General features: G+C 45.5%; 3 protein-coding genes across 5 annotated transcripts; all 3 read left to right on the top strand.

The window, feature by feature from the left end:
- The first annotated feature begins 9,147 nt into the window (after positions 1-9,147).
- On the top strand, positions 9,148-15,062 carry LOC129469486 (keratin, type I cuticular Ha4). The gene is made up of 8 exons (XM_055256139.2): positions 9,148-9,244; positions 10,603-10,954; positions 11,058-11,140; positions 11,643-11,799; positions 13,102-13,263; positions 13,354-13,479; positions 13,656-13,876; positions 14,681-15,062. Exons 2-8 carry the CDS (start codon positions 10,607-10,609, stop codon positions 14,766-14,768), a joined length of 1,185 nt encoding a protein of 394 aa, XP_055112114.1. The 5' UTR covers positions 9,148-9,244; positions 10,603-10,606; the 3' UTR covers positions 14,769-15,062.
- A 6,423-nt stretch (positions 15,063-21,485) lies between these two features.
- Positions 21,486-28,406, top strand: LOC129469485 (keratin, type I cuticular Ha3-II). Of its 2 annotated transcripts, none has more exons than XM_055256137.2 (7): positions 21,486-21,896; positions 23,906-23,988; positions 25,275-25,431; positions 26,352-26,513; positions 26,605-26,730; positions 26,905-27,125; positions 27,951-28,406. In XM_055256137.2, the coding sequence occupies exons 1-7, from the start codon at positions 21,549-21,551 to the stop codon at positions 28,066-28,068; spliced, it is 1,215 nt and encodes a 404-aa protein (XP_055112112.2). In that variant the 5' UTR covers positions 21,486-21,548; the 3' UTR covers positions 28,069-28,406. The 2 variants fall into 2 exon arrangements, with proteins under 2 accessions (XP_055112112.2, XP_055112113.2); XM_055256138.2 differs by having other exon boundaries at positions 21,549-21,896; positions 26,605-26,734; positions 26,909-27,125; positions 27,951-28,068.
- Positions 28,407-40,594: 12,188 nt separating this feature from the next.
- On the top strand, positions 40,595-46,204 carry KRT33A (keratin 33A). 2 transcript variants are annotated; one of them, XM_055256466.2, is made up of 7 exons: positions 40,595-41,471; positions 42,464-42,546; positions 43,259-43,415; positions 44,672-44,833; positions 44,925-45,050; positions 45,225-45,445; positions 45,657-46,204. In XM_055256466.2, exons 1-7 carry the CDS (start codon positions 41,124-41,126, stop codon positions 45,772-45,774), a joined length of 1,215 nt encoding a protein of 404 aa, XP_055112441.1. In that variant the 5' UTR covers positions 40,595-41,123; the 3' UTR covers positions 45,775-46,204. The 2 variants fall into 2 exon arrangements, with proteins under 2 accessions (XP_055112441.1, XP_055112442.1); XM_055256467.1 differs by having other exon boundaries at positions 44,925-45,054; positions 45,229-45,445; positions 45,657-46,198.
- The last annotated feature ends 23,465 nt before the right edge of the window (positions 46,205-69,669 follow it).

Here is a 69,669-nt window from a genome sequence, read left to right as displayed (position 1 = left end):
GTTCCAGGATGGATTTGGATTTCTGCTTTGCTGCTTGGCTTGTGAGAAGCCTCTGACCTGGAACTCTGTCTCTACTATGATTCATCCTGTGTCTGTGATTTCCTCCAAACCCAAGGTCAAGCTCAGTCCAGAGGCTCTCTCTCATGTTGCTTGTTTCTTTATTCCACATCTTGCTTATGTATATTATTTTACAATAATACAAAAGTACTGCTAATAGCTCCTGTGGTAGACAGAATAATTGTCCCTTCCATCCCTCATCAAAATGTTCATGTTCTAATTCCTGGAACCTGGGAATATGTTAGATTACATAAAAAAGGAAATCGAAGTTGCAGATGGAATTAAAGTTGCTAATCAGCTGACTTTATGATAGGGAGATTATCTCGGATTATCAAGTGGACTCAGGGTTCTTAAAAGTGGAAGAGGGAGGCAGAAGAGTGAGAAGGAGATGAAACTATGGACATAGGTCAGAGTGACGTGATGTGAGAAGAACCTGCCTTGTCCTTGCAGGATTTGAAGATGGAGGAAGTGGGTCATGAGCCAAAGAATGCAGGTCATCTCTAGACCTTGGAAAAAGCAAGGATTCTCCTCTGGATCCTTGAAAGAGAAACACAACCCTGCCAGCCCTCTGATTTTATTTTTATTGCGGTAAAATATGTACAACATAAAATTTACCATTTTAGCCATTTTTAATGTACAATTCAGGGGCGTTAAGTACATCCACATTGTTGAACCCTATACACAGATTCCCACTAATTTTTGGCAAGTCTTTTCAGGAACTGCCTTTAGATTCAATTACGAGTCACAGTCCTATGGAGGTGGTTTTAAAAATGATCCAAATTGATTGTCTACGTCACTCACAAGGTTTCTCTTTGAACAGCTTCAAAAAAGTCAAACCTATCCTCAAAGGACAAAGGTTTGCTATCAGCAAACTGGATATTAAAAAGATACAGACATTAACAAAACAGAAATTTCTAAACATGCTTTGACTAGAGACGGCATCCTGGAATAAAGGAAAATTCTGGCTGGAGGCAAAATTTATAGGATCTGTAAATTCTGCCATGTTTTTTAAACCATAAAAATCTCAATCATTGTAGCTACACCTCCCCTTAAACATTTCCATGTGGCTTGCAAATTATTTCCAGGTGCTCTGTCATCATCATCAGACACACGGCAGGACAGTGGTTCTCAACCTTGGCTGTGTTTGAAATCACCCAGGGAACTTAAACAATTTTTTGAGGCTTGAGTCTGCCCTCAGGGAGTCTGATTTAATTGATCTGGGATTCAGCCTGGTCACTGGGAGTTTTAGAAGCTCTGCAGGTGATGAGCCTCCAATGAGCTAGGTTGAGACTTATTTACCTGAACCTGGATTCTAGTTCTGACATTTACAACCTTAATAGCTCTGTGTCTTTGGATAAGACATGTGGCTTCTCCTAGCTTTAGTTGCCCCAAAGGTAGAGTGGAGATAACCACGTCTTCTCTACTTACTTTATAAACTTGCCAAAGGAAGCATGGAAAACTGTTTATGGAAACACTTTGTAGACCACATATTTTTATTAGGATTATTGATAATTTTTATTATTGCTGGTATAGCTAAGCTTCTTAAGGGTAAAATATTATCATCATTTTCTTTTTCTTTTTGGATTTAAGTTCAACAGCAGGATTTGCACATTGTCCTATTGTCTTTCACACCATAAATTCTTTCTTCTTTAAACCCAGCTGTGCACCAGAAGTGTATGGGCTGCTCAGCATATTTGATACTTTTTGGCCCTAGGCCCCTCTTGTGATGGGTGGGAGGGCAGCTGCTTTTTCAGTTGTCTGTCTGGGCTATTTGGCATGTCTGATGCTCTTTGGTGACCTGTTTTATTGCCTCCTGAGCTGTCTTGGTCTAAACTCTTAGCTGGCAGGATATACCACTCTCTGACCTTTGACTTTTCCCTATGCTTATCTCCTGGATATTTTTGCTGTTTCTTTTCTTTTCTGTTTCCTTGCAAATTTTATGTTTACTATGGGATAGAGCTAAGGCACTTTTTTTTTTCCATCCTTACATCTGGAGTTAAAGCCATCATTTGAGTTTTTTGAGACCTGAGGCTGCTGCCAGCATCTGCAGGAAGAACAGCAGGCTGTCCAGGAGCGCTCAGCATTTTCCTCTATATAAGCACATCCTGTTACTTCCAGGAGCCAGGCCATGCCATGATAAGCTTGTGGGATTTGTTACTTTTTTTTTTTTTTTTTTTCGAGATGGAGTCTCGCTCTGTCACCAGGCTGGAGTGCAGTGGCTCAATCTCAACTCACTGCAACCTCTGCCTCCCAGGTTCAAGCAATTCTCTTTCCTCAGCTTCCCAGGTAGCTGGGACTACAGGTGCCCACCACCATGCCCAGCTAATTTTTTGTATTTTAGTAGAGACAGTGTTTCAGCATGTTGGCCAGGATGGCGTCCATCTATTGACCTCCTGATCTGCCTGCCTTGGCCTTCCAAAGTGCTGGGATTACAGGCATGAGCCACTGTGCCCAGATGGGATTTGTTACCTTTTAAACTCCCAGTTTGCTGAGGAGTAAAGTGATGTGCTGAAGCCTAGGTGTGTCTTGTCTGTGTGCTCATAGCTAGTATTGGAATCCATGATCTCTCTTCTGCATTTTCTCCCAGCTGTTATGTTTTGTCACAGTCTGGCCTAGGTCAGTGTCTCATCTCTCTAACTCACAATAAATATGATGGGTCAGGCCGACTGGAGCCTGCTTACTTGTGTCATTTTGAGTGAGTTAAATTTCCTCCCAACATTTCAGGTTCTTCATCTCTGCTACATGGTGATGAAAATGGAACCTGAACACTCAGGTTCTGGGGTGAGGATGAAATACTATATTCAAAGGTACCTAGTAGACTATCTGACTAGAAAGTGATTGATTGATATTCATTTCCTTACTACCTTACTGTCTGGGCACTGGTTTTCTCCTCCATAAATTCAGGTCCTTCTAGCTTTAGAATTCTTTGATTCTAGGAAACTGAATTTACTTCTGAGATAAACTTTTAGAGGGTTAAAACTCATGGTTAGAAGGGTAGTCTTTCTTCCAAGTTCTAAATCACTTAGGTCATGTGATTATGCATTTTCATTTGCTTAGATGTTCAGAAAAGACAATCTGGTTTGCAGTTTGGATCAATTATGCAAAAGGACGATTATTTCCCTGTGGAGAAAAGTAAATGAGTAAGACTTGGCCTTAGTTCGGGAAGGTACCATAGAGATTAGCTGGGTGCCCGAAGGCTTGGGCAGAGAGGCCTTTGGAGGAATGATGGAGTATGAAGGGGTGGGGAACTGGGCCCCAGAGGGGACCAGAAGGAAAAACTACGCAGTAAGGGTCAATGGGAAGCAATGAATATTTCCCTCACAAACCAGAGAAACTTCTGTGCCAAATATAAAGGTTTCGTACTGTGTTTAGGTGTTCATGATCAGGAGTCATAGACATGAATTGTTCAAATCCCTGCTCCACCATTTATTGCCTGTATCTAGAGCAAATTTGGAGCCTTTCCTAGTTTGTTTCTTTATCTGTAACATGGGAATAATAGGCCAACCTTATACAGTTGTTGGGAGAATCAAATGAGAAATGTGCCCAAGTGCTTAGTGCCTTGTTTGGCATCTAATAAGCCTTGATGAAATGGCAGAATCATCATCAACAACAACACTGCCATTATTATCATTATTACAAATGCTTGCACAGAGCTATAAGGCTGGAAGATTCCAAGAGGATAACTAGAGCACATTTCAATCCCAGTACCAGAAAAGAGGCTTTGGTGATATTACAATTTCATGTGGAGAACTTGTCCTCCTCAAGAACTACCCCAAATAAGATAACCAAACCCACAAGATCAGGAACTTAGCAGAGAAGATAGAGGTGATGGTTATCTGCCAACTTCCTATTTCAGCCACTAAGTTAATGTTAACATTTGCATTTTGTTTGTTTTTTTTTTTTTGAGACGGAGTCTCGCTCTGTCGTCCATGCTGGAGTGCAGTGGCGCAATCTCTGCTCACTGCAAGCTCCGCCTCCCGGGTTCATGCCATTCTCCTGCCTCAGCCTCTCCGAGTAGCTGGGACTACAGGTGCCTGCCACCACGCCCGGCTAATTTTTTTTGTGTTTTTTTTTTTTTAGTAGAGACGGGGTTTCACCGTGGTCTCGATCTCCTGACCTCGTGATCCGCCCGCCTCGGCCTCCCAAAGTGCTGGGATTACAAGCGTGAGCCACCGCCCCCGTCCTAACATTTGCATTTTGATAGTTAATTTATGAGTAGAGTTCTGTGCCCCTAGTACTTACAAGGTAAGTGCGTGAAGTTTGAGCATGACTGGGTTGGGATGGGCAATGGGTAATTTGTCTGCTTAACAAAGAAGAATTTTCACAAAATTATTCATCTGAGCCACCTGGGTCAACAATAGGAACAATGAAGTTTATGGAAATAAACATCATCACTCCCTCCCTCAAACATGTTCACACACAATACCTTACCTTTTGCAAAAAAAAACAAAAAAAACCCTATGAGGTAGGCAGCATTATTATTTCAATTCAAGAGATGAGATAAACAAGACTCAAAAAAGGGAAAGAACTTCTCTGAGCTCATATCATAGGTAAGGATGTAAATCCAGGTCATTTAATTTCAAATTTGTGTTTTTTGGAGAGTGACATCAGCAAGATGAGGGAATAAGCAGCCCTGGACCCTCCTCACCCTCATGGACACACTGATTCAATAATAATACTCACATAAATTTTATTTGTGAGAAATTTAGTAATAATTTGAGAGGCTCTTGCACCCTGGATGAGTGTAAAACCAGCCAAATCAAAGTTGGTAGAAAGATTTTAAGATACTTTATTACAATAATCCCTGCTTTCTCAGCATAGTGTCATACGGTTAGGAGGAAATCCCAAGCTCCCAGCTTCTTTGCAGGGAGAGAAGGAAAGAACTGGACCATACATCCAACATTCAGATTTTTCTGAGGGCTGCCAATGCACTAGCTTCTGTCTTGCTTGACTTAGAATGCAGATGGAATCCAGCATACTCCAGACATCCAGAAGCCATCGAGAACAAAGAGGGCAATTTGAACTAGCACATGAATATTCACCACAGCCCTCTCCCCGGCCAAGTTCAGAGCAAGCCAGTGAAAAACCCTGGGTCCCAGGCTCTCCCTGGAGAGAGAAAGAGTTAGACCTTCGTCCAATATTCTGACTTTTCTGTGGACAGTATCAGGGATGAGCTTCTGTCTCACCTGTGCCAGAGTGCTGATGGAAACTAGCCATACTCAAGATGCCTGGAGGCTGCAAAGATGGTGGTTTGGACTAGCACAAAAATTTGAGAGGTCCCCAGTATCTCTGGCTGGGCTGTTGGTGAAGGTCTTCTCCAGTACAAGGCCAGTCCATGAAGATTGGGAGAGGTGGCTGTTTTGTCTAATGCACAGACACCAGCACAAAGATTCAAGGATAATGAAGAAACAGGGAAATATGTCCTAAACAAAGGTAGAAGATAAATCTCCTGAAGTTTGACCCCAATGAAAGAGATATACAATTTACCTGAAAGAGAATTTGAAATAACCATATATTCAAAATAGAGAATTCAAAATAACCATATAATCATAGGCTGGGCATAATGGCTCATGCTTGTAATCCCAGCACTTTGGGAGGCTGAGGTGGGTAGATCACTTGAGGTCAGGAGTTTGAGACCAGCCTGGCGAACAGGGCAAAACCCCGTCTCTACTAAAAATATAAAAATTGGCTGGGTGCGGTGGTGCGCAACTGTAATCCCAGCTACTCAGGAGGCTGAGGCATGAGAAATGCTTGAACCCAGGAGGTGAGGGTTGCAGTGAGCAGAAATCATGCCACTGCACTCCATCCTGGGCAACACAGCGAGACTCTGTCTCAACAAAACAAAACAAAACAAAAGAAAAAATAACCATAATTAAAGATGCTCTGCAAGGCCAGAAGAACAATACACAAAGCGAGAATTTTCAACAAAAAGGCAGAAAATACAAAAAGTACCAAACAGAAATCATGCTGCTGAAAAATACAATAACTGAATTGAAAAATTCAATAGAGGGATTCAATAGCACACTAAATCAAGCAGGAGATAGGATCAGTGAACTCAAAGTCAGGCCATTGGAAATTATCCAGAGGAACAAAAAGAAAAAAGAATAAAAAAGAGTAAAGAAAGCTTAAGAGATGTATGGGACATCATCAAGCAGACCAACATTCACATTAGGAAGATCCAGAAGGAGAAGGGTGAGAGAAAGTTTAGAAAACTTATTAAAATAAATAATGGCTCAAAACTCCTGAAACCTGAGAAAGAACATTGACGTCCAGATCCAGGAAGCCCAGTGTATCCCAAATTAGATGCTCAAAGAAATCAAAGTGATACACATTATAATTGAATTGTCAGAAGTCAAAGACAAAGAAGGAATTTTGAAAGCAGAAGAGAAAAGTGACATCATGTACAAGGGAACCTCCATAAGGCAGTTAATACATTTCTTAGCAGAAACTTTGCAGGCCAGAAGGACATGGGATAATATATTTAAAGTGCTGAAAACAAACAAACCAACCAACAAACAAACTGCCAACCAAGAATATCATTCCCAGCACAATTATCCTTCAAAAGTGAAGGAGTGATAGACTTTTATAGATAAGCAAAAGCTGAGGTAGTTCATCATTACTGGACTTGCCTTACAAAAAATGTTAAAGGAAGTTCTTTAAGTTGGAACAAAAGGATGTTAAACAGTAATATAAATGCATGTGAAAGTATAAAACTTGCTGGTAAATGTAAATATATTGATAAATATAGAATACTGTAATACTATAATGGTGGTAGGTAAATCACTCTTTTAATTCTACTATAAAATTTATTTATTTATTTATTTATTTTTTAGAGACAGAGTTTCACTCTTGTCACCCAGGCTGGTATGCAGTGGTGTGATCTCGGCTCACTGAGACCTCCATCTCCTGGGTTCAAGCAATTCTCCTGCCTCAGCCTCCTGAGTAGCCGGGATTATAGGTGTCTGCCACCATGCCCAGCTAATATTTATATTTTTAGTACAGACAGGGTTTCTCCATGTTGGCCAGGCTGGTCTCGAACTCCTGACCTCAGGTGATCTGCCCTCCTCAGCCTCCGAAAGTGCTGGGATTATAGGCGTGAGCCACCACACTTGGCCCTCTACTATAAAATTTAAAAGATAAAAGTATTAAAAATAACTATAACTATAAAAATAGGTTAATGCATACACAATATAACAAGATGTAAATAATGACATCAATACATAAAAGATGTGTGTGGGAGAAGCAAAAGAGTAGTTTTTGTATGCAGTGAAAGTTATCAGCTAAGAATAGACAGTTATAAGTTGTTTCATAGAAGCCCTATGATGATCACAAAAAAATACCTATAGAAGATACACAAAAGAAAAAAGAATAAAAACATATCAATACAAAAATCCATGAAACACAAAAGAAGACAGCAAGATAGGAAAAGAGAAACAAAAGAACTCTGAGAAAGACAAAAGAATTAACAAAATGGCAATATTAGGTCTTTCCCTATCAATAATTTATTGAAATGTAAATGAATTAAACTCTCCAATCAAAAGACATGGAGCAGCTGAATGGATTTTTATAAAACCAACAAGTTCTATCTACATACTATCTAGAAGAGACTGACTTTAGATTTAAAGACAATGTGTAGGCTGAAAGTGAAGGAATGGGAAAAAAATATTTCGTACAAATGGTAACCAAAAGACAGCAAGATGGCTGTACTTATATATCAGACAAAATAGTCTTTAAGTCAAAAACTGTCACAAAAGTCAAAGAAGAACATTATATAATAATGAAAAAATTCACCAGGAAGATATAACAATTACACACAATATGAGCCCAACATCAGAGCATCTAATATATATAAAACAAACATTGACAGAACCAAAGGGAGAAATAGACAATGCAATAATAGAAGAATTCAGTAACTCACTTTTGATAATGAATAGAACATTCAGATAGAAAATCAACAGGGAAATAACAGACTTGAGCAATACTATAGAACAAATGGGCCTAACAAATAAAATGTTCTATCCAATGGTAGCAGAATACATCTTCTCCAGTGCACACGGAACATTCTCCAGGATAGATCACATGTTGGGTCACAAAACAAGTCTTAATGAATTTAAGAGGATTGAAATCATACTAAGTATCTTTTCCTACCACAATGGAATGAAACTAGAAAACTAGAATGGAAATAGGAAAAAAACTGAAAGATACACAAATATGTAGAAATTAAAAAACACATTTAAATAATCAGTGGGTCAAAGAAGAAATCAAAAAGGAAATTAGAAAATATCTTGAGACAAATGAAAATGGGAACACAACATATCAAAATGCATGGGATGCAGCAAAAACAGTACTAAGAGGAAAGTTTTATATATGTATATATCTAAACATATCTAAACATACACACACACCTACTATGTACCTACAAAAATTAAAAAATTAAAAAAGATAAAGAACAAATTAAGCCCAAAGTTAGCAGCAGGAAGGCTATAATAACACTTTTTGCTCTAAGTTTTATTATGATACTTATGATAAAACTTAGAGCAGAAATAAATAAAAATAGAGGCTAGAAAAACAATAGCAAAAAATAAATGAAACGGTTTTTTTGAAAGATACAGAAAATTTACAAACCTCTAGATAGACTAAGAAAAAAAGAGGAAACACTCAAATAAATAAAATCAAAGATGTGCTTTTCTGCTCCTCCCATGCTGCCTTTGAAATTCAGATGCATCCTTCTTTAAATGATTTTTATTGTGTTCTACAAATAATCTTTTGGGACTTCTTTCTGAAACATGACTTTGTTTCTGTGCAGAACAAAGGAAAGGTAGAGTGACAGGGAAAAGAAGTGAGGTAGGGAACGCTATTCTGTGAAGAGTGATTATTGGGCAATAGAGAGGTTCCCTAGGTTATGCAAGAGTCAAAGGGTAACTGGATCCCAGAGGTGATAGAAGCACACTTATCAGAGACAGTGCCTACTTGTAGGGACAACAGAGAAAATCTGCATTCTCATGGGCACTGTGGCTTGTCCTGGAAGCATCTCAGGCTGGCATAGTCATACCTCTAGGAGAGTTAATACTCTAGGAAGAGGAGCAAGTCTAGAAATAAGATGATAGAAATTTCCAGAGAATTTGAGAAAAAGCCACCATGGATACAAAGATACCTCTGAGCACCTTGTTCCAATTTTCATTTCTTGGTGAGTCTGCCGTATTATGCTTCATATTCATGCTTCAGTGCTGCCATCTGAACCCTCACTGCTCCAGACTGTTTCCAGCATATTTTTTCTTCTAGATATTTCTACTCTTGCTCATCTTTAGAGAGGCTGTTGCTTTAGTACAAGTTGGCAAATTTTTTAATTTTAGGGCTTTGTGGACCCTATAGTCTCTGTCACAACTACACAGCTCTGCCACTGTAGCACAAAAGCAGCCATATACAATAGCTAAACAAATGGGCATGGCTGTGTTCCATTAAAACTTTATTTATTGCTGGGTGAGGTGGCTCACGCCTGTAATCCCAGCACTTTGGGAGGCCGAGGCGGGCGGATCACGAGGTCAGGAGTTCAAGACCAGCCTGGCCAACATGGTGAAACCCCATTTCTACTAAAAATACAAAAATTAGCCGGACGTGGTGGCGGGCGCCTGTAATCCCAGCTACTTGGGAGGCTGAGGCAAATAATTGCTTGAACCCAGGAGGTGGAGGTTGCAGTGAGCCGAGATCGTGCCACTGCACTCCAGCCTGGGCGACAGAGCAAGACTCTGTCTCAAAAAAACAGGAAACAAACAAACAAAAATAAACAAACAAAAACTTTATTTACAAAAATTCAGCAGGGTAAACTTGACGTGTGGGCTGCCGTTTGCAGATGCCACCTTTTAGGTATATTCCCATCCATTCCATTGGTTTCCATTTTACTTTCTCATTTCTCAACCATGAACATGCCATTGTTTTCAGGCTCTCCATGTTGGCAAGTTCCCTAAACCTCAACCAATAGTAAGGCTCAGGATCCTTTCAGCGAATACAGGTTGAGTTTCTGCTATAAAAACAAATTGAATGCTGAAACATGGATGAATGTGGGAGGAAAGAGTTACCAGGAAGAGTAACTCTCAAAGCTCTCTCTCAGAGCTCTCTCTCTGGGGAGAAAGAACAGGGGCAGAACCTCCTGGGTGAGGAATCCCTGATTCCCAAACAACTCCACCCCATGTCCCTGGCTGTCCTCCCGTCTGAGTAATGCAGACAGCCTTTTGGGGCTGTGATGATTCTGTCTCCTATGAAGCCATCTGATGAAACTCTGATTTCACCAACCACTAGCACCCAGGAAGAGCCTGGTGTGACATAAGCTGAATGGAATAATTTTATGGGTTGAGGGGGACTCTTTAGAAGCATCTAACTAGCATATTTTGGAGAAAAATTAGCTGAAGCATTAGGAAAGGAAACTATGCTGTATGCCAAGCCCCCACCCACCATTAATGGTATAAAAGGACCACAGAGGAAGGAGAGACTCAAACCTGCCCACATCCACCTCCAGCAGCTTACCTGCTTTTCCATTACCTGTTCCAGCACCATGTCTTACAGTTGTTGCCTGCCCAGCCTGGGCTGTCGCACCAGCTGCTCCTCCCGGCCCTGCGTGCCCCCCAGCTGCCACGGCTGCACCCTGCCCGGGGCCTGCAACATCCCTGCCAATGTGAGCAACTGCAACTGGTTCTGTGAGGGCTCCTTCAATGGCAGCGAGAAGGAGACTATGCAGTTCCTGAACGACCGCCTGGCCAGCTACCTGGAGAAGGTGCATCAGCTGGAGCGGGACAACGCGGAGCTGGAGAAACTCATCCAGGAGCGGTCCCAGCAGCAGGAGCCCTTGCTGTGCCCCAGCTACCAGTCCTACTTCAAGACCATTGAGGAGCTCCAGCAGAAGGTGAGGGGGTCGGCCATGTTGGAGGCCAGCATCAGCTGGCTCTCTTTGAACAGTAAGACATCCTCAAGTTCATGTGTACCTCATGAGAGAAATTTCTTTTCAGATTCTGTGTGGCAAGGCTGAGAATGCCAGGCTGGTGGTGAACATTGACAATGCCAAGCTGGCCTCTGACGACTTCAGAAGCAAGTATGTTGAACTTCAAGGTCCCTATGGTTCTTTCATGGCCCTAGGGACCTACTATTGCCTGGAAGAGAGGAGAAAGCCATTTCTTCCTATTTCTCCTCCTAGGGCTGGTTATGTAAAATCAGTTTCAAATAGAGAACTAGACTCACGTGCTGCCTGCTCTTTGGTCTATACTGGTCTTTTTGGAAGTGTTTCTTAAACCACCAAATTCAGAGATTGAAATGAATTGTTCTTTGGGAATTGATTTGGTGGTATATTAGCTAACAAAACTGAGAGCACAGTGAGACACTTCAGCTCATGCATGCCTGTGGGCTCCTCGTGGTGTTAGGGTGAGTCAGGGAACCTCTTCAGCCTATCCATGGACAGCTTGACTGAAGCATATGGAAGAGAAGAGGCAGAAAATTGTGTAAGTTCAAGAAGATTCAGGCCAGTTCTACCCAAACAACACATGAGAGGGGAAGGTGGTTTTCTTTCCTGACTTATCCTCCCACTCTGACGCGTGCAGGTACCAGACGGAGCAGTCCCTGAGGCGGCTGGTGGAGTCGGACATCAACAGCATACGCAGGATCCTGGATGAGCTGACCCTCTGCAAGTCCGACCTGGAGTCCCAGGTGGAGTCCCTGAGGGAGGAGCTGATCTGCTTGAAGAAGAACCATGAGGAGGTATGAAACAAATTCACAAGAGCAGGCCTCAGAGCTAAGCTACTAGCACTGGGAATCAGGAGATGATTACTGTCTGGATCCCTGGTCTGGGACCCTTCTCTAAGGAACTCAAGGTATTCTCAGAGAGTGATGGTGCTACATCCATATCAAGGAGTGGAGTGAGCTGCTCATTCTCCAGTGGCTGGGTGAGGGTTAGGCAACTGTTGGAATTACTGAGGAGGGACATCATTCATTGAGCCCTGCTCTCTGCTGATCACTGCTAGGTCTTGAATTTGGTGGTGGAGATGGAGGGACAAAAAAGAAATAAGACATGGCCCTTTTCTTAAAAGAGCTCACAGTCTGGTATAGAAAGACAGTCATATAAACACAGTGATACAAACAAGACAGAGTGAAACAAGTACCATATGAGATGTAAAAGCAGTATGCTCTAGAAATAATCCAGGCTGCCCAAGAGGAGATAGGGAACTTTTCTCAGATGCAAAGAGGAGGATTTCAGTACTTGGGTGTTTCAGTCTGAGGGAAGAGGTTGAACAAAGACACAGAAGTGGCAGGGCAGGGTGTATCTGGGTACGGCTGGGCATGCAGTACCTCCAAGGGTGTGATGAAAGTGAAGATGTGATGGGAAGCGAGGAAGGACTTGCATATGCCAAGGAGTTTAGACTTAGTCTTGTAGAAGGTGTGAGGTTGTTTCAGTTTCTATGGGACAACAATTGATGTGATCCCTGTTGGAGTTTATTGCTATAAAATGTGTGTGTCACTCTTTGGGAATTATCAGAGTCTTCCTTTTAGTGCTTTCTTTTTTTTTGATGGAGTCGTACTCTGTCACCAGGCTGGAGTGCAGTGGCGTGATCTAGGCTCACTGTAACATCTGACTCCCTGGTTCGAGTAGCTGGGATTACAGGCATGTGCCACCACGCCCAGCTAATTTTTGTATTTTTAGTAGAGACGGGTTTCACCATGTTGGCTAGGATGGTTTTGATCTCCTGACCTCGTGATCCACTTGCCTCTGCCTCCCAAAGTGCTGGGATTACAGGCTTGAGCCACCGCACCCGGCCCCTTTTAGTGCTTTTTGGGCAGCATCAAGCTCATTTTCCCAGAGCAGGAAGATGGCAGATCTTCTATGGGACAACAATTGATGTGATCTCTGTAGGAGTTTACTGCTATAAAATGTGTGTGTCACTCTTTGGGAATGATCAGAATATTCCTTTTAGTACTTTTTGGGCAGTATTGTGCTCATTTTCCTGGAGCAGGAAAATGGCAGATCCATTGCTATAGGTTCATTGTTTCCCTTTTCTCCATCAGGAGGTTAACACCCTGCGCTCACAGCTTGGAGACCGCCTCAACGTGGAGGTGGACGCTGCCCCTGCTGTGGATCTGAACCAGGTCCTGAACGAGACCAGGAGTCAGTATGAGGCTCTGGTGGAAACCAACCGCAGGGAAGTGGAGCAATGGTTCGCCACGCAGGTGGGCATCTAAGCACGTGGCCACTCAGGATCTGAGGTGCCCCAGGGCCCTGGAGACAGGGTCTGATCCTTTCCCAATTGCGTGTTTCAGACCGAGGAGCTGAACAAGCAGGTGGTATCCAGCTCAGAGCAGCTGCAGTCCTGCCAGGCGGAGATCATCGAGCTGAGACGCACGGTCAATGCCCTGGAGATAGAGCTACAGGCCCAGCACAACCTGGTGTGTATTGTTCAGACCTGCTGGTGAGCGATGGGAAGTTGGGAGGCAGAGTCCCAGGGATGTGCTTGGGGCCGCACACTCTCCTTAGTTCTTGGAGCTTGTGACTTCCTTGGAATCCTATGAAGAAACCCTTTGACGGAGCAGCTCTCTGACATTCCTGATCTTCCCCATCACAGCGAGACTCTCTGGAAAACACGCTGACGGAGAGCGAGGCCCGCTACAGCTCCCAGCTGTCTCAGGTGCAGAGACTGATCACCAACGTGGAGTCCCAGCTGGCAGAGATCCGCTGTGACCTGGAGCGGCAGAACCAGGAGTACCAGGTGCTGCTGGACGTGCGGGCCCGGCTGGAGTGTGAGATCAACACATACCGGAGCCTCCTGGAGAGCGAGGACTGCAAGTGAGTATGGGGCAAAGAATGTCTGGGAAGAATGTGTACAGTGGGATATTGTAGGCACACAAATGGTGGCCATGTTTTCAACTAGTCAGGCAACACACATTAACTGTGTAGCGTGTGTCCAGTGATCTGTGATAGCTAAGCAAAGGGAGGCCAAAGGTAAGGGAACAGCCCCTGCCTCAGGGGGCTAACAATGGAGGAGTGGTGGTAGGAGCTGGCCAGTCATAGGAATAACATTTGTGTAAGGCACATTAAGTTCCAGGAGACCTCAAGAGTATGAGATAATATTTTTGAAAAGCACAATTTTTCCACCTCTGCACGTGGCATTCTGGGAGAGAGAGAAGCATTTGGTAGTAATCAGAACTTGATTCTGGCTGGGTGCAATGGCTCATGCCTATAATCCACTTTGGGAGGTTGAGGTGGGTGGATTGCTTGAGGTCAGGAGTTCAAGACCAGCCTGGCCAACATGGTGAAACCCCATCCCTACCAAAAATACAAAAAATTAGCCAGGCATGGTGACGCATGCCTGTGATCCTAACTACTTGGGAGGCTGAGGCAGGAGAATCGCTTGAACCTGGGAGGCATAGTGAACCTTGGCTCCCACTTGCAGTGAGCCAAGATCGCACCACTGCACTCTGGCCTAGGCAACAGAGCAAGACACTGTCTCAAAAACAAAACAAAGCAAAAAGAACTTGATTCCAACAAACTCCAGCCAGTGAGAATTCATAGGTTGTGTCATTAAGCCCAAGGTATTATGTGCATTAAAACCTCCTCCTAAAGCCATTCTAAACCTCCTTGTCCTCCTAGGCTCCCCTGCAACCCATGCGCCACCACCAATGCTAGTGGCAACTTCTGTGGACCCTGTGGCACCTCTCAAAAGGGTTGCTGTAATTGAAAAGCTTGTATCCTCTTTGAAGACATGTACAAAACCATTTAGATCAACCACAGGAAGGATCCTCAAGTCCTGACTTCTCTGGAGCTCAGCTGACATCAAGAAACCTCATCTTGCCTCTACGTTATTTCTAGAATGCTGAAAAGCTTACCCGACCCAAGCAAAGACACACATCATCAACTTCCAATGTCTGGACAACTCCTTCCTGTTGAGGGTCGAGCTTCTTTGTTTCTAAAGATGTTCAGCTCCCTGTAATCTGAGCTCCAGTTACTACTTTAGGGTGTTTCCTGAACGTACTACTGCATTTCCTGTTTTCCTTTCTTCTTTGGCATTCTCTGGAATGCCGGGAGGAGACTTCATTTACTTCCCAATAAACTTCATTTCTCTGGCATAATAAATGTTTCTCATTCATATTCATGCATTGTAAATTACTCATCATGGCTGTTTCGTAAAAATACCCCTTCATTAGGAGAATAAAATGAAGTAAATGACTGAGCCAAGCCTTTATGCTTCATCAGAAACACTGATGTAGACAGGGAAGGACGTCCTTCTGGGAGACTCCCACCCAGGGTAGGCCATGCAGGAAACCTGGCCTTGAATACCCATGCTTGCCTTGCCTTGACTACAGGGCCCTTGGCAATTTTGCAAAGCCTCCCCAGACTTCACTGCTATCTCCAGCTCTCACCCTCATCAGAATAGAATGTTCTGCTTCCCTTTTTCCTAAACTGCCTGAAGAAACCGCTTCTACAGAAACTGTTCAAAAGCAGTGATTCTCTCCTCTCAACCTCTCTGCTGCTCCTGCCTTGCTATTATATATACCTACTCCTCCCTTAAAATACACCTTCATTGATTTCCATAACCCTGCACACTCTGGGTCTTCTTGTAATATCTCTAATTACCTGTCCTCTGTTGTCTTGTTAGCTGTCTTCCCCTTTTTTTCCCAAATGAAGGAAACACCTATATTCTCAGCTCTCTGTCTTTCTCTTTCTACGTCCCTGTTCATGTAGAACTAGCTCCTCTGTGCTGATGACTCCCACATCTCCCTCTCATCTCAGCTCAGTTTCTAGGTTTTCTGTTGCGCATATGACAGTTTCACTTGGTATCAGGTCATTACATCATGTTTAATTGGACTAAAACGTATTTTTCCCAAACTGGTTCATCTCGCCGCCCACTTGTTATACCTGACATGTTGTCCTCCAAATAGACTCTTTAAATGCAGTCCTTACCTTTCCCCTCTTCAAGTTTATTCTTTCCCCTAGATCTTTGCTCTTATCCGTAATGTTCTTCCATAGCCTCTTTATCATTTCATTTTCTATAATTTCAAGAAAGACCAATGTTCATTAAGCATCTCCCCCAAAACATTAAATCTTACTCCACAGCCCACTTGCCTCATCTCTGAATTTTTAAAGCTTTCAATTTTATAGGCCACAGTCTCAATTATCCATTTAATTTAATCCTATCTGATTGACACAACTGCGATCAATCATCTATTGTGTGTGCTGGGTACTGTGGGCGTTACTGAGAAACACAAATAAGTGAATCCCAGTCTCGGCCCACAGCATGTTTTACAGTTTAGAGTGGATGAGACAAAGCTACAGTCATCATAGACAAATATCAGTGTGGCTCAAGAAAGGTGTAGATAAAGAATTACGAATTTCAGACGTGTGAGAGAATGAAAAGAAGAGGCCCCAAGAAGGAGGGAGCACTCAATCAAAGCCTTGAAAACCCAAATGTTCTGTTGATATAAATTTTGTCTGCCTATCTTGTTGACTACAGGACCTCCAGCAGAGGCAATATCATCATGTAATTAAAGCCGATGTAAACCATGGATTACTGTAAGTGGAATAAATAAGGAAGAGTAACACTAATGAAAATTCATGAGAAGGTTATTAAAACTTTATATACTTCCCATAGTTTCAACTTCAATCAACGATTACTGTATGATATTAGCATAATTCTGAAATAAAGTTTGCTGGGAAATGTCTGGTCAGGTGAGTGTGTGTAGGCCATAGAAGAGGGAAAGTTTTGGCCAGGTGCGGTGGCTCACGCCTATAATCCCAGCACTTTGGGAGGCTGAGGCAGGTGGATCACGAGGTCAGGAGATTGAGACCATCCTGGCTAACATGGTGAAACCTCGTCTCTACTGAAAATACAAAAAAAAAAAATTAGCCAGGCATGGTGGCACACACCTGTAGTCCCAGCTACTCAGGAGGCTGAGGCAGGGGAATAGCTTGAACCCTGGAGGTGGAGGTTGCAGTGAGCCAAGATCGTGCCACTGCACTCCAGCCTGGGTGATAGAGTGAGACTCCGTCTCAAAAAAAAAAAAAAAAAAAAAAAAGAAGAGGGAAAGTTTTCTTGAGCATGAACTTTGCCTGGAGGAGTTATGAGGTGTGTTTAGAAATTGACAACCCAATTCCTAGCCTAGAACAGAGGGTAAGTGTGGTAATAGGAGATGAAACTGCAAGGTAGTTAGGTATGGCCATATTTGGAAGTGCTCTGAATGATTATACATGAGATTTTCTTGTAAGGGAGTTTGCCATATGATATATCCAGCAGCTGTGTACAGGTTGGGTTGTGAGGAGTCCTAGAAGCTGGGTGAAATAGAAGGAAGATCAGTTAGGAGGTGAGAGACAATAAGGACTGAGATAAGTGGAGGAGAGTGAGGCTGAAGAGGGGTAGATTTTAGAGGCATGGCTTAAATATGGCAGCTGAGTAGAGGTAGAGGAACAATGGAAAGAAAAGGAAGGAAACTAGTACTGATTACACACTGTATTAGGGTTATCCAGAGAAACAGAAACAGTAGGCTATATATAGATACATAGAAAGAGATTTATTATGAGGAATTAGCTTATATGATTATGGAGGCCGAGAAGTCTCATAATCTGCTGTCTTCAAGGTGGAGGCCCAGGAAAGCCAGTGGTGTAGTTCCAATCCAAACCCAAAGGACTGAGAATCAGGAAGGCTGATGGTGTAAGTCCTGGTTTGAGACTGAAGGCTCAAGAACTGGGAGCATTGATGTTAGAGGGCAGGAGAAGATGGATGTCCCAGCTCAACTCTATTCCCATTGGGAGTCCAGGACTGAGTGTAAGAGAAACAATGGTGGCTCTGGAGAGGGTTTGTAGAACTAGCTCCTGAGTTCCATTCTGAGGTGTTTGTATCTGTTTTTGCTCAGCCTAGCTTACTGCTGACCTGGCTCATTCTTCAGCCCCTCTCCTGCTTATCCCTTATCAGAAGCCCTGTTGAACAGGGCCAAACCTGTTGGCCTATTTCCTGAATTACCCTTTCAATTTCTCCTCTCAATGTCCTGAGGCTGGAGGATTGATAAATTGACAACAGTTGCCTTTATGGAACAGTTTGTGGAAGCCCTATCTTCTGCTCTTCTAGGAAGCTCTGACAGGCTGGCCCCAAACCACGGGCTGGGGTTGGTATTGGACAGCCTTTCTGCTTTTCTAATTCCCCTCTGGGATCCCTCTTTGACAAAAAGTCCATCTTCTTGCTCTGTGTGCATGCGGTGATACCACTCCTGGCTTCTCCTTCTCATTTGTACACATTAAAATATAATTAATTTTCAAGTAGCCCAATGTTACTTCGTATTTCTAAAAGAATAAATTTTACATTTCTCACGGTGAGAATTTCAAGCGCCAGAGCCTGGACATTGGAGAAGATGGCTTTGGGAAGAAGGAGGGAGGCTTCCTAATGCCTTTGAAGTCCCACAACGAGGAAGGTGGCCTCAGCAGAAGACCCATCCTATGTCCACTCCATGGTTAAGCATCACTGGTGGGTTGGCATGTGATCTCTTCTATGGAAATAGCCTGGGCTTCCCTAATAAATAGCATCCTTAAACCTTAACTGCAATTTGCTCACATCTTAAGACCAGAAGCCTCAACCACAGCATCTGCCGCAATTACATGGGCACGTATAAAACCTTTCGGTTTGTTAGGATTTGATTTGCTCATCATGTTTAAGGAAGGGCCATTGAACAGAGACGATAGCATCACCCATGTAAAGATAAGAATTCGCAGTACACAGCAAGTGGAGTAAATAAAAGGCAATTGCCTTCTAGACTTTGTGAGAAGCTAATTGAAACTTGGCTCTTTTCTCAATAGACCCAAGTTCTTCCAACTATTAGTATATAATGGCCAAGTAGCTGTGCAGAAATCATAGTTACTTCTACTCAAGATGTGGGAATAGTTGTGTTTTCTAAACTCTGACCTCCACTTTTAAAGACACAAGGATACTTATTCTGGATTATTCCACTGTGACTGAGGTAGAAGCTACAGCAATGGTTATAGGGATCCCTGTGAACATATTTACTAGTCTGTGACACACTATTCCTTTCCTTTTCTTTAAAAAGTGCTGTTGTCAGATTTTTCTCTTTGAAGCTTGGGGCATAGAAGAAGGAGAGAAGAACACAAGGTAATTAGAGAAAAGCTAATGAATTCAGCTATTTGCTTTATGTTATTTGATCTCATCCAATAGGACTTTATGTTATTTGATCTCATCCAATGGGACTGATTTTAAACCAATATGCCCATGCCACATCTCACCGATGGAATCATTTTAAAGGTAGAGATTCAGACCGGGCGCGGTGGCTCACTCCTGTAATCCCAGCAATTTGGGAGGCTGAGGAGGGCGGATCACCTGAGGTCAGGAGATCGAGACCAGCTTGGCCAACATAGTGGTACCCCGACTCTACCAAAAATACAAAAATTAGCCAGGCACATCACAGGTGGTGCGTGCCTGTAATCCCAGCTACTAGGGAGGGTGAGACAGGAGAATCGCTTGAACCTGGGAGGTGGAGGTTGCAGTAAGCCGAGATTGCACCACTGCACTCTAGCGTGGGCAACAGAGCAATAGAGTGAGACTCCGTCTCAAAAAAAAAAAAAAATAGTAGAGATTCAGGCAGGAGGGGGGGAAAGTTGTGGATTGTGATTGTAGGGGAGGATATCAGTACCTTCAATGCATTCACCCTGGAAGACCACACGTTTGCCCCAAAGCTACTGTCCTTTATAAAAGCATATTTGAAGCTTCTCCTTGGAAATGACTTCCAGAGTCACCCAAGAAAACGCACATTATTATTTTTCAGTCACAACGTGTTTCTGACCCATTAAAGATGCTATGCAGCTTGGTTATTCACCCTATGCACTAGGTGTGGTTTCAAATGACATCTGGCTGGTTCCAAAAATAAACACACCAATAGAAGATGAAGATTGGCCTTCAATAAGGATAACCAAAAGAATGTGTCCCAAGCTGTGAGGGCAAGTTTGAAGGAAGGGTGATCTGAGGAATGGCAGATCACCTGTAATAAAACAATTCTTGTATGGCAAGACTTAATATGTAGCTTCCAAAAGGAACAACTTGGAGGAGTATCCTTCAGAATTTGAGCACTGATAGATTAAACATAAAATCCTCATATTTCATAGCTCCGTCTGGAATGCATGAGAGCAGAGCTTCTGCTTGCCAAAATGTGCCAATGGTCGTAAAATGCCACTTCAGGCACATGACATAGTGGTGGCTTTGCAGGGTCATATCCTTTGGAGAACTAGGCTTGGGTATTTCTCCATCAGATCAACCAAGGGTTTCCTTTTTTTTTTTTTTTCAACCTTCTAGTGGGTATAATGCATTTTCACTTAGTAAACTTCCTTCCATCAGCATAGAAGTGACTTTTGGTTCTTTAATAAGTCAAAAACAGGCTTGTTATTTTTTTGGCCCATTCTAATTTAGGATATTGTCAGCACTGATTGAGCTCAATGGAGCTCAATCTGTATTTCTGCATTATTGCATCTCAGTACTGAAAAGACTGGAAGAGAGAGACATGTAATATGACAGAGAGAGTGTGGACACTGAAATTAGAGAGATCTGTGTTGGAATCCTGGCTCCATCATGTAGGAGCTTTGTGACCTTGGGAGACCTCTCAGAGGCTTAGGGTCCTTATCTACAAACTCTTGCAGCATTTTGAGAGGACTGAAGGAGCTGCTGCATATGAGGTGCCTGGCACAGTGCCTGGTGCACAGTGGAGGCTCAGCAAGCAGGACCCATCACCAATGACAGAGTCACGCTGTGCACAGGCATGGAGCATAGTGCTTCATGCAGAGTAGGTGCTCCCAAAATTTTAGTTTTCTTAATATTCTTGTGAACACTGAATACTAGTAGAAACGGAGGTGGGTGGCTTCCTGCAGCCCCATAGGAAGAGGGTAGAGTTGCCTCCATCTGGCTGGATGGAACTGCAAACGGGCCCTGAACCAATGGCCTTGTAAGTCCTTTCTCATTTCAGCTTCCAGGATTCCCTATCACATAGTCTAGTTTCTAGATGGGTTTCCTTACGTGGCTTTTCTCACAGAGTCTTAATTGAATATGAACTGGATGAGACACAAGCCTTTCCTCATTTAGGAGAAAGAGGCACAGACGTGCCCCCTACTCTGGGGACAGGGCCCAGCTATCACTCTAGCTCAATGTCCCATGGATAAGCACTGCTGCAGGCAAGGTTGGTCACTTTGAAGCCAAACCATGAAGCTTTTACTTAACCAATCAGCATGTTTTGTGAGGAGTCCTGACTTAGCAAGAAGCCAGAGTAAAACATTTAACGAGGTATAGGACTCAGGTGAAGTGGCTAAATAACAAACGGAAAAATCAGCGAGGGAGGTAAAAAGGGGGAATGTTTGACATGGTTGCCACACCCACTGCTGACAGAATATAAAGCCTTGGAGAGGATCAAGGCTTATCCCAGGGAAAAGGAATCAGGTTTTGAAACTGACTTCCAGAGCTCCGCTGCCTCCCTGCACCATGCCCTACAACTTCTGCCTGCCCAGCCTGAGCTGCCGCACCAGCTGCTCCTCCCGGCCCTGCGTGCCCCCCAGCTGCCACGGCTGCACCCTGCCCGGGGCCTGCAACATCCCTGCCAATGTGAGCAGCTGCAACTGGTTCTGTGAGGGCTCCTTCAATGGCAGCGAGAAGGAGACTATGCAGTTCCTGAACGACCGCCTGGCCAGCTACCTGGAGAAGGTGCGTCAGCTGGAGCGGGACAACGCGGAGCTGGAGAACCTCATCCGGGAGCGGTCCCAGCAGCAGGAGCCCTTGCTGTGCCCCAGCTACCAGTCCTACTTCAAGACCATTGAGGAGCTCCAGCAGAAGGTGAGGAGGTGGGCACCACACTGCCAGCTTAATGAACTACTTACCTATATTTAACATACTAAACTGTGAATGGATCTAAGTCTGTTCACAGTAATGCTGAGAATGATAAAGACATAGATCCCTGGCTTAGGTATGACATCAAGTAGTCTTAGAAAATCTGTTGTAGACCCACAAGGGAAGGATGCAGGCTGGTGTTAGAGTGAAGCATTAGACCAAAATCAGTCATAGCAATCTCATATGGCTTCTTACTCCAAACCAGAATATCTGATTTTTTTGGTTTGATTATGATATCCTGGTTTTGTTTTCAGAGCATTATAGCATTTTCAAAAAGTATGCACCTGAATTCTTTTCTTTTTTTTTTTTTAAATTTTATTATTATTATACTTTAAGTTTTAGGGTACATGTGCACAACGTGCAGGTTTGTTACATATGTATCCATGTGCCATGTTGGTGTGCTGCACCCATTAACTTGTCATTTAGCATTAGGTATATCTCCTAATGCTATCCCTCCCCCCTCCCCCCACCCCACAACAGTCCCCAGTGTGTGATGTTCCCCTTCCTGTGTCCATATGTTCTCATTGTTCAATTCCCACCTATGAGTGAGAACATGCAGTGTTTGGTTTTTTGTCCTTGCGATAGTTTGCTGGATCTAGAACTAGAAATACCATTTGACCCAGCCATCCCATTACTGGGTATATACCCAAAGGATTATAAATCATGCTGCTATAAAGACACATGCACACGTATGTTTATAGCGGCACTATTCACAATAGCAAAGACTTGGAACCAACCTAAATGTCCAACAATGATAGACTGGGTTAAGAAAATGTGGCACATATACACCATGGAATACTATGCAGCCATAAAAAATAATGAGTTCATGTCCTTTGTAGGGACATGGATGAAACTGGAAAGCACCTGAATTATTTTCTATGCTAAGAATTTCCTAAGCAAATCTTCAAATATTTAAAGCCTTTCAAAGCTATAGCAAAAGATAGCATTTATGGCAACACAAGAGAGCTGTTGACTCCAGCAGTATCTACAGACACATGGACCATCCTCTAGAGCAGCCATGTATACAGATGACAATATGGGGCCATCCATTCTGGAAGAGAAGTAGATATAAGTAAAGAGTCCACAGAGAATTGGGACTGAATACCGGGTGTAGGTTTGGGAGGGATCCTGGAAGAGGCAATATCTGAGTGGGGTTTGAAGGATGAGTGGGAGTTTATATCCAATTGTACAAGCCCTTGATTCTGTGACGGAATTGACTGTCCACTGTTCAGTAGACCTGGAAAAGTAGATGCCAGAAAGGGTTGTGCTATTTGAATATCATTCGTTTATTTACCCAGAGTTGGAGAGTGTTAGGCACAGTGCTGGGGTGGGGGATAATGTACTGAGTAAGACGGTCTCCTTCCTTCAGGAGCTCACAGTCTAACAGGGGAGATAGATGTGGAAACAAAATGATCACACAAAGGTCTTAAGAAGTGTTATTGATTAAGTATGTAGGTTACACAAGGGGTCTTGCTAGTGGGTGAGGGCATTCTGGGTAGAGCAAGAAGCTTTTTGCAAAGGCATGAACAAGGGCAATATGAGGGGAGGAGAGTGGAGAGAAGTCAGCAGGTGGAACAAAGGTGGTTTGAGTGTTGGATAACCAACTTGTTCTGGCTTGCCTGGGATTTTTCCCATTTTAGCATCCCAGGAACCCCTCAGTCCTAAGTAAACTGGGATGGTTGGTTTACTTTACGCAAGGGTTGGACACTCAGTAACCTCAATTATTGCAGGAAGCCAGAAGCAGATAAGAATAGAATTCATGATGAATTCACACTGGTTTTCCTGGTTTTGAAATGGTCAGTTTTATGATCAAATCCTCCTTTTATCTCAGAGCTGAAAATCTGAAAGGACTCAAAGCGGTTTGGGAGGAATGTGGCTGAAAGAAAATAGCATTTCACTTTAAGGCACAAGGCATTTCTTAGTATAACCCATTTCATGATTAATCCTATCCCCAGATCCTGTGCAGCAAGTCTGAGAATGCCAGGCTGGTGGTGCAGATCGACAATGCCAAGCTGGCTGCAGATGACTTCAGAACCAAGTAAGATTTTCCTGACCATCAGAGCAGTCTAGTAATGGGCAGGCTGAATTGCAAAGTGATAAGCTCCCTATTCTGGAATGTGGAAGCAGAAGTTTCTGGATGATATTGGGAGGATTCTTGCATTGGGTTAGGATTAGGTTAAATGTCAAAGCCTCTTCAATAGGTGCTCAGATTCTGTGTTTTAAGCTTTTTTGTTTGTTTGTTTGTTTTGAGATGGAGTCTCCCTCTCTCATCCAGGCTGGAGTGCAGTGATGCGATCTTGGCTCACTGCAACTTCCATCTCCCGGGTTCAAGTGATTTTCCTGCCTCAGCCTTCCTTGTAGCTGGGATTACAGGCATGTGCCACCAGGCCCAGCTAATTTTTGTATTTTTAGTGGAGACAGGGTTTTACCATGTTGGCCAGGCTGGTCTTGAACTCCTGACCTCAAGTGATCCACCCGCCTCAGCCTCCCAAAGTGCTGGGATTACAGGCGTGAGCCACCGTGCGCAGCCCTGTGCTTTAAGTTTGATTGTAAGACACCATCCATTCTTACTCCTTTTCAACCCAATGTCTGGAATAAGTTTAAAAGTGATTTTCACGTTGGTCTCTTTGTATACATTAGTCACTGTCAACCCCCCAAAAAGAAGTTATTAAACCACAAAAACAGGAGGCAAAATCCATTGACTTTCAGAGAATCAATCAATACTTTTAGGTATGACTATTATTACAGTCATGAGAATCCTTTGCATTTTCCTGGGATCTTACATTTTACAATATAATTTTACATATATCATCTTCAGTCCAACCCTATGAGGTGTTAGTTTTGTCTTCATTTTACAGTTGAGGAAATCAAGCCTCAGAGAGATCAAGGTATCTATCTACAGTCATTTAATGACAAGACTGGCTCTGACTCTGAATTCAGCGTTTTTTCCACAACACTAGATTGCTTCTTGGCAAGGCTGAAAAGGATGGCAGGACAACCTGGAGCAGGCTTGCGAAGGGCACTGATTCACTTGAGATGGCAAAAACAGCAGGGCTTAGTTGATAGCAACTTGTAAACGAGCGTCTTAGAACAAACTTAGTTCGTGTTAGACTAAACTATCCACAGGCATTCCACCAATACCTTTTCTGTGTGTCTCAGTGACAAAATAGGCCTTCTCACTCAGTATAGGAGTATTTTCTCCCTTAATTTTTTTTAATTCAAAATATTTCAAAATATAATAAAATTGACTAAGTCAGCCAAGTAAAGGCCGGGAAACAAAGACTTTTTTTCTGGACTTCTTTTGACCTCTGGCTGTGTGTGCAGGTACCAGACGGAGCAGTCCCTGCGGCAGCTGGTGGAGTCTGACATCAACAGCCTGCGCAGGATTCTGGATGAGCTGACCCTGTGCAGGTCTGACCTGGAGGCCCAGGTGGAGTCCCTGAAGGAGGAGCTGCTGTCCCTCAAGCAGAACCATGAGCAGGTAAGAGTTCCAGCCTCCAATATCCCAATACTGAGAGCTCTGTGATGCCCCTGAATAGGATAAGGTAGGACTTGATTTGCTAAGCACCCTAGACCTAACAACATTTTGCTGGTTGCTCAAAACGTACTTTGGGGCTTGTTGGGGAATGAGTGACAGCTTACCTTTTTTACACAAAGGAGTGTGGTAAGCTGACCTATTTCCCCTTGGGACCAGACATGTATGGCTGAAAGGTCACACAAATATCTTTAAATTACTGTCTACTGTTTGATGCTATCTATTAGCTTCTGAAGAGGTGCCAGGTAGGTTAATGACTGAGACTGGAAGGAGATAGAAAACATTCTTACACTCTGTTTCACCTAGATAACTAGAACTCAAGCTGGATAAATGGATGGATGGATGAATGGATGGATGGATGGATGAACTGATGGATGGGAAAAACGGGAGAAATGAAATAACTCAAATAATGGTTGATTTAGATCTCATGGCTGAATGCAATACTATGAAATCAGATACATGTCTCAAACATTAGATGTTTTCATGATGAAAACATGTGTCATACTCTAGTAGTATCCCATGAAATAAATAGGAGGAATGAAACCTGGTTTCTCTATATTTAAGTAGCAACAATTGTAAGCCAATTATCACGCCAGGCTTATCACTGAGCAAAGGGGAAATAAGAAAGAAATGATAGAATCTTGGATTGGGTAGAAATATTAGCAATCATTTAATGCAGCAGCTTTATCATATAGATGAGGGAAGGGATTCAGAGAAGAGGCCAGAATCTCCAGAGGTGACAGCTGGGCTTCAACTCATGTTTCCTAAGCTGCAATGCAATCCTCTTCCCATTATATTGAACTGCCTCAAAGAGGTTATTGATAGACTTTTTTCTGTGGGTTTATTTCTTCCCTTTTCTCCATTAGGAAGTCAACACCTTGCGCTGCCAGCTTGGAGACCGCCTCAACGTGGAGGTGGACGCTGCCCCCGCTGTGGACCTGAACCAGGTCCTGAATGAGACCAGGAGTCAGTATGAGGCCCTGGTGGAAACCAACCGCAGGGAAGTGGAGCAATGGTTCGCCACGCAGGTGGGCATTTAAGCACGTGGCCGCTCAGGACCCGAGGCCCCCCAGGGCCCTGGAGGCAGGGTCTGATCCTTTCTCCCCTTGGGTGTTTCAGACTGAGGAGCTGAACAAGCAGGTGGTGTCCAGCTCAGAGCAGCTGCAGTCCTGCCAGGCGGAGATCATCGAGCTGAGACGCACGGTCAATGCCCTGGAGATAGAGCTACAGGCCCAGCACAACCTGGTGTGTATTGTTCAGACCTGCTGGTGAGCGATGGGAAGTTGGAAGCAAAGTCCCGGGGATGTGCTTGGGGCCACACACTCTCCTTAGCTCTTGGAGCTTGTGAGTTTTTTGGAACCCCATGGAGGAACCCTATAAGGAGCAGCTCTCTGACATTCCGGATCTTCCCCACCACAGCGAGACTCTCTGGAAAACACGCTGACAGAGAGCGAGGCCCGCTACAGCTCCCAGCTGTCTCAGGTGCAGAGACTGATCACGAACGTGGAGTCCCAGCTGGCGGAGATCCGCAGTGACCTGGAGCGGCAGAACCAGGAGTACCAGGTGCTGCTGGATGTACGTGCCCGGCTGGAGTGTGAGATCAACACGTACCGGAGCCTGCTGGAGAGCGAGGACTGCAAGTGAGTACCTGGCGGGCAGCACCCCTGCAAGGGACAGGCACTGTTCTACTGTAGGATAAAACAGGGACTTTGAAAATCAAGTTTCAGATGCCAATCTGTCTGTAGAGGCCAGAGTTTTATATTACAGCCATGGGAAGTATAGGCTATTTGTTGCTAACATTATCCGGGCTAAAGATATTTTCTTTTACAAAAGATAGTCATGGGACTTGACTCCTTCCTCTAGTAGAGATTTTTTGGATGCTAATGGGCAAATAAATCTTTCTGTCTTCAGGACTGTCTTGTCACCACAAAAAGGAAAATGAAACTGTAACAATGATCGCTTTTTCTGATTTAAACAGAACTTTCAAATCCACCGTTTCGTTAATTCTTGATAGAATCATCTGAGGCAGGCAGAGTGGGAATCATTATCACCTTCTTAGAGATGAGCATTTGAGTGTCAATAGGGATGATGATCAATAACTAACAGTACGGCAGTTGCGAGCGAACATAATATTTTTATGAACACAATCTTGTGGAATTTTCATAATCCTGTGTGGTTGGTACTACCAGTCCTACCTTACAGGTGGGAAAGCTGAGGCTTAGAACGAGGAAGTGACTTTCTTGTGTGTCTAGGGTCATAGAAGGAAGGCTAGGATTCCACCTTACGTGTTCTTTGCTCATTTCTGCCACTGTATCAGAACTCTGTAGAAGGAGTGATCCAAACAAGGCATGGCTTCCTAGGACATCAGAGAGCGGGTTCTGCTTGTTTCTGTGTTTCTTTGGGTTGAGTCTCCCTTGTTTGAATCACCATTCTCATGCTGACAGTCTAATGCTTCTGCATCCCAGGCTGCCCTCCAACCCCTGTGCCACCACCAATGCATGTGAAAAGCCCATTGGATCCTGTGTCACCAATCTTTGTGTTCCTCGTTCCCTCTGTGGGCCCTGCAACACCTTTGGGTACTAGATACCCTGGGGCCAGCAGAAGTATAGCATGAAGACAGAATTACCATCAGCGGGCCAGTTCCGCCTCTCTGACAACCATCAGCCACCGGACCCCACCCCGAGGCATCACCACAAATCATGGTCTGGAAGGAGAACAAATGCCCAGCGTTTGGGTCTGACTCTGAGCCTAGGCTGACTTGATCCTCCTCACCCCAGGTCCCTCTCCTGTAGTCAGTTTGAGTTCTGATGGTCAAAGGTTGGAGCTGTGACAGTGGCATATGAGGTGTTTTGTTCTCTCTGCTGCTTCTACCTTTATTGCAGTTCCCCAAATCGCCTAATAAACTTTCCTCTTGCAAAGCAGACATGATTCTCATTTGTATTCATTCTTTTCAAAGTGTTGACTCTCTGTGTGCTTCTTATAAAGCCACTTGAAAGCAGAAGGAGAACTTTATAGGTTAATCATGTCCTAAAAGGTCTTCATCACCTTCATTAAGATTCATTAAGCACAGTGAGTCCCATCATCCACTTAGGCCAGCATAAAACAAGTGGAATCACTAGGACAAGAGGCCTCATCTGAATATGATAAACATATTTCTCATGGGACCTTACTCAGTAAAATGCAACAGTGAGCATCTCTAGACAGTTCCATTCTTTCTTTTAAGTCCCTACCAGGGATGACAGAAGTTAATATTTATTGAACACCTACCAAATGCCAGGAATTGTGCTACTAATTTTTTCTCTTCCTCACATTGAGGAAGGATCAATGGCAGGACTGAACCCAGAGTTCACTCTCTGTGCTTGTCAGTTACACATGAGGTGTGATTATGAGAGGACAAAACTGATTTCAAGCAAGCACCCAGAGCTTATACATCCTCCTGGGGAGACACAATGCTATTAGTGCTCAAAGCATCTCTGAAACTCTCCTTTGTGAAATACTGAATAACTCAACACTAAAAAGCACCACCTTGCCATCTTCCATATTTGAGCAATACCCAACCTATTTTGAAAGTGTTTCTTTTGTCACCTGAATCGTTTAACCATGGGAACTACATATGAATTTTGGGGCCCTCCCCCTCAAAGTTATTTGGAATCAAATTAGGATATTACAAGTCAGGTGTCTGCAAATGCTAACAGTGACCACGGTACTGGTGCCTGGCTCCTACTGGTGCCCACTGATGTCTAACCAAGGTTAATGGCTCCCATCACTGTGCGTGCTGTGGTTTGTGCCAAGGCCACTCCCTCAGTCTGCAGATTGTCCCCAGATTAACCAATCTGCTAGTTATGTCTTCTCTCCTTGAGATGAAGCTGATACTATCTCTCCTGCTGTGATGATGCTGGTTCCATCATCACATGTCAGTCTTAAATTCTTAAATGTTTTTTTTTTTTTTGGAGACAGAGTCTCACTCTGTCACCCCAGCTGGAGTGCAGCGGCATGATCACGGCTCACTGCAGCCTTGAACTCCCCAGGCTCAGGCTATCCTCCCACCTTAGCCTCTTGAGTACACGGGACTACAGGCATGCACCACCATGCATGGCCAATTTTTGTATTATTTGTAGAGACGGGGTTTCGCTGGGTTATCCACGCTGGTCTTGAACTCCTGGGCTGAAGTGATCTGCCTACCTCAGCCTCCCAAATTGCTGGGATTACAAGTGTGAGCCAGTGCACCTGGCCAGTCTTAAATTCTTGTGCTGTCATATTCTAGTTCATTTAATATCTACTCCTTTGTTGTTGATGTTGCTGCAGCTTAGACAGGAGACCTTGGAAGACCATCTGAGTGATACTCCATGCTCTGCTCAGAATGTCCTAGACCCAGTTTGTGGACTCTATCCTCTCTTTCCTTAGGGAGAGTTCATTCCCTGGAGCTACCTTCATGCCTCATGCAAACCGCCGTTGTTCAATTTATCCCGGCAGTTCTCCACACATGCTGGGATTACTGTCCACTGATAGTTACCTCTCAGCTGCCTTCACCAGGAACAGTGCCTCCCAAATACCCTGTTGCATGCTTTGTGAGTGAGAGGTCAAAGTTCTCAACACTGTAAATACACTTTGTTCTTAGTGTTCAATGTATAAAATATTAAGCAAAACTTGTGCCTATGGTTGATGTTGTGTCAGTGGGAAACGTGGGTCTAGGGAAAACAGTCCTTAGTTGTTATCTCTGCCATGGTGCTTTCCTTGGAGGATAAGAGAAACGAGTGTCAGGGAGATCACTTTTTCTCAGGACAAAGCCAAATTGCTCTTCTGAAGTATCTGGGAAGGGTCAGTGTTACCACTGAGAAATAAAACTAAAATCCTAAGTCCCCCAGCTGACTGAATGGACCCCATCTTGGCCAAGGGGACCGAAGAGAAACCTTAAAAACAGAGTCACATGTATGTTTATTGCAGCACTGTTCACAATAGCAAAGACTTGGAATCAACCCAAATGTCCAATAATGATAGACTGGGTAAAGAAAATGTGGCATATATATACCATGGAATACTATGCAGCCATGAAAAAGGATGCGTCTGTGTCCTTTGCAGGGACAAGGATGAAGCTGGAAGCCATCATTCTCAGCAAACTAACACAGGAGCAGAAAACCAAACACTGCATGTTCTCAGTCATAAGTGGGAGTTGAACAATGAGAACACATAGACACAGGGAGGGGAACATCACACACTGGGGCCTGTTGGGGGGTGGGGGGCTAGGGGAGGGATAGCATTAGGAGAAATACCTAATGTAGATGATGGGCTGATGGGTGGAGCAAACCACCATGGTACATGTATACCTATGTAACAAACCTGCACGTTCTGCACATGTATTCCAGAACTTAAAGTATAATAAGAAAAAGGAAAAAAAAAAAAAGAAAAAAGAAGGAAAGAAAGAAAAAAAATAGTCCCTGACCATGACAGGATGGGAGGTCAGATATGCCTCAGTATGCCCCTTCCTTATTAACCTTTAACCAGAATTCTTTCCTAAGGAGCAAGCAGAAACCAGCTCTGGAAAATAAGAAACAGATGAATCATTCCTTTATCACCTTTAGCCCACCATCTGAAGCTGTGACTGGATTCCTTCCTCCTCCATTTTGCAGTTTCAGCACAGCAACCGACCAGCATTCCTTCCTGATAAGAGACTACCAACCATGGAGTGGTCTAGCCAGTCTACAGAGGATGTGCAGTGAGGGTTTTCACACCCTCTGCCTCACCTTTCAACATCAGAGGGCCAAAAACTCCATCCTTGGATCATGCTAATGCCACCATTTGTGAACATGTGACCCATGAAGAGGCATGAAGCTCAATTGCACATGCTTATGTTTGTCCTTTCACAAATATTCATGACTCCTCCTGTAGCTTATTAAATAGTACATTTGGCCGCCTCACTCGGCATACATTCCTTTCTCACATTTCCCTCCCTTAAAATGCTTACTCTTGGCTTCTGCTAGAGGCTACACTTCCCAGCTTGCAGGATGGCCAGCCTGGAGGCTGCAGCCTTTTATGAGAAATAAAGCTCTCCTTTCCAACTTTATTAATCTTGTGATTTTTCAGTTGGCACTACTCAGCTTACTGACTTGGCAAGATACACTGGCTGTAAAATTCACCATGACATCATGATGACCTGCAATTGGCCATCTAGCGTGACAAGGCAATGTTGCCAATGAAATGTGGGTACAATCTAACTTGTCTCACTTTGTAATTTTAAAGTTTCTAGTGAAATTAAACATTTAAAAAATCTTTTTATTGGTCATTCATGTGTCTTCTTTATAAATTCAATTCAATTCAACATATAATCATTGAGTGCTTACAATGGTGCCTGTTGGGCAGAGCTGTGAACAAAGCAAAGACCTGCTCTAAGAAGCTTACTTTCAAGTGGAAGAAGACAGACAATAAAAAGGCAAACAAGCATGACCGTGTCAAGCAATAAGTGCTGAGAGGAAAAATAAAGCAAGGAAAGGGAATAGGAGGCGGAAACTTTTGGATAAGGTGGTCAGGGCACTCTGTGTCTGATGAGGAGAAATAAGGTTTAATCTATTTACATGTAATTTTATTACTGACTTTTTGGACTTATTTTAAAAATCTTACTTTGTCCTTTCCATTAAGCACGATATTTTTTCGTTGTTTATTGTTTCCTCACTTCCTGACACCTGTGGATTGATCTTGTTTTCTTTGTTCCCCCTTTCAATATGTGTTCTTAATTTTTAAATGTGCACACTTGATTTAGCACTATCTAATTTAATCTTTCTTCTTGCATAAAAACAAGGTCATAGAAGATGTTTTTGTTTTTTGTTTTTAAGAGATAGGATCTAACTCTGTTACCCAGGCTGGAGTGCAGTGGTGTACTTAGCTGATACAGTTTGGATGTTGTCCTTGCCCAAGTCTCATGTTGAATTGTAATTCCAAATGTTGGAGGTGGGGCCGGGTGGGAGGTGATTGAATCATGGGGGCAGTTTCTCATGAATGGTTTAATACCATCCCCCTTGGTACTGTCATCACAATAGTGAGTGAGTTCTCACAAGATCTGGTTGTTTAAAGGTGTGTAGTACCTCCCCCATTCCCCTGCTTCTTCTGCCACCATGTGAGACGCCTCGCTGCACTTTTGCCTTCCACCATGATTGGAAGCTTCCTGAGGCTTCCCTAGAAGCAGAAGCCTCTATGCTTCCTATACAGCCTGCAGAACTGTGAGGTAATTAAACTTCTTTTCTTTGTAAATTACCTAGTGTAAGGTATTTCTTTACAGCAGTGTGAGAATGGACTAATACAATGGCCTGCTGCAGCCTTAACCTCCCAGGCTCAAGTGATCCTCCTGCCTCAGCCTCCAAAGTAGCTGGGACCACACGTGCATGCCACCATATCTGGCTAATTTTTTACTTTTTATTTTTGTAGAGACAAGGTCTCTCTATGTTGCTTAGGCTGGTCTTGAAATCCTGGGCTCAAGGGATTCTCTGTGTTGGCCTCCCAAAGTGTAGGGATTACAGGTGTGAGCCACTGTGCCCTGTCAGAAATTTTTGTTTATGTTCTTTACTTTTTTCCCTTGGTTTATTTTATTATTTATTTATTTGTTGACAGGATCTTGATCTGTTGCCCAGGCTGGAGTGCAGTGGCATGATCATAGCTCACTGCAGCTTCACCTTCCTGGTCTCAACCTATCTGCCTGTCACAGCCTCCCAAGTAATGGGACTATAGGCATATGCCACCGTGTGTAGCTAATTTTTTTTTTTTTTTTGTAGAGACGAGGGTCTTTCTATGTTGCCCAGGCTGGTCTTGAACTCCTGGCCTCAAGCGATTCTCTCACGTTGGCCTCTGAAAGTGCTAGGATTATAGATGTGAGTCACCACGTTCAACTTACATTATTTTTATGCTCCAAAATTTGGTCATTATTATTATTATTATTTAGAATTATCTACATGGTTACCAGTTTATTTGTCTGCAGTGTTTCTTGGACTTTATTCCTCCTTTCTGGTTTTAACTTTCTATTTTCTGAAATACATTCTTTGGTAGTTTTTATAGCATTTGCTATGGTTTGAATGACACCTCCAACCATTCAATACTATGTAAACCATTCACTACTACTTAATGGTCAAGTAGTGATTAGGCCATGAGAACCCTGCCTTCATCAATGGATTAATGTCATTTTATCATGGGAGGGGAGTAGTTATCATGAGAGTGGGCTTGTTATAAAACGAGTTTGGCCTCCTTTTGCTCTCTGGCTGTCATGCTCTCTTGCATTTACACCTTCTGCCATGGGACAATGCAGCATGAAAGCCCCCATCAGATATCAGCATCTTGATATTGGTCTTCCCAGTCTCTAGAACTGTGAGAAATACATTTATTTTCTTTATAAATTACCCAGTGTGTGGAATTCTGCTGTAGCAACACACAGCAGACTAAGAATCTGTAAGTGATAACTTTTCTGTTATTTTCTGAAAATGTCTTTTCTTAGTGGTCACTCTTAAATGATGGTTTAGTTTGTATAAAATTCTAGGTTGGCAGCTATTTTCCTTCAGTGTGTTGGAAATATTATACCATTAGCTTCTGGATTCTGTTGTTGATGCTGAAAAGCCTATTGCTAATCTGTATTTCCATTGTTGGTAATTCTTCTATTTTTTTCTCTCTTTGACTGTTTCTAAGATCATCTGTTTGTCTTTAGTGTTGTGCAGTTTCACTATGTTATTTCTAGGGATGGCTTTGGTTTAGCTTTCCTACTTAGGACTTATGTGCTTCTTGATTGATTCATGTATTTCAATACCTGTGGAAAATTCTCAGCCATTACATTTTTTTGAATATTACTTATATCTTATACTCCATTTTCTCCTTCTGAATTCCTTTTTTTTAAAAAAATAGCTTCACTGAAGTATAATTAATGTATCGTATATAATTCATATACTATAAAATTTACGGATCTGAAGTATAAAATCAAATGGTTTTTAGTATAATGAGAGTTATAACTACTACAACCATGTTAGAACATTTTATTACCTCTAATAGAAACCTTGTACCCATTAGTAGTCACTCTCTTCTCCCTGCAACCCTCCAGGCCCAGGAAATCACTGCTGTCTCTTTAGATTTGCCTGTTCTGGACATTTTATATGAGTGAAGTCATACAATATGTGTTTTTCTGACTGGCTTTATTTACATAGTATGTTTCAAGGTTCATCCATGTTGTAACATATAACATGTATTATGGAGGAATAAGTGCATGATCCTAACCTAGGATCGTGAAGATTTACTTCTACATTTTTTCTCCTAAGTTTTCTAGTTTTAGCTGTTACATTTAGGCTGTGCTCCATTTTGAGTCATTTTTTTTGTCTGTGGTATAAGAAAGGGGTCAAACATTTTATTCTTTTGCATGTGGATGTCTAGTTATCCCAGCATTATTTATTGAAAAGACTATTTTCCCCCATTAATTATATTGGGACCTATGTTGAATATTAATGGACCATAAATGAGAGGGTTTATTTCTAGACTCTCAATTTTATTCTATTGGTCTATATGTCTATCTTTATGCCAATAGAATACTGTCTCGGTTACTGCAGCTTTGTAGTAAGTTTTGAAATCATGAAATGTTAATCCCCCTACTTTGTTCTTCTTTTTCAAGATTGTTTTGGCTATTCTGGTCTTTTGCATTTCCACATGAATAAAAGAGACAACATGTCAAGTTCTATAAAACAGCTCGCTGGGATTTTGGTAGGTGTTGTTGAAAGTTTAGATTAACTTGGGTGATGCTGCCATCTTCACTGTGGAGCCCAGTGGAACATCTCTCTTGTAACACAGAGGTGTGTAGGAAAGAAGGACCGCACTCTTCAAGCCACCCTGCCTGGATCCTCCCCATGTAGAGTGAACTGGGGTCAGAAATGGGTGAGCTATGAAAAATGGGATCTGCTGATGTGTATTGGCTGCTGGGAGGATTGGGAACTGCCACTCAGCTGCCCAGCCCATGGTGCTTCTGGAAGGCAGAGCCATGAGAAATAATGGAGTCCCTCATTTAAACATCATAGCCCCCAGTGTTTTTATCGAGTTTCCTTTTTTTTTTTTTTTTGTGGTTGTTGAGTAAATGCTTCTCAATTTGTTGTAAGCCCTTTAATCAATGCCTAGAGCCTTTGACTGATGTCTTTGCTAATTTTGAGTAGCTTAATAGATGTCTTTCCAGGGGGGAGACTTCCCCAAGCTCTTCATACCGCCATTTCTGTGCTTCTTCAAACAGATTTTGGACCTTCACATTCTAGCTTGTCTGTCATCTCTTTCATGTTTTCAATCTCTAAATATTTCTGTGTTATATTCTGGTAAATTTCCTTAGAGATCTTTTCCAGTTGACTTATTTTCTTTTCATCTTTGTCTAATTTAATGTTTAATCTATCAATCGAGTTTGAAAATTTATTGTATTTTACTTTTGTAGAAAAGAAAGGCTCTTTTATTATTAATTTTTTTAGAATTGGCTTTAATAAATGCAATTCTAACAGAGATGACAATACTTCATTTGGCTTTGTAAGGAAGGGATATTTCAGTTATTAAAGCTAACAACAATTTGATACATAAAAAGTGATTGAGTAAAGGGAATAATAAGGCAGAAATGCATATGTTATATCTTAACAGAAATGAATAAATGCAACATTCCATGTAAAAACTAACAAAATTACATCAATCCCCAGACAAAAAACTATTAGGAATCAACTTAATTTTATAAAAATGAATTTGTCATTTAATGAAAAAAGTAAAAGAAAAACAATTAAATTTATTGACTCCTAGAACTCTGTTAAAATATTTCTGTGAAGCTCTGTGGAAAAATTATTAATAAAATTAAGCTGACGAAACAAATGCAACAATTAAACAATTGCTGTGACTTAATAGGAGAAGTATAAAATATCTAAAAATGTCTAATAGAATTATGAGAGCTAAAACTTTGTTTTTAATTAAAATTTCATTAGTTCAGTAGGAGATGAGTGAAAATTTAGCACCCTGAATAATATTATTGATATCAAAAGAAAATTTTGACTTTTTGAAGCCACAAAAGACCTAGTGATGAAATTTTACACTTAAAATTTGCACTCTAAATTATACTCTTCACTTTTAGAAGTTGTTTGACATTTTTTTTTTAAACATGCCTATACTTTTTGCATAGTGGCTACCATTTGTTTTAGGGATTTGATTCCTTATCTTGTAGTATAAGCTCTTTAAACATAGTTATTTAATATTCTTGGCTTTAACCTTCTGTTTCTTGTGTCTTCTCCTCCTTGCTAATTGTGGGTTATTTCCTTGGGTGTTTCGTTAATTTGTCAGCATGAAGGTTCTTGAATCATATGGGTAGCATTGATTCAACCCCCAAACCTTAATGATAAATAGGTCACTAGTTTAACAATCTCAAAGGAGATTTTTACTATTTACTTTTTTTTTTTTTTACTATTTTACTATTTACTATTATTTACTATTATAATTTTAAAATTAGAGCCCACTAAGAGATAGTTCAGCTTTTTAAAGTTTTCCTTTAACAATAAGCATCCTTTATTTTTCTAGTTCACCTGTTTACTAAGGGTTTGGTGTTTAGAGAGACTTGCATTGTTCAGTGGTCTCCGCCTGAACTCTCTCATAAAGACTAAAAGCCTTATCCTATTTCTTTAGTCTAATTTATCCTCTTTCAATTTAGACACTTTCACAAGCTCTCTGCAAGTTTGGGCAAGTCACTTCCCCTTTTGGGTCAAAGTTATCCCATTTTTAAAATGAAAGAGTTGAGTGAAATGACCAGTTAGGTCCTTGGTAACTCCAGCATGCTAAGCCTGTAGGCTTTATCTGACTTAGATAGTATTTCCAGAAAAGAAATTTAATTATCCTTTATGTGTATGTGGGAAGTATAGTCTATGGATGCGGGTCAATATGAGGTGGTTCCAGCAGCCGATCTTGGACCATGGGCTAGCAGTCAATGGCAGAATGTTTCTTCAAGGGTTACTCCTCCTTGTCTTCTCCTTCACCAGACGCTCAGACCTCATGCCAGTCAATTCATGAGCTATAGGTAACTTGATTTCCCTTCATCCCTTTTTAGTAGCTCACCTTTGGAATGGGCAAAGTCAGCAGTTGTCACAAGGGCATGAATGCTGATCACAACAAAGGCTTTATTTCTAGGAGAACAGGCTCAAGTGTAATTTAGTAATTATATTGGAACAGGAGCCTCCTAGGCTTTTTTTTTTTTTTTAATAATTCATTGTTCCTCTAGAGGATTTGCAAGAATTTCCTTCTGATATTTTAAATGTAAATTGTATTTTGTTTATTGTGCAGAAGTAACACATATATTTTCAAAGAATTTGGAGAGAAGAAAAAAAGCATTCATAATCCTGTCGTTTAACAGCATCCAGTGTCGTTGTGGTGTGTTTTCTTTAATCTCTCAAAATGTCCTCATTTTAATAATAATTTAATTTTGTTGTGACTATCTTTTGTGTACCTTAGTCTGGATAAGCATATTGCTGTCGAGTAGGGTCACCATTGTTTGACCAATTGTTCTAAGTTGCTCCAAACAGATGGGATATAATCTATATCTGATGGGATATAATTATGTTTAAATTACTCCAAATTGTTGGTATATAATTGTATCATCAACTTAGAAATAACAATTGAAATCAGAGAGGTAACAAGAAACTGTACTATTGCTGAATTCTATCTTTATTTACACACTGACTCATAATTCTCCTTCAACACATCATATCTATGGATAACAAGATGTTTTTCTCACTGCCCTTGATTTCTGTCCTTAGGTAATAGCAGATCAGATTGGTTGTGAAATTCTTCAACACTTCAGTAGAATGGTGATGGGGCTGATAATGCAGGGGGAATCAGATTTTGGTCCTAGCTAGATGATACTGGGCAAGCCATTTCTCCATTCTGAGCCTGAGTTTCCCCTTTGTAAAACGAAGGGGTTGGATGAGTTGACCATTAGGATCCCCAATATCTTGTTCCAAGATTTTCCCTCTCTCTTTTAACCATTTTCATATTTAGGATCTATGTTAGGAGGTGAGAGGGAGGAAGAGAAGAGCCAAATGCAAAGCCATCTGGTTTTTGGTCTGTAGCTGTAGCTGGGAGGCTTGGAATCTGTGGTCTGCTTCATCCTCTGCTAGTAAGGACATAGGAAGCCCCTCCTCTTTCTGGCCAATGTATGCCTCCTCAGGCACATACTTGAATTTTTTCCTCATTGCCTCTTTAGGATATAAAATAAGGCTCATCTTATGTCTTGTGACACAACAGAAGTGGTGTCATATGCATGGGCAGTTCAGATTACTCATGCTTCTTGGATAATTGTTCCCAAATAATAAACTATTATGAATCATCAAGTTCAAACAAGTCTGGCATCTGCTTAAAGCCCACTCCAATTATTGTATAAAAGTCTGTATTGGTAAGATCAAAGCTCCAAGCTTTATAATCAGATATATAAATGTATTACAGCAGAACTTCTCTAAGTAATGAACATCTCAATTCTGTGTGTTTGAAGTCTTGGTTTACCGAATTTCACTGTGGGCATTACTTTAAGAATGTGCACAGGCGCTGCGTACAGCAGACATACCTGTGTGACTCTGGAAAGGTCCTGGTAACTTTCTGGTCAAGGTAGCCAATACCCTCTCCATGGTCCTGATCATGTGCGGCCTCTTTGCTGCACTTGGCACTTCTAACGTCACCTCCTCTTGGAAGCACCCTCCTTCCTGCCCTTCTGGGATGCCATGAACTTGTTCTTATAATTTTTTTCTCATCATTTCTCCATTTATCACAGATTCTTTTTCCTTCACCTGATCTCTGATTGGGAAATTCTCCAAAGTTTGGTCCTCAGCTCCTTGTTGCTCTTCTCTTCATGCTCTCCCTTGGCCCAGTTCTCTAACTCTCTCACTTGTACTAAACCTTATCTGTATCATCGTCCCTGCCATAAATTCTAGTCTTGCATGGACTGTTGCAGTAGCCTCTTTGCTGAACTCTTTGCCTCCCATCTTTCCTTCATTTTTCAAAAACAGATAAATATTTCCTAAAACATTTCCTAAAACGCCTTTTGTCATATCACACTTAGGTTCAAAAGCTTATACTGGCCCTACAGCTTCTGGGGAAGTCCAAGATGCTCCACTTCACCATCGAGACCCCTACCATAGGGTCCCCATAATATCCCCCATAAAGCTTTAATTTCTAGCACTTCCCTTCACAACTCTCCCCTTCCTGCTGCCTAGACTTACCCTGATCCTTCAAACATGCCTTGGGCTTTCCCACCCCATTCCTGTGTGCACATTATTCTCCTCACCTGCACTTCCTACTTTTCTCCCCGCTGCTTCTTAGAAGCCTCCCCATCCCAGCACAAATCTGTTCCTGAGAGCCTCCAATCCTGGAGCTGCTCGCCCTCCCCAGTGTGTAAACCACTTAGTTATCACTTGTCAACTTCTGCCTCAGATTATTATTTCCTGTTCATCCCTTCATCCCTCTACCCACACCCATTCAACAGTGCCTACCAGGTGCCTAGAGGTGGGGATTCAAAGACAAACTAGACCCTGCCTTTGCCTTCAGGGAACTCAAATAGAGACAGTGAGACAAGCACATAAGTCATGACTGTCATGCTCAAGGTAAAAAGAGAGCTTGGAAAGGAGAAAGGGACGACCTGTCTGAAGAAGGGAAGGAAGTAAGCCATTTATATTTAAGCCACGTGTTGTGATGAAAAGAAAAGTGATCTGCTTTGGAATCCTAGCTCCATAACTTATTATCCCTCACCCTCTATGCCTGTTCTCATCTATAAAATGGGAATTATACAGTTTACCTTGAAGAGTTCTGGTGAGGAATAATGGACATCGAAGTTCTGCATGTTTGAGGATCATGTTTGTAAAAAGGATCTAGTTTGTGAAAAGTGGTCACACTACCTTGGGCCTGTGCAGGTTCTTAACAAGTAAGAACTTCTTCTGACCATAGCATTGAGTCTTATCTTCCACCCCTCCCAGTGTCTATTACATCGCCCTGGATGAAATTGTCGTAGTGGATATCTATTATTTGGTTGATTGATGTCATCATGGATATGAAAAAAGCCCATCATATCAGGAAACATGGCCATCAGGAACTGTCCCAGAAAGGATCTATTCCTCTTTCTGAGAACCATGAATTTGGAACTTGGCACTTGGAAATGTGACCTAGCAAAAGACACATGGGCAAGAGCTATGCTTTTCCATTTCACCAAGGAGAGCCAGAGGCTTGCCAAAGAGTTGGGGGCCTCAAGCCACGAAGCAGAACAACAATACTGTCTCTTGACCTGCTGCACCCCACTGAAGAAGGCCAGGGCTTTCATGAGTCCAGGTCTTTGAAGTCACACCATGAAGCTCTTACATCATGACACACAGCATGGCAGAGGAGTCCTGACTTAGCGAGAAGCCCAAGTAAAGTCTTTTATGAGGGGAGAGACTCTTCTGAAGAAGCACAACAAATGGAGGGAAGGGCTTTTGACAATCACCAAATGAGCAAAAAAAAAAAAAAAAAGGGGGGGCGGTTGTCTTACATGTCCACACCCTCCACGGACGAGGTATAAATGCTCCCTGGAGGAAGGAGACCCACCGCTCTACAACTTGGAGATTTTGGACTGTGTCTTCAGCTGGACACTCCCTCCCTGCACCATGTCTTACAGTTGTGGCCTGCCCAGCCTGAGCTGCTGCACCAGCTGCTCCTCCCGGCCCTGCGTGCCCCCCAGCTGCCACGGCTGCACCCTGCCCGGGGCCTGCAACATCCCTGCCAATGTGAGCAACTGCAACTGGTTCTGTGAGGGCTCCTTCAATGGCAGCGAGAAGGAGACTATGCAGTTCCTGAACGACCGCCTGGCCAGCTACCTGGAGAAGGTGCGTCAGCTGGAGCGGGACAACGCGGAGCTGGAGAACCTCATTCGGGAGAGGTCACAGCAGCAGGAGCCCTTGGTGTGTGCCAGCTACCAGTCCTACTTCAAGACCATTGAGGAGCTCCAGCAGAAGGTGAGGAGTGGGCGACACAGTGCCTCCAGGAGGAAGTTGTCGGGAGAGAATCCGAGCTGTGATTGAGAAACAACATGAGCTCTTGATGTGAATGAAAAGCTTAAAACTGGCCTTCCCATTTTGTTTTCTTGAGGGCCCATCTAATATTAGACTTGGGACTGTTAGGTCTAAATATTTGCATAGTGTTAGTCTATGTGGAGGTAGCAGCACTTTGCATAAATGAGCTGTAATTAAAAACTACCTCTGAATGCTTCCACGCACTTGCCAAGCTCCAGAATTATTACCCTGAGGTGAGAGAAAAGGACTGAGTCCAAAGGAAGCCGGGGAAACGGAATCTTTTGTAAAGATTGGGCTATTTTCTTTCTCCCTCATCTGAGCTTTTTGCCCCTTGGACTGCTGGCTGCCTCTCTCTTCTGGGTTCCTACTTATCCTGATTTCATTGTCCTCACCTTCATGCCTCTGGGCTTCTCCTGGTGCACAGTGTCCAGTGAGAGCCTAAAATGTTTGGCCAAAATTGGGAAGATTGGAAATTACCTAGGACAAAGTAGTCCCAGTTGTCTTGGACATCTGGGAACATGTGGCTTCTTCCCTGATCCAGTCCCCTGCAATTGCTAGTTTACCTATTTGTCTTTTCTGCTTGATTGAAAGTTTCTTGAGTGCAGGATCAAGCACTTACCAATTTTTGTATCCTCAGCTCCTAGTATCATGCCGGAAACATAGTAGGTGTTTTTCATAAATGTCAACTATTATGATCAGATTCTCAGTATTGGTCATTAGGATAGAAAAAAGATTATCTACTTATACTTTTTACATATTTTGGTGTTCTTTTTTTGAATATAATTTTGGAAATATTCATTGAGTACCTGCTGTATATAGAAAGCATTTAATAAGATAGACATCCTGATCCTTCCAAGGAAGTGAATTAGGAAGGACTGCCATTGGTGAAAAATTACCAAGTCCTTGCTCATTCTTGAATGTTTTGGGCCTTCTAGATCCTGTGCAGCAAGTCTGAGAATGCCAGGCTTGTGGTGCAGATCGACAATGCCAAGCTGGCCTCAGATGACTTCAGAACCAAGTGAGTGGGCAAGTGGGGTGTTGCTGTTTATTTCTCTTATCTGGCTGCCATCCTTCCCTTTAGCCTGTTGTCAACACAAGTTAAACAAACACTGACTGAGCTATGTTCTAGCTGCTTTCCCCAAGAATCACAGAGCCACCACACACCGTAGCTCAGAGATCCTTTCCCCAGGCCTTAGACTTCCTTTCCTCCTTCTTCTCTTCTATGAAGTGACACCCCTAGTCGTACTGTGAGTCAGTGTAGACGTGTTGGCCCCTGATGTTCTCCTATGCACAGAACCCGTTCATGAGAATGGAGAATGTGGAAGTATATTATTTTGGAAATCTTACAGTTTATTGGCTTTTATCCTAAATCCACTGGCTTTCTTTTCTCTCTTTTTTTAGAGACAAGGCCTTGCTCTGTCACCCAGGCTGGAGGGCAGTGGTGCAATCATAGCTCAGTGTAACCTCAGATCCTCAGATTCCTGGGCTCAAGCAATCCTCCCCGCCTTAGCCTCCCAAGTAGCTAGGAATATAGAAGTCTATCCACTGGATCTTTAAACATAAAATTACCAGTGCACTTTCTTCCAGCTCGATGCTGAAAACCTAAACAAAAGAGATGGCTATAAAAACTACAAACCCTAATTCCTAGTTGCCTGACTAACCAAACCAAAGCAGAGTCAAGGCCAGGCCTATTCCTGCCCAGCCTGTTCCTGACCCTCCTATGATCACAGATACGAGACCGAGCTGTCCCTGCGGCAGCTGGTGGAGTCGGACATCAATGGCCTGCGCAGGATCCTGGATGAGCTGACCCTGTGCAGGTCTGACCTGGAGGCCCAGGTGGAGTCCCTGAAGGAGGAGCTGCTGTGCCTCAAGCAGAACCATGAGCAGGTGATTTCCCTGAAGAGTGACGGGCTCAGACTTGCCAGGACCTGTTTCACAACCACCACAGGGTCCAGGACAGGCTGTCAGTAGAGGCTCAATTAGCTGAGGAAGTAATTCTGCATACAAAAATAGATATGTAGATAGTGAGTAATCTAAAAACCTGTGATATGAGATTAGGATTTTTCTGCCAGAGGCAGGAATGAGAGTGAGGAAGTTGGCAAGCCCAGTAGTGAGGAAAGCTGAGTAACGAGGCAGCAGCCACAGCCTCTCCTGCACCCAAGTTAGAGTGCACGCAGCAGCAATCTTCTATTCCAATTCTCCGTTTGTAGCTGGAGAAGCCAGGATGGCCTAGGCCCACCAGGCAGAGAAAGCTGAGCTGGAACAAAATGCAACTCTCCTCGTTCCTGTCCAGAGCTCTTTCTGCTGTTTAGTGTTGCTTGGAAACAGCCTCGAGCAAAATGCTCACCGTTATGGCTAAGTCCGTTGGACAAAAAAGAAGACATGTATTTTATGCAACCTGAAATCCAAGAACAATGTAAATGGTGACAGTTAATATTAATCAAGTGCTTAGTATGTGCCAAACATTGTGCTAAGTGCTTTAACTCTGCAGGCAGTTCTCATTTTAAGATGAAGAAATCGAGGCTTCAAGAAGCTTCTAGAAGCAATGTATTAAGTGGTAGAGATGAGGTTGAATACAAATTTGTCTGAAATCCACCTAAGCTCAAGTACTAAGCTATGCTTAGCAGGGAAGTAAACAGATACTTATTGCCTTCAGCAAAATCTATGCTGGTGGAATCAACAAATCACCCTTTAAGTCTCTTCTATGCCAGGATGGCAGATTTTGAAGTAAGCGGTCTGTATTTTCTCTTTAGCTAGACTCTATTCTTTTTATTATCCATGCTTAAGAGTCAAACATATGAGGCTACATGGTATACTAGCAAAAACACTGACCTGGGCATTTGGGGACCAGAGTTTACATAATGGCCTGCCAGGTATCAGCCCTGAGACCAAATCACTGAATCTCTCTAAATGAGGAGTGATGCATTTAATACAAAGAGCAGAGAGAAGTCATGGGCTTGAAAGTACTTTGTAAAAAGTGGAGTATACAAATTAGTCATTGAATCTAGATCCTGGTTAATGACAGGATCAGAGGGAACAAAATTTCTTGAAAGCTTGAGAATGATCAGAAGTTGAATTGCGGTCTCTTAAGGAGAGCACCAAGATCCTTTGGGAAATTTAAAATTTTGCCCTTTCTCCATCAGGAGGTTAATACCCTGCGCTGCCAGCTTGGAGACCGCCTCAATGTGGAGGTGGACGCTGCCCCCGCTGTGGATCTGAACCAGGTCCTGAACGAGACCAGGAGTCAATATGAGGCCCTGGTGGAAACCAACCGCAGGGAAGTGGAGCAATGGTTCGCCACGCAGGTGGGCATCTAAGCACGTTGCCACTCAGGACCCGAGGTGCCCCAGGGCCCTGGAGACAGGGTCTGATCCTTTCCCCACTTGGGTGTTTCAGACCGAGGAGCTGAACAAGCAGGTGGTATCCAGCTCAGAGCAGCTGCAGTCCTACCAGGCGGAGATCATCGAGCTGAGACGCACGGTCAATGCCCTGGAGATAGAGCTACAGGCCCAGCACAACCTGGTGTGTATTGTTCAGACCTGCTGGTGAGCGATGGGAAGTTGGAAGGCAGAGTCCCAGGGATGTGCTTGGGGCCACACACTCTCCTTAGCTCTTGGAGCTTGTGAGTTCTTTGGAACCCCATGGAGGACCTTTTAAGGAGCAGCTCTCTGACACTCTTGATCTTCCCCACCACAGCGAGACTCTCTGGAAAACACGCTGACGGAGAGCGAGGCCCGCTACAGCTCCCAGCTGTCCCAGGTGCAGAGACTGATCACCAATGTGGAGTCCCAGTTGGCAGAGATCCGCAGTGACCTGGAGCGGCAGAACCAGGAGTATCAGGTGCTGCTGGACGTGCGGGCCCGGCTGGAGTGTGAGATCAACACGTACCGGAGCCTGCTGGAGAGCGAGGACTGCAAGTGAGTATGGGGGTAGTAATCTTTTCCTTGGGGCATGTGAGGTTGCTGTGGAGATGAATAGTCTTCTTGATGGAAATGAATTTATAATTTCAAGCTTTTGTTTGGAGGAAGTCCAAGGAAGAACAATATTCTTACACAAAGCCCTTTTGGTACTTTCCAATCTCTTCAGCTCATTTTACTCTAACTTGCTCCAATGATTTTCTGCCCACAGGCTCCCCTCCAACCCCTGCGCCACAACCAATGCATGTGACAAGTCCACTGGGCCCTGTATCTCCAATCCCTGTGGCCTACGTGCTCGGTGCGGGCCTTGCAACACATTTGGGTACTAGAGGCCCCACGACCAGGAGGAGAAGAAAGGCATCAGTCACACCTCAATTCTACTTCATCCCAACATCTCCAACAGTGACCACACTTTGGAAAGAGGCAGAAACCTTTCTATCAGCCCTGGCTTCCAGGGGTCAGCTCTAGCCTTCCACTGTATTCTCTGGCTTGATTCTTCAGCATAAGCCTGCAAAATCTGTCTTCTGAGTCACATAGAGAGACCTACAGCAGAATCAAGATCAAGTAATATCTACCATCCTAAAGACACATTTGCATAACATGTTATAATTGAACAAAACTTATCTAAATGCAATTTAGAGAAAATTCCATTAAGTGTGCTAGAGCTGATGGGCATGCTATGAAACAGAACATAATTGGAGTAAGTCTTCCTTGTCACTCTTGGTCTTTGGAGATGCAATAGAAATCCTTTGTTAACCTCCTAATAAACTCTTATTCAAAAGTTATAATTGTCTGTTTCACTCATTAATTCCAAAATTGGCTGTCTTGTATAAATTAAAAAAAAACAGTGTTTTTCCATCAGATGAAGAGGTTATTCACTCCATATATGGTCTATGATTTCCTTCAATGGAAAAGCCTCCATGAAAGACTATTAACCTGGATTTAGTGTTTGGGAAGAAGGTGGTGGGAAAAAGAATGGCAAATTCATATGAAGGTGTCTTTAGAGATACAGGAACTATTTATTTTGAAACATTAAGTGGAGGGATCCGAAAACATTTGGAGTAAAAAAAAAAAACTGTACTAAGGTAATATAAATCTATCACCTTAATATATGGTATATATTCTCATATATACATAATCACATACCATATAAGCATATGTACACCACACGCACAGGTGTGCACAGGTGTGCACACACACAACCACGCTGTGCTGAAATGTTTAGGTAGAAAGTAGGAAGGAGCAGCAAAGGGTAGAGGGATATAGTGGACAGGAGGAGTGTGGGATCTGCTAGGCAGGATGGTGGGGAGGTGCCTTTGGTTCACCTTCCTCTCTTTGTTCCTGCCTCGGCACTCAAGGATTCCTTGTGACTTTCTGTAGTTCTATGATTTGGGCCTGGAACTCTATGCTGGAGTTCTCTGCTCAGTTGCCTGGGGTCTGCGTCAGATGATGGAGAACTGTGAGTGGGTTATTTGACAGAAAAGCCTCTTTTGTCCTAGTGAGCCTTGAGCTTTGGTCCCACCTGTTTTTATTTATCTGCAGTTGGGACCATCGTTCGCTCACATTACTGCCTTCAGTGGCATCCAGATTTGGCAATGTTTAAAGAAAGAAAAACAGCAATCAAGTAAGGAAACCCAAGGCCCAGCCCACAAATGAGATTGAGTCTCGTTTTTCACTTCTCTACTCCTACTTTTCTAAATCGATGATTGAAATGAAGAGATCTTGAGAATGGGAACTCTTAACAGAGATCAGAATTTCATCAACATACGAGAACAGTTAGGGAGGGGCAGGAGGTAGAGTGGGGGTTGGAAATTCTCTCCAAAACTTGCAGACCATATATTTAGGTGTGGTAGAGATGTCCAGGGAAAAATACCCAAAACCCTCCATTCAGGGCTGTGGATACCAGAGGACAGCTAAGGAGACCAGCCCTCAACACTTGCTCGTGGCCACCTTCTCTCCTTAGGTGTGGACCACTCCTCTCTTTTGCTTTAGGGCTAACATGGAGAGAACGCTGAGTCTCAAAGATTGATCACTCTCTACTCCATTTGTCTTCAGCAGCAGAATCCTATAGAATGGAGAATAGATGTTCCTGAGGATCTGAGAGTCTGGGCTCCTTTTTAGTGGAAGATCCTGTATACAAAACATTTTTCTATTTGAGTTTGGAAGAGAAGAATCAGTAGAAAAGGTCTTTATCAACTTTAAAAATAACCTGGATAGGATACAGATTTCAATTAAATCAATGTAGAAAGTCACCTCATCATTAATCATGAATGTCTGCTGCTTGCTTGGAAGGAGGAGATAAATAATGGGTTCAGAATGCTCTCTTTCTCTCTTGTATATTTCAGCAACGATGCAGAGGCAGGAAAAAAAAGAGCAAGAATTCTTAAAGGCGAGGTTCTGTTATTCAACCCTGGGCTTTCCCAGGTGCAAACTTAATTTTTCCTTTCCACAGGTTCCCAGGTCTGCAGTCGCTGAGGTCATCAGCCCCTAGAGTCAGGCCTTCTCAGAAAACAGTGCTCTGAGGGGAGAGGCCCATAGCAAGGAAGCAAGGAAACCAGAATCTGGGAAATGTCTCCTAATCCCTGCCCCACCCCTCCCTGTGAAATAAACCATGATGGCACTGGGCTATGAGTCTTACCCACTAGGAGATGGTGTGGGATGCTGTGATGAGAAGAAGAATTATGGCTTGTTTTGGAGGCAGCATTTTTGGGTCCTGGTTTTGGATATATTGTTGACTCTCCTGACCATCAAAGTCCTCTTTTCGAGAGACCTGGCCTGGCAGCCTCTTGGGTTTGTGAAGATCCCCTGTGTATGGAAGTACTTTATAAATGGTGCAGCACGGTACCTATGTAAGGCTCAGTATTCTTGTCATTGACACTTTGACCTTGAATACGAATTCCTGGGCTCTTGGGATCTAAGTTTGATATTGTCTAGTCCCAGTAAAACATTCTACTCAGCCTCCTACAAAGCCTGTTTGCTCCTATTTTTGACGGATGTGAACTGAGCTCCTATTGTCTCAGTTTGGAGAGCTTGCCTGAGAGGTGACATTTGCATTGAGACCTGAAAACAGAGAAGAAACAGCAGAGGGAAAGAGCTTTCCAGAGAGAGGGACAGCAAATCAAGGAAGGGAGTGAGGCAGATGCCTTTGAAGGAGGGAGTAAGGCCAGGGCATCTAGAGTGATGAGTAAGGGAGGAGCAATCAGCCTGTATGTGTGGGCAGTGGCCAGGGTACATGGGGGCTCACCAGTTCTGTGGAGGATCCGATTTCATTTCAAGGGAAGAGGAAAGCCTTGGGAGAGTTAAAAGGATGAATTTGATTGACATTTTTATTAAAAGGAGTGCGTTGGCAGCTGAATGGAAAATAGGTTTACTGAACACTAACATTTAATGTTTCAGGGTAGTGGATGACAGTTACAAGTCAGGTATGTCTTTTTTTATGTTTCAAAGAAGAATCACTGACATCTAACAACTGCTCACATTTCTCATCAAAAACAGGAGAGTCTGGCAGCAGGCACCAAAAGTCCCAAGAATGGCTCCAACTATAAAAGGATAGGAGGATGACATGGCTTGTCCCTTATTATTGCAAAATGCACACTGACAACTTGATGAAGTCACACGCCAGGCAGGTGGGCCCCAGCCCCGCCAAGCTCCTCGCTGAGCCTGCTGCAGGTGTGCAGAGGTAGCGTTCTCTCACTCTCACTTTTTTTTTTTAAACATGTAGGGACAAGCACAGGACTGAAATGTAAAGTGTAGGGAGACCCCTTGAAACTATTGCTATGGAATGTAAGACGAAATGCTCCTGATTATTGTAAATACAAAGTTGCATGCAGGATTGTGTAAAGACAATGCCAGGTTGTACTGCCAGAATAAGCCAACAGCGCGTGATATGATTCTCCCTGCAGAGAGCCTATGAATGGAAGTGCAGGCAGGGAGGTTTCACATCACCAAGATTTCTATCCCAGAAAAGCAGATGTTCATAGCTCTGGGAATGGAATGTGACCCTTGTGGAGAGCCTATAAATGAACGCATGAGGGGCACCTGTTCATATGGATAACATAGGGCTATAAACGCCCTCATCTTGCCAGGGCTCTTCTAGGCCTCTTTAGGGTTAAGGCATACTCCCTTCTGAGAATTTCTGGTCTAACCCGTTGTCTAGCTTCATGTCCTGTTTCTATGGATTGTTTGTAACCAACTTTTGCTGCAACTGTTACTGCTGATTAATATCTTGCTAATTATAGGTTATGGAAAGACTGTGTTTCTGTTTTAAGGCTCTGTTAGAAATTACTGATGCACTACTATATTGTAAATTCTTATCTCTGTATATTGTACTTCTGCATACAGATGTTATGTTAAAGAATTACTTCATCCCCATGTGACCAACTCACCTCATAATCAAATGACCCTAAATCCCTCACTAACCTACCCCCACCCTCACTAAACTTAATAGTAAATGCTGGTATATCCAGTGCATTGGTGGCATTGCAGGACCAGAAGGTGGTGACCCCTTGGTCCCAGCTTTCACTATCTTGTGTGTGTCTATTCTTTCTTGACCTGCTGATCCTCCTGGGAACAAAGAAATAGCCCTGTTGCATTGCAGGCTGCTGGCCAGATCCCGTAATAGTAAAGCCTAGGGAAGATTTACAGCCTCCCCAGTCAAAGACGTATTTACAAAAAATTCGAACACGTGCTCAGCTGCGGCCTGGATGTGATGGCATCTACACAGGATGACTTCCTGCAGCGGCACAAATGAAGCTGTGAGGATCCCGACGAGCTAAAGCTTGGGTGTGGCACATGGGAGTGTATGTGTTTAAAGTTTTAAAAGTGGTTAAAAGGTGAAAAAAGAAAGGCTAGAAACCAAACCCCAGAAAAATCATGCATTTGAAAGTGACTGCTTTAGTTTTCAATCTGGTTCCAGTCTTGTAACCTCTGTCTGTATCTCAGCCTACAGTGTATTACTAGGCTTTTTAAACCATGGTTTCTTAAACTGAAAATGGGAGACTAATAACCACCTCATTTTTTTTTTTAAGTAAAGGTAGAATCAGATTATGTTGCAAAGATGCTCAACCCAACCAGTTACATCGTAAGTGTCCAGTAAATGGAGTTCCTATTCACTTCCTTAGCAGCCCTGCATTCTGACTCCTTTCCTATTGCTCAGGACAGGGTCTCCACAGACTTGAGAATCAAAGGTTTTGCTCATTTGAGTCCTTCAGTACCCAGGTGAGAATCTAGTTTCAGGTTCTCTCAAATTGAGGGTTGTAGAAGACAGGCCAGACGGGGCAAGAAACTGAAGAATCTGAGCTCGAGGGCTGAGAATCATAGAGAAATGAATTCAGATGTGCCTGCATGCATCTGTGTGGGTCTGTGCACCTATGCTTGTGTGTGTGAGTGCAGGTTTGTGTGCATGCTGTGTTAGGAGGAAGATGGCTAATTATGATTATGAAACTGGTGGTATTTTCGCTGATTATAACAATCAGAATTTTCAAATGGAAAGATAAAAGTAAAGCACAGAGCTGTTAGTGTCAAAGTCATAGGAATTTCAGTCACTTTATGGGAACTGGTTTCCACTTATGGCTATTTTCTACACAGGAAAGCAGTAATTAAGTATATCATTAAAGGCCTGGGTAAAATTTAACGTATTTGTATTTCCTGCTAATAATTATTTCAGACCTGCACATGCTGACTTCGTCTTGGTTGGTTGTGGAGGCTGGCTGACTGCTGGCCACTGTGAAATATGAGGGTTACCAAGACCCTGAGAGCAGAGATTGTGTGGTCCATTGTCAAAGAGCCAGGGGGACACGTGGGAGGGTCACTGCGGGAAGTGACCACAGGCCATTCATGGTAATGCACCGGTATGACCAGCACAGAGGGACGTGCCTCTAAGAAGGGTGCATCCTGGGGGCAGGGAAAAGACATAGATGAGAGAGTTTCAACCGTTCTTGATAAATGCTTAATTAGATTGGTTCCCCAAGGCAGCATTTTATGAACTGAAGTGCATAGACACTTCAAGGGTCTATGAGAGGGAAAATATTCCATGGGTGAGAGATGGAGAGAGGAGCATCTAGAATTTTGCAGCTGAGCTTTAGTGAGCTCTGTTTCACATTTGGATGTCAAGGATTTTAGAGAAGCCAATGTCTGCCTTACTGCTGTCCGTTTAACTGAGGGCTTTACACTTGTGCCCTGAAATTGTTACTAAAACAGAAAGGGGAAGGAGAAGAAGAGGAGGACGAGTGGGAAGGAGGGAGAATGAGTGAGGAAGGAAGGAAGAAAGGCAGGGAGGAAGAAAGGAGGAGAAGAAGAAAAAAACAAACTGTCTATTGCAGTTGTCTTAGGCATTTAGTAAATTGTCAGTTTTTTTGCTTGGTCGTTGTTTGCGGCCCTGTTTCTGTCACTACCTTGCCGTTGTCTCCATTTCTAGCCCCATGTTCACCCCTTGGATTTAATGGTAGATCCAGCTTTTCTGGTTCTGGCCTTGGGTGCCTCCAGGGCATTATTTGCCCCTATTCTCTCTAGCTTTTCCTAATTCTGGCCTTTGATGCCTCCTGATATGTGCCCCCATTCTCTCTAGCTTTTTCTGCTCTTGGCCTCTCAGCCAGGTCTGCAGGAACCCCTGTGCACCATTAATGATTTAGAGAAAGTCTCTCTCTCTGGGTGAACGCAGCCTGTAGGTGCCTGGTTTGGCAAGCAGCACATAAGCTGGTCTTCATCCCACCCTGCAGCTGGGTGCTCTTGTGCCTGGCACAGCTCATACCTGCATATTGCTGCCTTGGAACAACCCATGCAGCCAGCCCAAAACTTCATCCCTGGACTCCATCCGGCCATTGTCCCTGCTAGATTAGAGCTTGAGTCAGACAGTTTAAATAATTTTGAAGAATTTTCTCTTTTTTTTTTTTTTTGAGACAGAGTCTCGCTCTGTCGCCCAGGCTGGAGTGCAGTGGCGCAGTCTCGGCTCACTGCAAGCTCCGCCTCCCAGGTTCATGCCATTCTCCTGCCTCAGCCTCTGGAGTAGCTGGGACTACAGGCGCCCGCCACCACGCCCGGCTAATTTTTTGTATTTTTAGTAGAGACGGGGTTTCACCGTGGTCTTGATCTCCTCATGATCCACCCGCCTCTGCCTCCCAAAGTGCTGGGATTACAGGCGTGAGCCACCGTGCCTGGCTGAATTTTCTCATTTTTAAACTGATCCTTGTGGTACTTTTATGGCAGACGCAAAGTTGGCACACAATAGGTGCTCAACAAATAATTAATAATCTGCCTGCCTGAAATGCATAACCTATTTAGAGCAGATGAGGAAATGAGGCATAGAGGGGTTGCTTGAGCAATGCCATGCAGCAAAAAATGTTTTTGTTTATCAACAGAAGACGCACTTAGGCAACTGAGAGCAGGAAACATGTGGGTACATGATTGTCTTTTTTCTAATGAGAAGGGAATAATTCTTCCTTTTCTCAAACTTGACGCTGTTCTTTGAAGGCAGTATGTTATTCTTAGATTAACAACCATGACATTCATAGGATTAGACGTGAAAGTTCATGGTGAAAGAACTTTGGTGGCAAGAACAGGGGTACAGGATGCGACATTTGAACGAAGCCCAACGGTAAACAGAAACTAAGAACTAAAGTGGTTTGCCCACACAAAGATTGAATTTGTGCCAAGGGTTTTTCCAGTTCTCAGAGGTGCTTAAGTGTAAACCCAGAAAGTTGCCTGACATGCTCACGTCCCTGTGGCTCCATGATATGCTGAGACTGCAAAGTTTTGGTATGGTCTGCTGCCCGTTTTTTCCATAGAGCTCTGGGCATCTCTTGCTAGACATAAAGCTCAGGGGCTGTTGAATCAAAGGTGGTCAAATGTAACAATGTGAGGCATCCATTCTAGAAAGTTTTGGATTCTAATTGAGAAAGTAAAGATGTTTCTAAATTTTTTCTTTTTCTTTTCCCTTTAGTGATCATTAGGTTAAGCTGTGACTGATCACAAGTAAAGACCTGGTGAAAAAGTGAACTTCTTGTTTGGACCAACAAGTTCTCTCAAATTCACACTAATTATATATCCAATTAGAGGAGTTGATTGAAAAATACCAGTTCAGGTTTATGTTTATATTTTTAAAGAACTTAGACTTGTAATACATTTACAAAACCATAAAATGCTAGAAGGACATACATATCAAATGTATAATTGTGTCTGTCTCTGGGAAGAAGAGATTGGAATGAGTATGGATACGAAAGTCAAGGAAGTTCTCAGTGCTGTATTTCTTAATTTTAAACCCACTTAGAGCAAATACGAAAAAATATTAACAGCCACAGATTCTGGGTAGGAAAGCACAAGTTTTAAAATATATTTTCTCTGTTCTTTTTTTTGACTAGATGTTTGTTTTAAATATTTTATTGCTATTTAAAGAAAACAAAATGCAAAAGAATTGGATGGAAAAGCAAAGGCTAATCTCTTTATTTCAGCCACTAATAATTGTGGTAATCCTGGGTGTTAAACCTTGAAGTCTTCATGGCATTGCTGTTTATCTGATGGAAACTTATGATGCTTATGACGTCATAAGTTTCCATCAGATAACTTATGACGCTGAGTAACCTGTAACGTCTTGTGTTTGACCCAGGACACCATGGTCCCAGGCACAAAGTAGTTAATTTTTTTCTGTTTTCCCTTTAATAATCATTAGGTTAAGCTGTGACTGATAACAAGCAAAGACCTGGTAAAATAGTGAACTTCTTTGGTTGGACCAACAAGTTCTGTCAAACTCACACAAATCATATATCCAATTAAAGAAGTTGATTGAAAAATGCCAGTTCATGTTTATGTTTGTATTTAAAACAACCTTAGACTTGTATATACATTTACAAAACCATAAAATGCTAGAAGGACATATATATGAAATGTATGCATTAATGTATATTAAATGTATGTCCTTCTAGCCTTTTATGGTTTTGTGAATGTATACACAAGTCTAAGTGATGGCAATGACATTTGTTCAGACCCCTCCAATAAGGTATTTGTATAAAGGTATTGTGATTTTCATACTTATTATGATAAGGATAAGATTAAGTGAGTCAAAGGCCACTTTATAAAAAAATCTAACTGCTTTGTAACAATAATTTAAAGCTCTCCTGGAAGCACTATACAAGGTTTAAACAATGAGTATTTCCCCCTCTATGATGGACTGGGAAGCACCATGTCTCAAGAGGAGCATGGCAATGCTATTAACCATAGAAGCATCAATAAAATATGCATGTGTTACCAATGAGGACCACATTTGGGTTGGTTCATTTCTCTAAGATATCTGTCTAGCTGATTCATTGTCTTAGGATATTTTGTTGCCCAGGATGGACTTTCCTCTTTCAAATACACATCCTTGATTTTTACTGAGAATATCTTCCAATGATATTTTCTTTGTCAGAAATTTTGCAAATAAAAGTAGAAAGAAAAAAGGGATTTGTGGGGAGAGAGTTCCAAGATGGCAGGCGATGGAGTTTATGGTGGCATGTGTGCCCCAAACAAAACGCAGGCCTGGGAAGGGCCTGGACAGCTTTTCCTGGAAATAGGAGACTGGGAATGGGAGGGAGTGTGGATTCAACATGGACCATCTTTTCCAGTCCTTACACCACTCTGACGTTAGTAACTCTAAAGCATTGCATACGTTTGCCTTCAGGGCTAGCTGAGAGGGCTTCTTTCCTCTCCCCTTCAAGTAAGGAGAGAGGGAAGAGGGCCTCTTGCTTCTCTCCTCCTAGCTTCTTGCTGATGGGAAACTTGAGAGTTTCCCGAGAATCTAATGCCTTATGATCTGTCACTGTCTCCCATCATCCCCAGATGGGATCATGTAGTTGCAGGAAAACAAGCTCAAGGCTCCCACTGATCCTACATTATGGTTAGTTGTATAATTTTTTCATTGTATATTACAACGTATTAATAGTAGAAATAAGGTGCACAATAAATGTAACGGGCTTGAATCAGCCCCAATTCATCCCTTTCCTTCTCCTCAGCCCATGGGAAAGTTGTTTTCCATGAAACTGGTCTCTGGTACCAAAAAGGTTGGGGACCACTGGTGTAAAGCCTTCTAAGAATAGATAAGCAACTCAAGGTTTACATGGTACTAAAAATATGGGTTTAAATGCTAATAAAACTGGATGCACATGAAAACACTCTCTTGCTGTGGTCCAGTGAATCTTGACCAGTCTATCACAGAGACTTGCAGCTTTGAGTTGGAGCTGCCCCCTGGACCTCCTGTCCACAGCACACCCCTGCAACACACACACACATGCACATACATACATACATACATACATGTGCACATACCTGCACACATACACACACATGCTGTGCTTCATGCCTTCACTAACGTGGCATGGGAAGGAATGAGTGTTTTTAAGAGAAATGAAGACAACTCAGCCTTCTTGTTCTCCTGGTGTTTGCACAAGTGCCTTCTCTGCAGACTATGCTTCAATCTCTTTCTTGGCTTTCCCTCTTACTGAAAGAGAGAAGCAGAGCCCCAGCATGTATCCGGCTGCTTAGGGTCCAACCCAAATTCATAAGCTTTTTGGGGAGCCTAGTGAGATGAAGGCATTGCAGAGCCTCCCAAAAAGAGGCATCAGCTTTTGGTGGAGCCATGAGCCCAGGAAGGTGGGACATCATGGTTCATCAAAGACACAACCAAAATCCAATGAGGAATGGCAGCCATCAAAAGCTTTATTCTTGAAGAGAAGGGGTTCTCAGGGGCTGTGGGCAGCAGGCACAGAACTCTTTAGTGCATGTGTGAGCAGGTGATGGCGACCTACAGTTTGCACTGGAAACTAAGATCAAGAGTGACCTGACCTTTGCTCATGCCTGTCCCTCCCTGTCTCTCTCTCTACCTTTTATGTCTCTCTCCTTATCTCTCTCCCCACATTCCCTCTCAGCCTCCTCTGTCTCTCTCCCCGTCTTTCTCTCTCTCACCCCTTTCTTCCCATGTCTCTTTCTCTCTCCTTCTTCTCCATTTCTCTCTCCCTCCTTCTCTCCCTCTCTGCCACTGTTCAGGCTCTTGCCCCACCCCCCCGTGCAGAGAGGTGCACGCAGGACTCCTAGGCTACCTTCCAGGACACACGCACAGGGCTGCAGGGCCTTGGTCCCAACACAGTGCCCCCACCTCCCAGTGCCCTCAAGGTCAGGGGTGTGGGGTATGCTTGTGCTCTCCTGGGTGGGCACCCCACTCTCCAGGAAGCAGAAGCTGCAGGTCACTGCTAGCTTGAGTGGCACGCCTATTGGACTGCTGGCTTCCATCCTGTGATCTGCCGAGGCCAAAACAGAGCACATCTGCCAAGGCCCCACCCTGCACCAGGGTTGGGGTAGAGGTAGGGGTAGTGGTGGGGATGAGAGCTGCCACTGCAATCTGGTCCCTGCCCGGCATCCTGCCCTGCACCCTGCCATGCAACGCCTCCTCTGCCACCCTTTCCCTGCCCCTCACCATCTCCACCCCTAGAAAGCCCCAGGCACAGGCTCCAGAAATCTCCCTGGATCCAGGAACTAAGAGCAACCACTGGGCTCCACAGCCCCTAGGCCAGGTGTCAGCCACACCCACTGCATGCTGACAAATCTTGGCGCTCACTTATGCCTCCCCACAAGCCAGCCACACTCTGTCCCCACACCCCCCACTTCCTGACTTTAGCCCTGACTGACAGTGCTGCCTCCTGGTAACCTTTCCCCCACCCTACAAGGTCCAGGCAAGCCCAAATGCCAGCACCGGCCACCCACCCTTCCTGGGTGCCACTCTATTGTCTGCTTTCCTAGATGTCTTAACCTCATTTTACCAAGATAGAACAAATAACAGGGATGAGCCCCCAGCCTCTCCCAGGAAGATTTGGCAAAACCCTCTCCATTTAGAAGCAGGAGCAGTGACGGGACCTAGGGATGACCGAGGCTTGTCACCCAAGCAGCAAGAAGGGCAAGGAGCCCAGTTTTATGACCTCATCTTGGGAGGACGTGGCCAGGGCTCCACAAGGCCCTGTGGGGGGCTGGCAGGAGAACAGATCCACCCTCCTTTTGAGGAAGCAGGCCCCACCCCCAGGAAGCAGCAGATGGGGGCTCACAGGCAGAGCTTCCGCAAGCTGTAGAGCAGGGCCAGCAGATCTGCACTCAGCTTCAGCCCCGTGGGAGCTGCAAGACAGAGTGAGACCCTGATAGGTTTGGCTCTGTGTCCCCACCCAAATCTCATCTTGAGCTGTAATCCCCATGTGTCAAGGGAGGAACCTCTTGGGAGGTGATTGTATTATAGGTGGCTGGGTTCCCCCATGCTGTTCCCCTGATAGTGAGTGAGTTCTCAGGAGAGCAGATGGTTTTAAAGCATGGCACTTCCTCATTTTCTCACTCACTCCCTCCTGCTGCCTTGTGAAGAAGGTGCCTGCTTCCCCTTTGCCTTCCACCATGATTGTAAGTTTTCTGTACTGTGAGTCAATTTAACCTCTTTCCTTGATAAATTACCCAGTCTCAGGTATTTCTTCATAGCAGTGTGAAAACAAACTAAGACAGACCCCTTCTCTGAGGTGCCTTCTCCTGAGGCCACCAGCTGCCCCCATGTTCTTCCTCTGCCCACTGGTCTTTCTTTCCCCTCATGAGGCCCAAGTGATCTGCATGGCCAGCCCCAGCCCCATCCTACTGCAGGCCTGTCTAGCTGGCGGAGACGCCGAGCTCCTTTCCTGACCCTGAGGCTGGCTGATATGCTCTCTGGATCCTGGAGGAAACTGATTGTTTCTCCTCATACTGGTAGCAACTTCTTCTAAGACCACAAAGCTGGAAAACTGGTCTTTTTGTTGTCTCCGCTTGCTAGGGCTGTAGTTGGGACAGTACTAGAGGTGGGCCAATGGATGAACGGATGGATGAATGGGACAGTAGTCCAGGGAGGATGTCCCTGTCTGTCCAGTTTGCATCGGCTCCTGTGCAGTCACAGCTCACTGCTAGCTGAGTTGAAATTAAAACCCATTCATTCTGGCTCCTATGTGGCTCATGGGGCCTGTGGACTGGACTGTCCTTTTCCCTCCAGACCCCATCCCCGTTAAGTCCATGAGCAAATCATGCAGGTGACATCTTCACAATGATCCTGAGGTGACACTACTCACCACCTGCCTTCTCCCACCTAGTTTGAGCACCCTTCATTACTTACCTGGACCAGCCAGCTGGCCCCCCTCTCCTCCCCGCTGGTGTGGTGTGACCTGTTAACACCCAAGCCACAGCTGAGCCCACTTCTGGCTAGGACCCTCTGCTGGCTCCCTGGCTGCTCTGAGTGAAGCTAGAGCCTTGCAACAGCCTCAGCCATTGAACCTGGGACTTCTGTCCCTGAGCTGTCGGCTGCTTGCCTCTGCTCACACCAGGCCAGATGCATACTTCCCCTCTGGGCCTCAGGCATGCCGGTCATGCTCCTGCCTCAGGGCCTTTGCATGAGCCATTCCCACTGCCTGGAATGTTCTCTGCCAAGATATCTGCTTGGGTGACCCACCACCTCCTGGCAAACCTTGCTCGAACCTTGCCTCGTCAATGAGGACTACAATCCCGGCCATGCATCTAGAAGGCATCCAGCACAGAGTGTGTGCTCAGTACACAGATGAAGCAGGACAATACGTGAGACAGCTGTCCCTCTCCCAGGACCCTGGGAAATGCCTGGATGGGGAAGATGTTCAGATGTCAAGAGGAATAGGGCCCAGTGTCTGGGTTCTCATTCCAGTACTCTTCCTGTTCACAGGAGTGGCAGGGCTGCACATCTGGAGCAAAACTGAGATGAGTTTCAAGGGCCACTGAGCATCTTCCCTACCCACAGCTTTTCCCAGTGTCCTGGGAGATGCACAGCTGACTCCTGTATTGTCCTGGATCCCTGGAGGATGGGCCAGGCTTGGAGGTGGAAGAAGAGCTCAGTGGGGAGGGGGCCGAGAAGGGATTGCCCAGAGGCAACACATCTGGAGTCCCCAAATCTGCATCAGGGCAGATGAGTAGAGCTGCACTCTCCCACCCTGCTCATGTTGGCCTTTTGTGATCTTTGGTTTTGCCCCATCTGCGTTGCCCTTAGGTATTCATTGCTACCTGTTATCACTGGAATAAAAATGGCCATGGGCATTTTGCCCTTCCTCCACCTCCCTCTTCTCCATCCCTTCCTTCTTCATCTGTGTATTGAGCACATACCCTGTGCTAGGTGCCTTCTAGATGCATGGCTAGGGTTGTCCTCATTGATGAAGCAAGGTTTGAGCAAGGTTTGTAAGACGTGATGGGTCAGCCAAGCAGTTTTCTAGGCAGAGAGCATTCCAGGCAGCGGGAATGGCTTGTGCAAAGGCCCTGAGGCAGGAGCATGATTGGCATGCCTGAGGCCCAGAGGGGAGGCCTGCATCTGGCCTGGTGTGAGCTAGGGGAGAACAGGAGATAGCTCAGGGAGAGAAGGCCCAGGTTCAATGACCTGAGGCCACTGCAAGGCTTTAGCTCTCACTCAGAGCAGCTGGGGAGCCATTGAGCAGTGCAAGAGCCAAACTGAATGGGTTCCAGTTTCAGCTTGGCTATCAGGGAGCTATGTGACTGCACCAGAGCCAGGCAGACCCACCTGTACATGATTGACAGCACCCCACAGGGTCCAGAGCTCACATGTCCATGGGTCCAGCTCAGTGCCTTGCATGCCGAGAATACTTGGGAAATGCCAACTAAGGACTCTCACCTCAGGAGGGTCTCTTCTCATTTCCAAAGCTGTCTCCTGCTTTGGAATGCACGCAGACACTGGGCAAGTATATATGGAGCTTTTAATCTCTCCCTGACAGCAGAGACACATCCACAGATTGACCGAGTTTCCTGCCCTTGTGCTGTACTCCCCTTGAGGAGACAGACGACGATTTGTGTAAGGAGCTAAGATGTCAGGACACTGTGCTGTGAAGGAGGCAAGCAGGGACTCAGGGATGGAGGAGACAGGGTGGTGGCAGGTGGGGGTGGCCGGGATGGCTGGAGCCCGGGGCCAAGGCAGGTTCCTGCACTGCTCTGCTTGGGGACCTAGCTGGGCTCTGAGTCATGAGAGCAGACAGTGGCCAGGGTGAGGGTGGCACAGTGCATCCCCTTCCCCACTGCTGAAGATGCCACCTAGGGTGGGCTCACAGGCTTTTGGGAGTTGAGAGCCATCCTGATCCTAGAGGTGGTTATTTCTGGAAGCAAAAATCCAGGGTTTGTGCCCCTGGGACAGGGGATCCCTGGAGCCTCGCATCCTCCCCATAACCTTTGCACTGGGCAGTGAAGGCGTCTTCCTGTTGAGTCTGAGAAAGGGAGAAGTGGTGTCACTTGGGGTGTCAGCTTTCATCTCACTTAGTCCTCATGGGGGCCCTGCGAGGTAAGGGTCACCATCAGCCTAATTTACAGATGAGGACACTGAGGTTCAGAGAAGTTACATGATTTGCCCAAAGTGACACAGCTACTAAGTGGCTGAATGGGATTGAATCCAGGTCTTTCTGAGACAGCCCAAGCTGTTGATGGAGCCCTCTGGCTCACGGAAGAGCAGGTAAAGTGAAACAAACACTTTAGAAAGCTTACCTGAGGGTGAGGGGGCAGGCAATTGAGCCTTCTGTGGAGTCTGAAATGTTTACAGTTGTCCCTCCGCATACGTCGGGAATCAGTTTCACCACCTCCCACAAATACCAAAATCCACAGATGCTCCAGTCCTGATATAAAATGGTACAGTATTTGCATATAACCTAAGCACATCTTCCCATATGCTTTAAATCATCTCAAGATTACTTACCTATGCAATCATGTGTCAGACAGCGACATTTCAGTCCGTGCCAGAATGCATATAGAATGGTGGTCCCATAAGGTTATAACGGAGCTGCCCTATACAGGTGTACCATCTCTAAAAATTGATATCTAAAAAGAGATGGGGTCTTTTAATGTTGCCCAGACTAGTCTAGAACTTCTGGGCTCAAGTGATCCTCCCAGCATGGTCTCCCAAAGTGCTGGGATTATAGGCATGAACCACTACACCTGGCCAGGTGTACCAATTTTTTTTTTTTTTTTATCATTTATACTGTATTTTTATGATCCTTTCTGTGTTTAGATACACAAATAGCCACCACTGTGTTACCATTGCCTATGGTACTCAGTATGGTAACATGCTGCAGAGGTTTGGAGCCCAGGAGAAATCAGCTCTACCATTCAGCCAAGGTGTGTGTTTGGTTGAAGCCTCTGGAGGAAGCTAAGGAGGAATGACCTAAAGACAGAAGGTGAGTCTGAGGTGGGATCCTGGGACAGGTACTAGAAGTTAAGCAAAAATAGGTGAAATCTGAATGAATTTCACCATATTAATATAATGAAGGCATTAATAACCTTAAATAATAGTTAACATTATTATTCAGTTAACAGGATTGCACCCATGTTAAATTCCTTAATTTTTTTTTTAAGAGATAAAATCTCACTCTGTCGCCCAGGCTGGAAAGCAGTGGTGTGATCATAGCTCACTGCTTCCTGGATCTCTTGGGCTCAAGTGATCCTCCTGCCTCAGCCTCCTGACTAGGTGGGACTATAGGCACATGCTACCATGCCCGGCTCCTTTTATTTTTTTTTTTTACTTTTCTCCAGAGATAGGGTCTACCTATGTTGCCCAGGCTGGTCTCAAACTCCTGGACTCAAATGAACCTGAACCTCCTGCCTTGGCCTCTCAAATTGCTGTGATTACAGGTGTGAGCCACCACACCTGGCCTAAATTTCTTAATTTGGACAACTGTGCCATGGTAATGCAAAATGTCATTATTAGGGGCGGCTGGACGGAAGGTGTTGGCGTACACTATAATGCCTTTTCAGTTTTTCTGTATATCTAAAATCATTTCAAAAGTAAACATTTATTTTAAAACACGGAGGTGGTTATCCTTCCATGAGTGTGAAGTACAAAAGGCAGGCTCATGCTGTCGTCAGAAGTCAGAACACTGGCTGCAGGGCTGGGGGCGCTGGGAGAAACTGGGTTGGCTTTGTGATCTGGGGGCTGATGTGTTCCATCTGTTAATGTCTTTAGAGCTGTGCACTTTCTTTATAAATTTTCATAAGTTTAACAAAAAAGTAAAACGAGGATGGAAAGCTTGTTTGGGTTGTGGGGCCTCGGGTGCTTGTCCAGCCATGAGCCCTGGCCCAGATGCTTCTAGAAGCCTGGAGGGAGCGGAGAACATTCCAAGTGGAGATGACAGAGCCAAGGCCCTGAGGTGGGAGCGTACTGCTGCTCGTCCCTAGCTGTGAATGGGGTGCCCTGGTCGGAAGCAGTGCTGTGTGCACTGCAGGGCTGGCAAGTGCATGTCCACATTGTGGCTCAGTGCAGTGAAAGCCAGTCTCAGCCCCTTCTGCAGTGTGGTCAGCCTGCCAGTAGGTGGCCAGCTGGTCCTCCCGGGAAATGGTGCCATCCCAGCGGTTGGGTGTGAGTCTGTTGTCCACAGACAGGGCGCTCAGCAGTGGTGTCAGCCTGGTGAGCCTTGGCAAGGGCATGTGCAGGATGCTGAGCCTCTCCCGTCCCCATGCCCGTCTCATGGCCACTGGCTCCGCGGGCCCACCCAGCAAGCACGGTGGCTGGGAAGGAAGCCGGCTGCATCCACAGGGCATGCTGTTTTGCCCACCTAAGGACCAAGGGTATTCTCTGTAGTAATTCTCTTTGGTGGGAGCACTGGGAACATGAACAACAGATACCTTCAGGGTCTGAGCTGCTGAGGCGAGGGCTGCAGGGTGCCCTGCTGTCAGGAGAGCCTGCACTGGCAGCTGGAAGGCAGTACCACGTGGTGGTGGTGCCTGCTGCACCTGCAGCAGTGGCTGCAAGGCATCGGGATCTCTCCCCGGTTCTGTGAGGTGAATTGTGACAGTGCAGAGCTCTGCAGTGCCAGGGTCCCCTGCATGGTCATGCTGACTGCAGCTGGGAGCCCACCACAGCCCTGGTGCCCCTCTCTTCCCAGGGCTGGGGTCTAGGCCAGGCCCCTCTTGGCCTGGGAATTGTGCCCCAGGTCCATACTGCTGGCTGTCCGGGGCTGCGGGGATGCCGTGCTCACGTCTCTCTCTTGGGGCCTTGATGGGACCAGCTTCCCCATTGAATGGAATCTTCCAAGGTATCTGGGGCTGCGGGGAAGCTGGTGGGTGCCACCCTGGCTCCTTCCAGATACAGGTGCCCATGTTGCAGTGGGGGGCATCTCCTGATCTCCCTCTCGGTCCTGATGGGCCTGGGCGGGGCCTGGTGTTGAGGTCCCCGTGGGCTTCCTGGGCTAGGTCTGTCCCATGGTCCCAGGGCTGTCCAGGACACATTTGGAGGGGACACAGGCCCAACAGCCCTGTTGGAAATCATAATGGGGAAACCAAGGGCTCGCCACATCCGAGTCCGTTGGGAGCTGAGGTAGGGAGTTCCACTGCAGGTACCTCCAGGAAACCTGAGGTCCTCCCTGAGCTGGGGCTAGGCTGGGCACACCCCGGGATAGCCCCACCAGGACAGGATAGGGTGTAAAAGGAGGAGGCACCCATGGCGGGGAAGCTGACCAGATGTGCTGCTGGAAGTGGGCTTGTGGGCCTCGAAGGGCCTGCCCACTCCCCTTGCAGAGGGTCTTCCTGCCACACGGTGAAGCCGGCTCAGGCCTGGGTGCTGAGGACCCTTGCTTAGGTTTGGCTGAAAGGAAAACAGATGTGGTCAGCATCTCCAGTGAGCCCATGCAGATCTTTCGGGGTCAGGCCCCACCTACCTGGGTCTCTAGAGTCCTCGAGGTCTCTGTGTGGCCCCCGTGACCTGACAGGACATGCTTGTAGGCTGCTGATCCCAGAGGGAGGGAGTGTGTGCTGCCTGGGGTGCGGAAGCTGTAGGGGCATGGCAGGTGGCTCCTGGGACCGCCTCCCAGGCAGGGTTCAGGCTGGCTGGGGACTTCCTGCCTTACCACCCTCATCCCAGGGCTGTTGGGCCTGGGATACAGTCCCTAGTCAGAACTCAGGTGGGAGGGGCCTTGGCTGTCACCCAGCCCCCTTGCCACCTCACATGGGGACCTATCTCCACAGTGGGTGAGAGGACCCGGACACGGGGCCCTTTCTGCCCTCCTGGGCTGCCCAGTCCATGCCAGGACTGACTGTTCCCACATCTGGCTGAACTCTTGGCTCTGGCTCTGGGCCAGGGGTCCCACCCGTGCCCTCTCTCTGAATGCTCTGGGAGTCAGTGACACCAATTCCCTTGTCTCCCTGGCTCAAGACTTGTTTTCCTGGCACCCTTGGAAGGGCGTGCAGGAGTGAGGGTCCTCTGGCACTCTCTGAGTCTGTCAGTGCTTGCAGGGAGGGGCGGGGGCTCCCCCAAATAGGTCTGGCTCTTCCAGTGCCCCTGAGGGCCATTCGAGGGGGAGGGCAGGACAACGGAAAGCAGGAGGGGGCTTGTTGGAGGGTCTCGCCCACATCCCCCTCCTGCGTGCACAGCACTGAGTACCAGTACACACGCACTGAGCGCCTGCCCTGAGGACCGGTGGGCCTCCTGCACTTACTTAGCGTCCAGGAGGAAGAGGAGGAAGAAAAGATGTAAGAGGAAGGCCCAGGTTTGGGGTCACAGGCACTCCCCCACTGTTGACTGCCCCAGAAGGTGACTTGGTGAGGGGAGCGGGTACTGGAGCCTTCCTGGGGGTGGCAGGTCCCCATGCTTCCTGGTAGTTTCCTTGCAGAGCACAGAGGCCTGAAGGTGCCTAAGAACTGCATCACCGTCCAGGGCCCAGGTTTGGGGGAACTGGTCCCGAAAACGCGCCCACAGGCCAGACCTGGAAGCCTTCATGAGGTGCTCTAGGGACAGGGTGAGGATCAGGCCAGGAAAGTTCCCTGGGAGGGGTCAGAGCCCATACCCCATTGCCACCTCTGTCGTCTCCCACTGGGTGGTGCCGGATCCTTTTGTGACCACCCCAGGGGGTCCAGATGTGCACAGGAGGCTGTGGTTTGGGGAAGGCCTGGGCAGGGAGGTGCTTGCCACACTGCCGACTTTCATATGGGTCACGTGCGGGATGGGCTCAGCGTCACTGTGCCCTGCCCTGCCCTCCAGGCCAGACCTTCTTCTGGGCTGGGGCAGAGAAACATGGGGACAGTGTGAGGAAGCTGCCCTTGGGACAGTCGGTGTCTGACCCCAGAGCTTCCCAGGCCCCACTGGGCACACGTAGACTTACTCCTCTGAACCTTAAAGGCAGCGCATGCCATCGGCATCAACACCTGTTCCTCTCTACCAAATACACGCTCCACAGGCTTAGGGTGGGGATAGCAGGCACGGGAGGCCCTGGCCCTTCCAGGCTGGAGGCTGGCAGCTGGATCTGGGCCCACTGGGGCTTCAGTCCCCCAGAGTCAGTGACCCTCCCCATGAGGGTCTCCAGGAGGCTGGGTCTGGCTTCCCTGAGCCCTCCCAAGTTAGGTTCTGGGTCAGTCTGTCCATGAGGCTGGGCCTGAGCCCTGGCCTCTGCTGGGGGATGACCCCTCTTGGGGAGAGGGCCTTGCTTGTGTGTCCTACAGGGACCTGCCTGAGCCTCCTGTGGGTTGGGGGTGAACCAGACCCTTGGGCTGGGGGAGTAGGGCACTGCAGGGCAAGGAGGGTTCCTGAGCCACGGTCTCCCTGTGCCTCCTTACCCCATCGATCACCCTCTGGAGAAGCCAAGCTAATGAGGAACCTCGAGGGCATAGCCCTTCCATGTCCCGACAGGAGGAACAGAGGTGCTCAGGGCCCCCTGGCCTGCCTTAAAAACCTCCCTCTTCTAGGGCCCTCTGAAGACCCTTCCCCAAGTGCAGAACACTGGGTGGTGTCCAGGGCTCCCCACAACACCTTCCCCCTTCCTGCATTCCCAGTGGACACACTGCTCTCAGCCCTGCTCTGCAGGAGCTGGGCCCCTGTCCCTGTGCCTCTGTCTCCTCCAGGGCAGGAAAGGAAACCCAACTCCCAGCGCATGGAGAACCCCACGTCCCAGGTCAGGCCCTGGCTGGGACTCAGCCTCTCACCAGCCCCACGAGGGGCTCCAGCACCCCCCACTCCTCTGGCCCCATGGGATGCAGGGCCTCTAGGGAAGAGTCGAGGGGACCATAAACTCACTGAGTACCTCATGGTCTTGGGGTGTGATGTGGGTACCACATGCTCCTGGTGGTCTTGGAGCCCCTGGACCCTTGTGCCATTTGGGCTGTGGAATCCTGAGAAGCCCCCAGCCCATCATGAAATCAGAGCCTGTTCCCAAGATGTGGAGCTGTCAGCTGGAATTGCTGGGCAGCTGCAGAGGCCCATGAACACCAGGCCTCCCACCCTCCCACCTGGTGACCCCACCATGTGGCCTTGGCCCTAGGGAAGAGGGGTGGGAACATCCCCTGGAGCCTGGCTGGAGGTGCTCCTGGAGGCCTCCTGGGCCAGGGTGCTGGGAGGGCAAGGCTGACTTTGAGGCTATGACAGAGGGCGGGAAGAACTGGGTGGGTGCTGGGTTTTGTGGTCGTCTCCTGGAAGTGGGGTTGGGCCAGGGGACACGGGAAGGGGAGATGCTGCCATCTGGGCTTCATCGACCCCTCTGTGGGCACCAAGGGCAGCTGGAGCCTGGCCAGCAGTAGGGCAGGAGGACTCTCAGGGAGGGGACAGTCAGCTGCACAGAATCAGAGCCAGAGGGTGTGGCTCCAGGACACAGAGGGCAGCCACGGGGGGATAAGATGCCCTCTGTTGATGGGGATAAAAGGTGTCTCACTCGGGGCCTGGGGGTACCTGTGTAGCCCTGGGGATATCCGTTCAGACCTGGGCTTCTGTGGGGCCCTCAGCAGAGACATTCTAAAGGCTCCAGACAAGTTGGCGACACAGGAAGGTACCTTCACTGAAAGTGGAGATCTCCTGGCCAGGGTGGCTGAGAAAAGTCAGCCCGAGATGGGACAGGTGCCGCCCAGGGTGGGTGGCCGGGCCCTGACAGGAGTCCCTCAGGGAGTGACCACATCACCCCGCTGGGATTTAGGGAGCCTGGCCTGAGACCTGCCTGGTGTACCCAGGGTGCACCCAGGGCCCATCCCATCCGACATTCCCAAGCCCTCACAGGGTCTGACCTCCCGGCGTCCACCCGCCTCTCCCTGCACCCCAGCCACCCACCCTGCTTGCTCCCCAATTTCTGCCATCCTGTCCAGCCCAGAGACAGTGAATGTTTCCCCAGCCACCCTGGCCCTTCTTTGATCCTTGTCCTGTCAGAACCCTCGAGTGAGACTCCCCAGATCTGCTCACATGCCTGCCTTGTCTGCTCTCTTAACTGGGCTGCCGACGGCTGCTGGGGAGATTCCAAGGGTGAGGTGGGTGACCGAGGACCCCACAGATGGCCAGGATGGCATCCCTGCCCCACCTCCAGCCTCACCTGGCTCTTGGAGCCCTTGGCTGTCAGCCCTCAGCCTGGTCCCAGACACTGCAGCAGCTGGGATTGGGGCGCCTGACTGTCCTCCCCCACTGTCCTGCCTGCCTCAAGTCGGTCTCCCCCATCACTTTCTGCCCACCGTGCTGTCCAAGCCAACTGGAAGTAGAGTCTCTGGAAAGCCATGCAGAACCTTGGGGACTGACTGGCTCCCTCTGCTGGGACGCTGCTGATGAGTCCCAGGTGAGTTGGTGTTTTTGGCCCCACCCTATCTGTCATCCTCACCAGACCATCGGCTCCTTTGGGGTGCGTTTCAGAAGTGGCACAGCCCATGAGCTCACTCCCACCCCACCTCCCCTGGGATCCTCTGTTTCTCCATCTTATGACCCCCGAGGGATCAGCTCCAGGCTGGGCTCCTACCTGGCCCCAGATTCCTTCCCAGCACCAGATCCAGGGCCTTTAGCCACAAGCTCTGCTGCCTCCCTGGTCTCATCGTGAGATGCCCAGAACATGGCCCTGCCCATCTTCTCCCCAATTCCCCCAGGGCCACAGCCCTCATTCTCCCCATGCCCTTCCCCATGGGGAATGGGGAAGAAGATGGGCAGGTGGGCCCTCAGAGACCTGCCAGACAACTGCACCCAGGCTGGACCAGGCATCCCCTCACCCTGTGGCCACAACCCTTGGATCTCAGAAAGTGGACAGGGCCAGACCCTCAGGCTGCCCCCCTCCTCTTGTGCTAACTTGGAGACAGAACTGCTGAGAGCCCAGAGGCCTGACCTAGCCCTCTCTCCATTCCCACCCGCTCCCTAGATGAGCCACTCTCCCTAGATGGGCTACACACCTCTGGCCTAACAACGACTGTGGGCTGGACCTGCAGGGGCGCCAGGGAGGAGTTCTGGCCCTGAAAAGGACGTTGGCCGGAGCCAGGTAGACACATCTTGCCTCAGAAAGGCCTTTCAAAGGGCAAAACCCATCCTTGAGCTGAGACTGGTGCTTTAGGGGGTGAGGATTCACTGCAGAATCCCAAGGCTATCAGTGCCTTTGTAGATGTCAGCATACTCAGGCCCCATGTCCGCTGGCAGCCCAGCTCAGCATCCCTGCAACTCAGAGGGAGCCAGGGTGAGGAGTCCAAGGTAAAGGGTGCATGTGTTGCTTCTCTGGCCAGATCCGGCTGCCCTACTCATGTGTGCAGCCAGTTCCTCATCACTCTCACCCCTGGGTCCCAGGGCCAGCATCAGAACATCTATGGGTGCTCCCTAACTTCAGCCCTCCCCACCCAGCATGGTGGAGTGGAGAGGCAAAAAGTTGAGGGTTGAAGGCAGAGGACAGAGGGCAGTGGGTGGTTAACACCTGAGCCACAGCTGAGCCTTCCTCTACCCAGGACCCTCTGCTGGCTCTCCATCTCCTCTGAGTGACAGCTAGAGCCTTGCAACGGTCTCAGGTCATTGAACCTGGGCCTTCTTCTTCCCCTGAGCTGTCTGCCGCTCTCCCCTGCTCACACCAGACCAGACCAGACCAGATGCAGACTTCCCCTCTGGGCCTCAAGCATGCCAATCATGCTCCTGCCTCAGGGCCTTTGCAATTTTCTGTGTTTCTCTCAGAAAGCCAGACACAGAGGAGGGAAGATGGGCTTCAGAAACAGACAGATCTGGGTTCAAATCCAAGCCTCTCCATCATCTGGGTAAAGTAATTGATCACCATGAGCTCCAGTTTCTTCATGTACAAAATATGGATAGTAATACTTGTGTTGAGCTATCTTGAGCATTAACTAAGAAAACACGTATAAAGTGCTCACAGCAGGGCCTGACATGTGGGAGGGACTGGTAATGTGCCTCCTTTGCTAAGAGATCGTTAATTGGATGCATGGTTTAAATTAGTTCCATGTAAATATAATAAGCTTCTCTCATCAAACCAAATTTTCGTTGAGTT

The sequence above is a fragment of the Symphalangus syndactylus genome, chromosome 20 (assembly GCF_028878055.3).
Source record: "Symphalangus syndactylus isolate Jambi chromosome 20, NHGRI_mSymSyn1-v2.1_pri, whole genome shotgun sequence".
NCBI lineage: Eukaryota > Metazoa > Chordata > Mammalia > Primates > Hylobatidae > Symphalangus > Symphalangus syndactylus.
Note: the sequence above shows the minus strand (reverse complement) of the source record. Positions and strands in the feature narration are given on the sequence as shown.

Bases quoted from the DNA above. Each gene is read 5' to 3' on its own strand.
- LOC129469486 (XM_055256139.2), top strand. From the start codon at position 10,607: ATGTCTTACAGTTGTTGCCTGCCCAGCCTGGGCTGTCGCACCAGCTGC. The intron at 13,264-13,353 runs GTGGGCATCTAA...TGCGTGTTTCAG, and splicing joins AGCAATGGTTCGCCACGCAG to ACCGAGGAGCTGAACAAGCA. The intron at 13,480-13,655 runs GTGTGTATTGTT...TCCCCATCACAG, and splicing joins TACAGGCCCAGCACAACCTG to CGAGACTCTCTGGAAAACAC.
- LOC129469485 (XM_055256137.2), top strand. From the start codon at position 21,549: ATGCCCTACAACTTCTGCCTGCCCAGCCTGAGCTGCCGCACCAGCTGC. The intron at 21,897-23,905 runs GTGAGGAGGTGG...TCCTATCCCCAG, and splicing joins TTGAGGAGCTCCAGCAGAAG to ATCCTGTGCAGCAAGTCTGA. The intron at 23,989-25,274 runs GTAAGATTTTCC...CTGTGTGTGCAG, and splicing joins GCAGATGACTTCAGAACCAA to GTACCAGACGGAGCAGTCCC.
- KRT33A (XM_055256466.2), top strand. From the start codon at position 41,124: ATGTCTTACAGTTGTGGCCTGCCCAGCCTGAGCTGCTGCACCAGCTGC. The intron at 45,051-45,224 runs GTGTGTATTGTT...TCCCCACCACAG, and splicing joins TACAGGCCCAGCACAACCTG to CGAGACTCTCTGGAAAACAC. The intron at 45,446-45,656 runs GTGAGTATGGGG...TTCTGCCCACAG, and splicing joins CTGGAGAGCGAGGACTGCAA to GCTCCCCTCCAACCCCTGCG.